At 39.1% G+C, this 60,948-nt stretch overlaps 2 protein-coding genes across 5 annotated transcripts; one reads left to right on the top strand and one right to left on the bottom strand.

Annotated features, from left to right (window-relative positions):
- The first annotated feature begins 400 nt into the window (after nt 1-400).
- CLDND1 (claudin domain containing 1) lies at nt 401-36,375 on the top strand. Of its 4 annotated transcripts, none has more exons than XM_089910432.1 (6): nt 505-522; nt 1,642-1,685; nt 1,911-2,220; nt 4,707-4,817; nt 6,238-6,375; nt 6,527-36,375. In XM_089910432.1, exons 1-6 carry the CDS (start codon nt 516-518, stop codon nt 6,745-6,747), a joined length of 831 nt encoding a protein of 276 aa, XP_089766558.1. In that variant the 5' UTR covers nt 505-515; the 3' UTR covers nt 6,748-36,375. The 4 variants fall into 4 exon arrangements, 3 of the variants coding, with proteins under 3 accessions (XP_089766559.1, XP_022439885.1, XP_089766558.1); XR_016392979.1 differs by lacking the exon at nt 505-522 and having other exon boundaries at nt 1,635-1,685; nt 6,527-30,508; nt 35,745-36,375; XM_089910433.1 differs by lacking the exon at nt 1,642-1,685 and having other exon boundaries at nt 401-522; nt 1,916-2,220.
- Nucleotides 36,144-40,209, bottom strand: LOC111175830 (olfactory receptor 5K1-like). Its single transcript, XM_089910434.1, is given in 2 exon segments — nt 36,144-37,830; nt 37,833-40,209. Coding segments are annotated over 2 exon segments (927 nt in total). The 5' UTR covers nt 38,602-40,209; the 3' UTR covers nt 36,144-37,672.
- Between the last annotated feature and the right edge of the window lie 20,739 nt (nt 40,210-60,948).

Genomic DNA, 60,948 nt, shown 5'->3' with positions numbered 1-60,948 from the left:
AAGACTATCTGCTGCAATGGGAGTGAGGTTGTGGGAGAGAAAAATCAATGGGTTAGTATTTTAAAAGTACAATCTCATTGTTGTTCATAAGCAGGGTGGTGGTAGGGATAGCACAGGAGTGGAAAAATCTGAGTCATATTCGTCACAATTAATGACTAGTAGTGACCGGAAATAGGTCGCCTTACTCGGCGGACCTCCGTCCCTTCCTTAGTAAAATACTAAGAATCCATCTGCTCAGACTTCCCTTTTGCGCACCTAGGGAGCGGAACTACATCTCCCACAATGTGCCGCGCGGCACCGAGCATGCCGTCCACCGCCTCTCGCAGCTTTTCCTCTGTCCCTCCTACAACTCCCACAAGCCCCCTCGGCGCCGGGGCCAGGCCGGGCTCGGGGAGGAGGCGGAGGCGCAGGAGTTATGGAGGGGGCGGGCTCTGCAGGGAAGTGCGTCAGAGAAGGCGCGGGGAGAGTAGGGTGCTGTGGTTTGAGCTTGAGGGTGAAGCTGGCGGAGCAGGAGGATGGGCGGTGAGTGAGCGGGCCCGACGTCGCCGGGCGGGGGTCGCGTAGCCGTTCGGTGTTTCCATCCGTTTGAAGAGGGGCCCCCTCCCCGGGCGCGGCCGGGGCTGTGCGGGTTCTGCGCGGGGGCCTGGGGCGGGGCTTTTCTCTTGGCCGAGTGGTCCGGGGAGGGGCCTGCTCGGGTACCTGAGGCCCCTGGCCGGGGACCGCGGAGGGCTGCCCCGCTGCAGCTCCGGCTGGTCTCGACCACCCCCGGCCCCAGGGTGCGCCCCGCGAGGTGACAGCGCCAGGCGTCCGGCCTGGGCGAAGCGCCGCTCCCGGTGCTCGGGACCTTTTAAGGTCATTTGAGAGCCACCGGGAGGAAAAAGGATTAAAAAGAATAAAAATACAAACCCAACTTCTGGAGTTATCGTTAATTATTGTAATTGCTCTGATCTCTCCTGAGTCACTTGCCATTTCCCAAACTCAGCAACCCCAGTTTGCGAGCCCGTTTTCGTGCTCCTTTTTAAGGTGTTTGGCGCGGTCATGGTATATACTTGCAGTATTTGACTAAGCTTGATCCGCCTTGAGTCATTTAACTGCGGCCATTTACTACTGCCAGTGAGCCCTGTCCACGCCTTGGGAGTGTTAATATTTGCCTAATCCAGAGTTTTCTTTCTGGCTGAGGAGGGATCATTTAGTTTGCAGATGAGGAGGTTCAGAAGTATAAAGAATGGGTAGAGTAGATAGGAGTGAAGACTTTGGCAGCGTAAAAGAGCCTGGCTTAGCTTTAATGGATTAGGGGCAGATTAGAATCTAGCATTATTATATGTTGTTATTCTCTTTGCTATGCCGTGCGCCTGGAACAACCTTTCTTTCTGGGTTAACAAACATTTTCACCTGTCTTTTAAATAGCTCCTTACTCGTAACCTTGTTTTAGAAGGTTTCCCTATGCAGAGGAAACTGGGAGGAGCCGATTTCCTCTGCTTCCTTTTCCTATGCCTTTTTCACACTCAGACCCAGAACACTTAATGCTCTGCAGTCTGTCATTAAAAATGTATGCAAGGTACATTGCTGACTCTGGGCATGTCTACTGTTTGTATCTGTAATGTGTATGTCCATTTCAGTGTTGTCTGTTTTAGTGTGCAGGTGATAGACTAGAGAACAAGACCTCTGTCTCCGTAGCATCCTGGGTATGTGAGCATTCAATAAGTACTTTTGTGATAATGAGTTTTGTTTTGAACTTAATTAAAAAATGCTTGCTTCCTTTTTTTTTTTAAATTCATTAATGATTATACATTACTTTAAAGAGCCTTGGGAGGGGGAATAGGGTAAAGGGTGATTTTGACATAATTCCTTTCAAAATCTGTGTTTGTCCTTGAAGTCTAACTTTTGTTCTTTCTTCAACTTTTAAACAGAGCAGTCTGAATGCCAGAATGGATAACCGTTTTGCTACAGCATTTGTAATTGCTTGTGTGCTTAGCCTCATTTCTACCATCTACATGGCGGCCTCAATTGGCACAGACTTCTGGTATGAGTATCGAAGTCCAGTTCAAGAAAATTCCAGCGATTTGAACAAAAGTATCTGGACTGACTTTGCTAGTGATGAGGCAGATGAAAAGACTTATAATGATGCACTTTTCCGATATAACGGCACAGTGGGATTGTGGAGACGGTGTATCACTATACCCCAAAACACATACTGGTATAGTCCACCAGAAAGGACAGGTATTTCTCTTATTTTAACTTTTGTCTCCTTTACCTACTCTATAATAGAGAAAGTGATGTGATGATGGCCCAGTTATGTATAAGCAGGTTTGTGGGTTCTTTCTCTCCCCAAAAAAAGAAATCTTATGTATTTCTTTTCTCCCCGTCACTTCCCTCCCCAGCTTCCATGAATTACCATCATACTCATTAATATTGGTTGGATGAGTAACTGTCCTTATCTTGGGAAAATCATTGTAAATCTTTGTACTTATTTACCCACTCATTAAAATATTTGTATTAAACTCACATGTCATGAGAAAATAATTGGAAAAGAACACTGGAAGATTTCAAATACTTAGTAACTGGTAAAAAGGACTAGTATCCAAAACGAAGTCAACACATATGAATTGATAGTCATTTTATATGTAGCTGTGTTTTAGTTGATATTATCATTTGCCCACTAAATCTTAGAGGGTATAATTCGACCAGTTCTGTGTTTAAGTCTGCATATTTGAGACTGTTTTACAACAATCTTGGTGGAGTTTTTAGGTTAAAAATATCCATTACAGAAGTAAAAAAAAAAAAAAAAATCTAAGAAACTGCCTCTCAGGTTTATTTTGTAAGCATTCTTAACATTTAAAATTTTTAATTTCCAGTTATTAAGATGGAAGCTTTAGAGTTCTTTGTAAGGAACAGCTTTATAAATTGTTTCTGTTTATGACTACTTCTGTTGGGCTCTTGGTGGGAAGCACTATATTCAAATCACAGCACAACGGGCTTGAGTTACCATACATCGGAAGGCTGATAGTTGTGATTTTGTATGGAAAAAAGAAAGTAGTTTGGAAAGAGGTGAAAGTTGGTTAAATTTTATTTTAAATGTTCAATTCTATTTATGAGAGCATAGGAGCACTTGATATTTGAATCTTAGCAATCGTTTATTATTCAGTCAACAAATATTTAGTGCGTTCTTTCATGTTCCAGGGCCTAGGATCTTAGAGTACATTAGGGGAAAAAACAAATAAAAATCCCTACTCCTGGGGAGCTAATATTCTTTTTTTAAAGCTCCAGTTAACACTATTGCTCTGCTGCTTTTTTAAAAAATTTTATTTATTAATTAATTAATTTATTTTTGGCTGTGTTGGGTCTTCGTTTCTGTGCGAGGGCTTTCTCTAGTTGCGGCGAGCGGGGGCCAGTCTTCATTGCAGTGCGCGGGCCTCTCACTGTCGCGGGCTCTCTTGTTGCGGAGCACAGGCTCCAGACGCGCAGGCTCAGTAGGTGTGGCTCACGGGCCCAGTTGCTCCGCGGCATGTGGGATCTTCCCAGACCAGGGCTCGAACCCGTGTCCCCTGAATTGGCAGGCAGATTCTCAACCACTGCGCTACCAGGGAAGCCCCCGAGGGGAGCTAACATTCTAATAAGCACTGACAGGCAATAAACAATAAGTATAATAGTATAAACAGGATAAGTAATAAGATAGTAGAAGATGACATGTGCTATGAAAAATACAGCACAATAAAGGGGGTTTGGAAATACATAGGGAAGGGGATGTTGGTGGGCATAAGTTATGCTATGGAATAGTAAAGGCAAGATACGCTGCAACAAGAAAATACCACTTGAGGAAAGACTTGATAAAGGTGAAGGAGTTGACCATATGGGTAGTTGTGGAGGCAGGGAGAATCATTTAGGTTGGAAGGAACAACTGCAAGGGCCCTGTGGTGGGAGCATGCTTGAAGTATTCCAGAACCAGCAAGGAATTCCCTGGGCTGGAAGGAGGGGGCTGGGGGAAGAGTTGGGTATGTGTCAGAGACACATCCTGGGAGAGGGAGTAGGGCAAATCACGCAGGATTCTCTAGGTGTGATGAGGGCTTTGGTTTTTACTCTGAGTGTGATGGAGCCACTGGGGAGCTTTGTGCAGAGGAAAGATAATCTGGTCACCTAGGAAGATGTGCTGAAAACAGACAGGTGGCTGGCCAAGACAGAAGCCAGGAGACTTAGGAGGCTATTGCACCAATTCAGGTGAGAGACGATTATGACTCAAGACCAGGATGGTAGTACTGAGCAGTGCCTGATTCTGGATATATTTTGAAGGTAGAGCCTCTGGGATTTCCTGATGGAATGCATATGGGCAAGAATGACTATAAAGTTTCTGGTCTGAGGAACAAGAAGAATGGAATTGTCATTACCTGAAATGGGGAACATGGCTGATGGAGTAGGTTTGGGGGAGAAGATCAAAGTTCCTTTGTCCACTGCTTCTTCCTAGTCTTCTTACTACCTATTCTAATTCATTTTACTGCTCCTCCCTGAACCCATGTCTTAAGCCTGCTGCTGAGAACCGTTGGTCCTTTGGGCATTGGTGAAGCCTGTGTGTCACTCAGGACCAAAGAGGTTGCTGTCTCCCCTGAGAACATTTTTCCATATCACTTTTTATTTCAGAGAATAATTACTAAAAGAGATTTCTGTTAAATGTTTAAAATTAAAACAAGCAATCATTGTTATTCTCGTTCCAGAGTCATTTGATACGGTCACAAAATGTATCAGTTTCACGCTAAATGAGCAGTTTGAGGAGAAATTTGTTGATCCTGGAAACCACAATAGTGGGATCGATCTGCTTCGGACCTGTGAGTAGTTTGAACGCAGCAAGACAAGTGGGAAAAAAAGAAAATAATTTTATTTCCCTTTTGTTGAACTCTTTTTGGAACAGGATGACATTGTACATTGTGTCAACTTGAAATAAGGTCTTCAACATTATCCCAACAAACTCTGTTCTGTTGATAACACATTTTAGAAGTTAGATACATACTTACCAAATCACAGCTATGAAGTTGAGCAGCTAATACATTGGGTGACAGAATCCAGACCATCCAAAAGATGTTATTAATGGGCCCATTTAAAGAGGAAGTTTAACAGGGATAAATAATACATTTTTATATTTAAGTTAAACACTTCATTTATCTGAGTTCAGATCGGGATATGTGAAAAAAGTTGACTGCAGGCTTTATATGAGTCAACAAGTATCAGGCCTGCTGAAGTATTGATCCAGTCTTAGGTGGTAGTAACCAAGGTGTAGATGTCAAAAACAAATGAAAGTAATTATTACGAGCATTCTATTCCTTGATGGTCAGGCGGCCTAGGAAATGCTGTCTTCATATTTGGACCTAGTTTCTAGGCTATATAGAGAGTTACTGGAGCTTGCCTGGAAGAATGACCACGTCATGAGAAGGAACATTGAATAAATGACAAGTATTCAATTTTGCATTGTAAATGCATAGGAAGAAGTTTATTACTAACAGAGTTTGAAGGGAAGTTAGAGAAAAGACGTTTATATAGTTCCAGAAAGTAAAACTAGCAGTAAAAGGTAAAGTTTGGTTTAGAGTTGATGTTACTACATTGATAATAATTAAAATAATTTGAAAATGTAATGGGATGCTTTGTAAAGTCATCAGCTTTTTTTCCCATGTTGTTGAGGGAATTTATGGTAATTAAAACTGCGATTTATTGAGTGCCTGGTATATACCAGATCCTCTGCTTTGTGCTTTATGTATATTTGTTTAACAGGTCTTTTATAATCTCTATTCATTTGCTTGTTATTCCTGTCTCAAGATCCTATGAGGACTTAAATTTGTTTGTATGTAGAACCAGAATGTTTTGCTTCAAATCTGGTTCTACCACTTATTGTGTTACCTTGTACAAGTTATTTATACCTCCTGTTTCAGTTTCCTCATTTATAAAATGGAGATTATAGTAATAGTACCTACTTCATAGAGATTTTGGGGGTTTAATACACAAAGCATGTATAGAACAGTGCCTGACACATAGGAAGCCCTCAGTAACAGTTAATTGTTAGTGTCCTTTTACTTTTATCAGGAGAAAGTTAGCATTGTTTTGAATAATGTGCTTTAGGAAAAAACCTCAATGTTAGCATGCTTCATTCTCACTTTTTGAGAAAAGTTCTAATTAGAATATGAAAGAAATTGCCATTGTGAGAAAACTGAAATCATGGTAACATTTCTTTTTTCTCTCTCTCTTTTTTAAAATCAGATCTTTGGCGTTGCCAGTTCCTTTTACCTTTTGTTAGTCTAGGTTTGATGTGCTTTGGGGCTTTGATTGGACTTTGTGCTTGTATCTGCCGAAGCTTGTACCCCACCATTGCCACAGGCATTCTCCATCTCCTTGCAGGTGGGTCTTGTCATCACACTTAGTTTTACCTACTTCTTGTCTCCTTAGGGATCCCATATTACTGCCCTGTTGTGTTGCCTGGAAAGCTCTTACCATGCTCTTATCTAGCTATGTTTTTTTGTTTTTGTTTTTTTCTAAATTTTCCTCCAAGGTCTGTGTACACTGGGCTCAGTGAGCTGTTACGTTGCTGGAATTGAACTACTCCACCAGAAACTAGAGCTGCCTGAGAATGTGTCTTGCGAATTTGGATGGTCCTTCTGCCTGGCTTGCGTCTCAGCTCCCTTACAGTTCATGGCTTCTGCTCTCTTCATCTGGGCCGCTCATACCAACCGGAAAGAGTACACCTTAATGAAGGCATATCGTGTGGCATGAGTGGGAAGCTGCCTGCTTTACAATTGCCATTTTTATGATTTTTTGATATTAATATTTTCCCTTATCTGCCCCCCAGTTGTTTTTAATTTAACTCTTTTTTAAATGGGTATACCATTTTATCCTGAAAATCCATTTTATTTATTCACACAGACAGTTGTTTCTTAATACCACTAAAATTTATATGGAACCTGAATGATTCCATCTTTCAGTCAAACTAATCTAGGTTCAGAGTCCAGACAAAAAAATTGGGTAAACTCTTGGCACAAATTTATGAAAGAAAATTGGTAGTAGGAGGTTGACCCAAAGCAAGTTCTGCTGAGGTCTGTTGGATAAAGTATCTGTTTAACTGGAAACTCTAGTTTGTTTGGGAAACAATCATTGTCAAAACTTACGTTCACTTTGCTGTTGTAGATAGCCAGTCAGCCAGGCTATTTTCAAGGACTTAGGCTATCTAAAATAAGGAAATTATCTAAGATCTTTTTCTCTAAATATTGGCATATAACTTCATCTGAGGTGAAATATCTTCAGTTGTTTATCTGTACTGTGTCTGTTTACAAGAAAGGAAGTGTTTACATGGAATTTTAACTTTGTAACTGCAAGAATTCCAGTTCAGCCAGAGAAGAGGATTAACCTTATTTTACTTTTTTAAAAAAACTCTACTTAATACGTCAATAGGATTTTTAGTATCGCCAGACCATTTTGGATTTTTGTTCCTTCCCTCACACACCAGACTTACTAAAAGAGTGCTTTTTTTAAACACTACGTTGGGGTCACAGAGTAAAATTCTCCAACTGCCATACGTTTATTTCAGCTAAGTACCATAAAGAAGGTTACACCATAATGACCCTCTGGAGCTAGGAAAACTACCACAAGATCTAAAGCTTTGGCTGGTCATTAACTTCCAACTATGGTCTTTATTTCTTGTGGTGAAATGATGTGCCTTTCCTTGCCTAATCCCTTCCTGGTGTGTATCAACATTATTTAATGTCTTCTAATTCAGTCATTTTTTTATAAATATGTCTATAAACATTGAACTTTAAAAAATCTTATTTATTTATTCCATTACTGTAGTACTTGACAGATTTAAAAAAAAATGTAACTTAGTAATAATTTCTTACAAAATCCTAGATCTGTCTTTTTTTAAAAAATAAAAAAATGAGAAGAGACTCAGAATTGTGTATAGTGTCTGAGTTGATTAAATCTCAGTACCTTAGGATAAAGAAGTACAGGATTCTGAATGAGGATTTTGTGATTTTCTGTGGGAAATGCATTGTTGCTCTATAGGCCTACTTTATGTCCAGTGTTTGGGTCTCTGTTTTATCATCCAGAAAATGTGGGAACCCCTTGCCCCCATTAGAAAATAAGAGACTATTTCTTATGCTTCAGCGTTTTAAAGCATGTTTTCAAAGTAGTTTTGTGATCATTGTGTATCATACTTAACATGGCTAGTTTTTCATAAAGTCATTTAATGGCTGTGGGTGTTTATGTTGTGTATTAATCAAGTGGGCTTCTGACTTACAACAAAGCCAGTATTACTCTGCAGCCGATTATTGCCTGTGAAATGGCTAGTTGCTCAGTTTTCTACCTCCTCCTAACTCTTGAAGTTTCATTGCCTTTCAGCACCTTTTGTGGAAGGTAGAAAAGCTAAGTGAACAAAACACAGCACACTTTGGGGAATGAGATTTTAAAATTATTGACCAACATGACATTTTTGGATTTGGAAGTTATTTATTTTATCCCTGCCTCTTATCACCCCAGAATTACATGTGACTTACTCTAACACCCGTGTTTAGTGTGCATTGAGGAAGCTTAGTCAGGATCTGACTTTTGAGCCTCACCAGTAGCACCCTTAAATATGGAAAGCTAGCACCATAAGCCCTGGTGCTGAGTATGTGTTGTTTAAGCACATTTCAGAGTAGCTGAGGTCATTCTCTCCTGCAAAGATTTTTTGGAATACAGAGGCTTGCATTGTTTCACTTGATGTGTAAATATTACGGTTTTTCATCTGTCTAATGATTCTAGTCAAGTAGAACCATATGAAATTACTGACATTTGACCATTTTTGATTAATACATAAAATCAGTGGCAAGGAAAGTGCTATTAATCTCTTTTCACGTAATCTTTGAAAGCAACCCCGAAGTGTAAAAAAATAATTTTCAGATTTTTCAGAATGTGAGTTTTATGGCAACTTAAGAAACATGTTTTAAGATCTTAATTTTTTGGTTCCTGATCTCATTTCATGATGTGAATAAATGTCTTCTATATCCTTTTTAGCAAAGACTCATTTTAGAAAATTTCTTAAGGATAGCCATAAACACAGTAAAAGTTAATACAATAAAAAAGGCAGAATTTATTTGTTCAATTAATATTGTGTGCCTGCTGTCTAGGTCATAATATACTAGGGTCTCGGGAATTTAATTGTAATGTGTTAAAAGTTTTACCTGGTCTAAGTATTGGGGTGTGTGTGTGTGTGTGTGTTGGGGGGGCGGAGGCAATGGATAGAGTTAAGTCACAGGTGAACTGATTGGTGACCCCAGTGAGAAGGAGTTGACCATACAACAAATCAATTTAGAGTTTGTTTTTCCATTCCAGAGACATCGCTAAATTGCAGACTAGCACTGTTAAAACTTATGTAATATATATCCAGTCATTTTCAATTATTGTAAAGCAGTGTGAGGGCATTTTACATTTAACCCTTATGTAAGCTTTCACCAGAAATGAAAACAACCTGTTGATTTAACCTGATTTTGCCAGTTGCAACACTTTGAAAAGTTTCCCAGCAGCTAAAGGAGCAGGTAATGTGTATAGTGTTGAAGATGCAAATTGTTACTTCACAAGCTCCACCCAGCTCTGTCCTGGCACAGATGGGTGAAGTCTCTTGTCCTCCTTTCAGCCCTCTTCTCTTAAGGGAGTAATGATTCAGACTTGAGAGAATAAAACAAGGAAACACATCTGTGTATAGGAATTCTTTTTCTTTTGCTCATCAGGTGTTCCAACACACTATTGTAATGAGATATATTTTTCCCTTGGATCAAATTATGATATATGCCAGTGTCCTGCAAATTCATTATGTGAAAAGAATAAATTAGAGTACTTATTTGCTCTCTAGAAGAAGAGATTTAAATCCTCTTCAGTGTTAAAATTTCTGTTAGCAAAATTAATACATTGACATACTAACACTTGCACACTTTCAGCAAACTTGTATAAAGCAAGATCCAATTTATATTACTTTTTACCTTTGTAGAGTTCTAAAAAGATGGAATAAGGGGAGAGAGAATTCTCTTTTGTCTTCACCTTTTAAAATATTTGAGTTATGGGGTCATGTGTCACCTTTCATCTTCAGACTGTCTCAGGATGTGAAATTTACCTCACGTCTCCTATAGCCTTCCAGCCCCTCCCAGTCTTCTAGCCTGTGTTCTTGTTTTTCTCTGCTCAGCTTGTATTGTCACTGGGGCGTACACAAGCAGCTCTGAGTCTCTTGTTTGCATAATCTCCCATGGCACCTTCCTTCACAGTCCTTAGTCTTATCTTCACAGCAGAACTATGCCATCCAGTTTTCCTATTCTGTCTCAGGGTACCAAAGAGGGCTGCTCAAAACTATTCAGCTGATTCTGTTTAAAAAATCGCTGTTTGACTTTAGTTGCTTGACAATTAACCCCCACTGCCTGTTGATTTATTACCCTGTAACACACATGTTTTTCAAATCGCTACAAATGTTAGTTGTTGGAAACCTATTCTTTTACTTCAACTTCCGCAGATGGGGTTTATGCCCTCTTTAAGGAGCACATATTGGAATGAACTCTTCCAGTTTCTCCAACACTTGTATGTTTCTCCCTACAAAAGAAGAAGAACGTATTAACTGATTGGAGAGATTGCTGGGAGCATGGCATCCACAAAAAGCAGCAAAGTGTATAGTGGTTCAGTATCCAGCTCAGGAGAGACAGCATACTAAATTTGTAATCCCAGGTCTGTTACTAAGCCTTTCCAAGTCCCACTTTTCCCATCTGTGAAATGCTATGGTTATCATACCTGCCTCACAGAGTTGTAATGAGGATATTGCTCAGCATAAAGTAGCCACTCAGAAGTGCTTGACTGGCTGCATTAAGAGTGGATGGGGTTACCCCTAGTGACCTGGCCACCCCGTGGGGTGGTTCTCAGTCTATGCTGCATATTGGAATTGCCTAGAGAACTTCAGAAAATACTTGTGCGCTAGAGATTCTGGTTCAGTCCGTCTGGGGTGTAGCTAGGTCACTGATATTTTTAAACCTTTCCAAGTGATTCCAGTGAGTAGCTATGTTTGAAAACTGTTTGAAAGCTACATTTAAAAGCAAGAAATAGTATTCTCTTTCTTCTTGGCAGATTGTTAGAAAGAGACAGTGGGCTCTGTAGAGTAAACAGACCTGGCATGCTGCCTGCCTTCTAGAAGCTATTTCTTTCCCGTGCTTTCAGGCACTCTCTTCTGCTGACATCTGGCTCTTTGAGATGGGCCCCAATCCATCACACCACTGCTAGCTGGAGCTGTACCAAGAGTCTACCTGCAGCCCAGGACACTCCAGTGGCTGGTCCTAAGGTTCAGATTTGGCCGGAGGTAATAGAAAGACTCGTTTGTTTTGGCTTCAATTCCAAATTACTTTCTTTAATTCAGTACTTTCAGGGACCCTGTAGTGGGGGGGGGGAGTGACTAGGCCTCCATAAAAAAGCTAAATACTGTGATCCTTGTCTGTTTACCAGTTCATTGCATTACTTCTCTTTTGATTAGAACCAGAAAGGACAGAGGTATGAGTAACTGACATTAACCTCTACACAAGCCAGAAATGCTTGAGAATGAACATATAAAATGAGGATGAACTAGTACTTGCCTTGATAGGTTGTTGTGAGGGTTAGATAAGGAGGTACATAGATCCTGAAACATCAGAGGTCAGTAAATACTAGGTATTGTTAGGAGACGAAGGCAGCACAGGGGGAGGAGGTCAGCCTTTGCCCGGCCTGTGTGGTCAGTCTGTGCAGGAGCTGCAGCTGCTGTGGCTTGTCCTGTGGCTGCACTCCAGCAGGGCTTAGCGCTGGGCTGGGGGCTACAGTATCAGGGAGAATCTAGTTTCCTGTTAATGTTCACTTCAAAACAGGTAGAGCTTCATCACAGACAGGCTCTTTAACCATTCTTGCATGTCAAAATGGAAGGATTTTTTAAAAGATTGTGTTGTTATCCTTTTTCCCAAACAGGTCTGCACCAGTGTGGGATTTTTTGGTCTTTCAATGATTTTGCTAAGCGTCGGTTGGTGAGTTAAGGTTAGCTGCATCAAAAATCTGTCTTTATCTTGTTTAAATTGGATCCAGGTCCACTGAGAGAACAAGAGGAACTTGGATTCCTGTGGCTTGTTCTCAGGCTCCTGAAATGAACTACTACCACATGCAATACAATTTGGTTTGGACGGTTCATTTTAAGTGCTGAGGGTGGCAGTGGATTTCAGGGACACACACCATAGGGCCAGACACTGAGCGTTATTCATGAACACTTATAATAAGTTGCAAAGTGGCACTTTTCTTGCCCTGCCTGGACTTAAAGGAGCATTCAAAGGTATGAAAGATAAGAAATTATCTAAAAAATATCTAGAAAGAATTCAAACACTCAGGGCTAAGACTTCTTCCAGGACTTGTTTAGGGACAGCAGCATCCACTTTTATTATCATAACTATCCAACCATCCCCCATGGCAGTGGTCCCTTTCTCTTCCCATTTGAAATAAAAAGATGACAGGAGGAAGGAAAGGGAGGAAAAGGCCTTGAGTCTGCGTGGAGGGTGCTGCGGCCCTTCTCTACCTCCACCAGAAAAGGTGGGTACGGATCCCACCCCCCAACTACTAGACAGCCTCCTAGGTGGACAAGCAGAGCTACTCTCTTGTTAACCCATGACTTTCACATCTAAATCACATGCTTCGAATTTAGACATTTGCGTATAACCCCAGCTCTTCTTTTACTGCGTCAGAACCTTTGGGAAAATTCTAACACTTCTGAGGTCTCAGTGGGATAATGAAGTCCACTTTTCATGTTTGTTGTGAGGCTTAAATAACATAATACATGTAAAGCACTCAGCGTGGTGTCCAGCGCATCTCAGTAAATGATAATCGTAATTGATCAGATGATTTCAGGTTCCCAGCCCTGCCTTCTCTCCTATGCTTTAGGTTTAAATTTCTAACTGCCTTCAAGGCAGCTCCATTTGATCTTTACATGGTACCTAAAATTTAATATGTCCAGATTTGAACTCATTTTTCTTTTTTTTTTTACATCTTTATTGGAGTATAATTGCTTTACAATGGTGTGTTAGTTTCTGCTTTACAACAAAGTGAATCATTTATACATATACATATGTTCCCATATCTCTTTCCTCTTGCGTCTCCCTCCCTCCCACCCTCCCTATCCCACCCCTCCAGGCGGTCACAAAGCACCGAACTGATCTCCCTGTGCTATGCGGCTGAACTCATTTTTCTTTTCATCGTTTCTCCAATTCCCATTTTCTTTGTTTTCCCTATCAGCTAGACCTTCAGTGGTGACATCATCTTTGATTCCTCCTGTTCCCTTGCCTTAACCAAGACTTTCTGATTCTATGTAATGCCTATCTCACTAAACCCCTGCTATCCTACCCTGGTTCAGGCTACTGGATGATGACAGTAGCATTGCTGCCAGCTCTCTCTCTAATCCATTTTACATATCCTGCTAGTCTGATTTGCAAAAGCATAGATCTGATCACATCAACCTTTTGCTAAAAAACATTCAATGACTCCTCATTGCTTATAAAGCAATGATTCTAGAAGCAATCTGGAATTGTCTAAATTTAGTCTCACATCCAAGATCTAGCATTAGCTAGTTCCATCTTTGAAATATTTCCTGTTCCCATTCTTTTACTTCAGTCAAACTCACTATTAATTGTACCCAGTTTGCACTTTCTTAGATCAATGCTTCTTGTTATATTGTTACTGGAATACTGTTCTCCACATACTCAAATCCTGTCCATATCACTTTGTTGAAATTATATCGTTTCAAAAATCATGACCATTTATTTACCAAATAGAATAAAGTTCACCTCAAATGTATTATTCTTTTGAATACTTATAGCACTCTGAGTAACGCACCCGCCCCCGTAGCTTTTGTCACTTTCTACCTTGTTTAACACTGATTACTATACATATTCTCTTCCCTACTAGATCTTACTGCCTATTTATTTAATCTTTGTATCTTGCAACATCTCCCACATAGCCTTGCAAAGACTAGTTTCTCAGGAAATCAGAGGGAAGTTTTTGAGTGAATAACCCTTGAAATTATTAGAAAGCCCTACTGTAAAGTGTATACATGAAATTAGATTATCTAGGAAAGAATTTGAACTGATAGACAAGAGCTTAAGTTTAATATTATGTTGCTACTTTGGAGGGAAAGCTCTGCAACAGTCTTTCAAGGTACCTTTGAGATTTATAGATACAACATTTTCCCCCCGAGCTAGCAGAGGAAGAGGGTTCATTTTTTTGTCAGTTGGGATGCCACGTGTACAATTTAACTCAATCACTTAGGCTTTTGTGATTTTTGCTCATTTCATATGAAGTGCTATACCAGAAAATGTAAGTTTTCTGTTGCCTTGGTTAGGATAACTCCTATTTATTTTTCTAGTCAAAGCTTAATATTTATTTCTTCAGCACAGTTTTTCCTGACCATCTGTCTTGAGTTAGCTCTCCCTCTTATGTGTCCACAGTGCTCTGAAGTTCTTGAATATGGGAAACAGTAAAGTCCAAGTTTGAAAGTGACTCTGTTTAAACTCCATGGATCCGTTCTTCCCGTACCTCAGTAAAATCTCGGGTAAGGGGGCTTCCCTGGTGGCGCAGTGGTTGAGAGTCCGCCTGCCGACGCAGGGGACACGGGTTCGTGCCCTGGTCCGGGAAGATCCCACATGCCGCGGAGCGGCTGGGTCCGTGAGCCATGGCCGCTGAGCCTGCGCGTCTGGAGCCTGTGCTCCGCAACGGGAGAGGCCACAACAGTGAGAGGCCTGCGTACCGGGGGAAAAAAAAAAAAAATCTCGGGTTGGCCTTGGGGTTGCTTAAGAAAGTAGTTCTTTCTGACAGCAACATGAAAGAGTTCAGTCCCGTCTGATAATCACATTCCAGGCCAGTTAGTGAAATATTAAAACTAAAACACCAAAGTTAAAACTCCATTCTGCCTTGGCTTAGTTTTGCCTCCGGCTGGGAGGTCTGAGACTTGAGCAGCTTCTCTCTGTCCTCAGTCACTTTTTCCTGAGACAGTGACTCCGCTATGGTCAAAACCTGGGAAGAGTAGATTAGGAACAAGTACGGTTTTGTGTGGCTGTACCAGTTGTCCTCTGACCTTGGGACTGCAGAGGCCCATGCATATTGCTGCTCTTTCTCTCCTAGGGGCCACTTCGGGGGAGTTTCTCAGAGACCCCCCCCCCCACCCTCTGCAGACTTTCAGACTGCAGTTCTTTTAGCATGAGAAGTCAATGTCTCTCCTTCAGCTGTCTGCTTACCCCTCCCCCCTCAGTGCCTGGGTTGCTGGCAGGCTGGCTCGTCTCCGTTGGGGTCCTAGTGCTCTCAGGTTGTTCAGGAGTTCTCATTTACTAGGATCTCAGGTCAGCTCCTTCTGGGGGGAGGACATCTAGTCCCCAGGAAACAAGAAGAGCTAATGAATAAATACTTGGATGGTGGGAATGCAGGTCTCCCCCAACTCAAACTGGGGTCTCGTTGCTTTGCTGCATCAGTCCCATCCAGCCAAGCCCTTACAGCTTTTAGCTTTTCAAGGGTGAGTCAGATATTCTTCCATAGGTTTCTCAAGCTCCAGTGGGCACGTGCCCAGCTCCCTGAGTAAAGCCCCTCTCAAGTGACTAAGCCCAGTGAGGGGGTGGCAAGCCCCTCCCACCACAATGGGTGGGACTAGGGGAAGCCCAGAGCCTTCAGCTTGTCTCTCCAGAGATGTCTGTCTTCTATTTCTCCAAACTCTCATGAATCCCCGAGGCTCTTATAAATCTTTGAGGTGAGTCATGAGCTACAAGTCACAAGATCTGTTTTTAGACCACCGCCTGCAAATCCTCACAGGGGTCCAACATCTCAATTTGGAACGTGGAGCTTCTGATAAAACTAAACTGAGGTAACAGTATACATTACATTTGAATCCTGTTAAACAGTATTAAATTTTAATAATTTTGTTTAACATCTTCCTTCCTTGGACAACCTAAAACCCATGAGAGCAGAAATCTTGTCAGACTTAACTCATAGAACCCAGTGCTTGGCACAGTGCCTAGAATATAATAAGATGCTCAATAAATACTTAGTGAATGATGCATGAACCAATAAATAAAATTCTTATCTTTCTTGAAAGATATGAACTAATCTTGTAAGTCTGGTGAGCCACAATACTCATTTTTCAGAGGTGAGTGCATAGAGGTACACATAATTATTAAATTTTGAGACTTGTGTTTCCTTTAATCAGTCCTCAAGTAAGAGTTATTTTCTTGGTGTGTATTTCCTCAGGAGGAGAGTAATAAATATTTCAAAAATTATTATTTCCCTCTAAGTAGAGGCTACATATTTAAATATGGTTAGTTAAGTAGAAGAAAAATTGAATGGGAGAAGGATTGTGAAGAATGAAGTTCTACTTAGTTTAATATTAGTCAATTATATTAGCCAATTCATGTTAATTATAGTTAATATTAGTCAATTTATATACTATAAATAGCCCGTACCATTTTCTTTCCTTTTTTAATGTCCTGCATTAGATAAATTTCAGAGGAGCAGGGATTGTGCCTGTGTAATTCTTTTTACTGTGTGTCGCCCTATATCATTTCCCACTCTAAGAGGAAGTAAACTCAGTACATACTTTCCTGATGATGACAGGAAGAGACGACACACTTTACAGGAGGGGATGAAGAGGAGAGAGTGGAGAGTGTAACGAAGGAGGACAGCCCTCAGGTTGCTGAGGAAACTCTGCCAAAGCTGTCATCTCTTTGGTGCTCATAGCTTGCCCCTGCAAGAATTCTTGTCATGATAAATTTCAGGCTTACGTTTTTCTTGTGACAATGTAAGACTAAGAGAGCATTCAGGTGATGCATTCTCTGGGGAGTCACACTCCTAGTTCAGCCAACATAGCACCGAGAAGATAACTTGTCTCATGGCCTTTCTCCCTGCCACATCTAGCTGTGATTCTTCCAGTGCAGCCTGGCTTCCTTAGGCTGCCCTGGCCTTCCAGGAACCACATTTAGGGCATCATCTTGCCTTCGGTGTGTGAGAGTAATGGCTTCCTAGAATTGTGCCTCATTCTTCTGGGCTGCTTCCTGCTGAATAGCTGGTAAAATAGCGATTGAATTGATTTATGCTACTGAGATAATGAGTCACACCTTCCAGGTAAGTTATTTCCATTTCAATACCTGGACTTTCAACACCATAATCCTAATTTTTTGCTTCTGTCCTTCTCCCTTTCTTCCTGCTTTTCTTTCTTAATATAATTTTTGAGCACCTCGCCTGCTGCCAGGCATTAGAGTAGGCCCTGGGGATGCAGACTGCACCCCTACTTTCATGGCAGTCATGTGGAACATAGGCTACCACTAAACTATGGAAGCATAATATATTTCATTTTTGAATCCATGAACAGTATCCCCAACCATTCAATCATGCTCTTACTTGCTCATTTGGCAGGAAAGATAAAATCTATTCACCATGTTTGTCTCAACAGTCTAATGGTGGAATATGTTGTTGCTATGGAGATGAAGAAATATTTTGACTAGGAGAATAGTTTAGAGCCCCTCAAATTACATTTCTTGGCCTACCCATAGAGCTAGTCTCTACATAGCTGTCTTCCAGGGATGAATAATCCAGTTTGCCCTGTCCTGTTGTCTCTAGCTGTGATAACCTCAAGCAACTCTTTTAGTCTATGTTCCACATTTATTGCAAATATGCTAAATGTATGTCCCCCACCCTCCACTTTGTAGATGACATACTAGGAAGCTTAAGTACCTGGGCTTAGATGCCCTAACCTGCCCATCAGAATGTCTCAGTGTGTTCCCTCTCATTTACCCTCTCTGGTTTTATGAAGAACTAGTTCCACACAAAGGCATATCTCTCCATGAAATCATGTTTTTTAAATTTCTCAGAAATTTTTTCTTTTAACAGAAAGTTTTGGATTTTTATTTCATTTTTAAAATTTCATATATATTCTTTTATCCTTATCTTCTAAAGGGAGTATCAAAGAAAATAGATCTGTAAGTAATATCAGGATGCAATGACTCATTTCTCCAAAACTAGCATACTAATTTGATAATACACTCTTTCCCACATTAGCATTTGGCTTTCCTTCCTGTATAAAAGGGAGTTTACTTTCCTGTTAACACATGAAACAGGACTAACTGTTTTTTTGTTTTTTCTGTTCCCTGGGATTGATATTGATTCACCAACAAAAACAAAACATAAAATTATAATAAAAAGAGATATCATTTAAGTAAAGTAGTAAGTTCATCTTTAATAAAAAGATAACATACACTTGCTTAAAATGAATTATATTGACTATTATTCCATCATATTTCTATCAAGTTCATACTTAAACTCCTGCCCAATAAAAATTTATTTTTAAAAAAGAAATTACAGCTCAACAGTTATCTACTGTATAAGATTTTCCTTTTAAAAACTGAATTAATGTATTTAGCTTATTTATTGTTGGTTATTTTGCTTTTTAAATAACCATTATATATATGACTATATATTAATTAACCAATGAATTAATAAATTACCCCTTCTGGGCCTTTTTGCTCATTTCTCTTCTATTTAACATTTTCACTATAAAAGGTGACCTGAAACAGTGAGAAATTGTTCAAATCAGTATATTTTATAGTTTATAATAGCAAGTTGGTAAATGTTCTTACTACAAGTATGGAAATAATGAAGTATAATGAGAGGCAGTATTTTGAAATGCAAGTTACACACTCAAATATTCGGAGAGGCCAGGCAGGTGGCATAAAAAGAACTAATAGTTGCCAGATATCCCAGTTTTTCAAGAGCAGCTGTAATTGGCTTTTATAAATTTTCTCCTGATTTTTGAATCTTGGAAATTAATGTTAAAAATACTGTGCTGTCCTGCACTGCCAACAGTTCTAAACTGCTCTGTGCAACCCTCTGGATGATCTTGTGACTTATGTGATAGTCGAGGATGTGGGTTTTGTAGTTGGCTTGGGGTTCAGAACACAAATACTACTGTGGGACCCCGAGCACATGACTCGGCCACACTGCACTTCATTTTCTTACCTGTCACATGGGGGTAATAACTGTATCTCTCTCATAGTATTTTGGCTTATTGGGAGCATGGGAGTTAGGGGACATCTGAGGCGCTCCAAATCTGAAAAGCTGAATTCTCTTGGAGTTCACTGCTTTGTTCTTTGTTTCACAACAGCCCTCTTAACATTTACCCAGGGGAAAACAAATTTTATGAAGAATAAGTGAGCTAAGCTGTCCTTAACATTCTCCCTTCAAACTCAGCCCTTGAGGTACCCTCAGCCCTACCTTACCATCTTCCTCAACTCTTGTAAATTGTCCTGGCCAACACAGTATATCTCAGTCCACAAGCTCTTCTTCTTCTTTTTTTTAAATAAATTTATTTATTTATTTTTGGCTGTGTTGGGTCTTCGTTGCTGTGCGCAGGCTTCCTCTAGTTGCGGTGAGCGGGGGCTACTCTTCGTTGCGGTGCACGGACTTTTCATTGTTGTGGCTTCTTGTGGAGCACAGGCTCTAGGCGTACAGCCTTCAGTAGTTGTGGCACGTGGGCTCAGTAGTTGTGGCTCGCGGGCTCTAGAGGACAGGCTCAGTAGTTGTGGTGCACAGGCTTAGTTGCTCGGCGGCATGTGGGATCTTCCCGGGCCAGGGCTCGAACCTGTGTCCCTTGCATTGGCAGGCGGCTTCTTAACCACTGCGCCACCAGGGAAGCCCCACAAGCTCTTCTTACAGTGTAGTGTTGACACTCTTCCCATCAACTGTTCTATGTTTCCTCTCCTTAAATGAGAGTAAAATGTAGTGACTGCCTACAGTAGCCATGCTGTAAGGAAACCCAGGTGTATTTGTTTCCTGGCACTGCCATAACAAAGTACCACAGAAAGGTACCTTAAAACAACAGAATTTTATCATCTAACAGATCTGGAGGCTGGAAGTTTGTAATCAAGGTGTTGGCAGGGCCACACTCCTGCCGGAATCATTCCTTGCCTCTTTCTGTCTCCTGGTGGTTTGCTAGCACTCCTTGACATTCCTGACTTAGGTGTATCACTCCAGTCCTCCATCTTCACAAGGCATTCTCCCTGTGTCTCTCTGCATTGTCTTCCCTCTGCATATCTGTCTCTGTGTCCCCTTTTTATAAAGGACACTAGTCATATTGGATTAGGGTCCATCCGAATGACCTCATTTTAACTTGATTACTTCTGTAAAGATCTTATTTCCCAAAATTCGACTTTTAGCACCAGATCACAAGGAGAGGCCACATGTTGGCTTAGGTCTCATCTGACAGCCAGTATCAATGGCCAGTCACACAAGCGAAGGAGCCTTTGAGACGACTCTGGTCCCAGCCACCATGTAACTGCAACAAGATGATAAATATTGAGCAAGAACTTGCCTAGGTGAGCACAGGCAACCCCCCAAACTATGATAGATGATAATATAGTGATTTTTTGTTGCCTTAAGTCATTGATTTTTGGGACCATGCAACAATAAATAACCGGAGCATAAGTCACGGTGAGATGGTAAAATTTTGTCCCCACAGGGGCCCAATATACCCCACGGTTACAAAGATCTTTTAGGACCTGTGGCTGCATCAGGCCAGCTCTGCTTCTTGTCTAGGCCTGCTCTGGCAATTTTCAAAGTCTTACCATTTTTAGATGCCTAAAGCCTCATTTTTCACCTTTGGCCAACAATTCTCTCATTCCTCGTAAGCAGCAATCAATATGCACCTTTCCTTTAGGTCCTTCCTTGGCATTTATGGTGTATAGTTGATTTCCAGTGCTGTGTTAATTTCTGCTGTACAGCAAAGTGATTCAGTTGTATGTATATACATTCTTTTTCATATTCTTTTCCATTATGGTTTATCAAAGGATATTGAATAAAGTTCCCCGTGCTATACAGTAGGACCTTGTTTTTTATCCATTCTATATATAATAGTTTGCATCTGCTGGTCCCAAACTCCCAATCCATCCTTCCCCAACACTCCTTCCCCCTTGGCAACCGTTAAGTCTGTTCTCTATGTCTGTGAGTCTGTTTCTGTTTTGTAGATAAGTTCTTTTGTGTCATATTTTAGATTCCACATGTAAGTGATAGAATATAGTATTTGTCTTTCTTTTTCTGGCTTACTTCACTTAGTTTGATAATCTCTAGTTCCATCCATGTTGCTGCAAATGGGACACAGAGACCGAAAACAGTTTGGAATTTCAAATGTTTGGAACTAACGTATCCTTCCTCAAAAATGCTAACTTAGTTTTCTACTATAAATGCTGGCAGTGGAAAGGAGCAAAAGTTCAAGCTTAACATAATGTTACCAATGTTTTAAAATTCATATTTTATTTTTATCAGAGTAATTTGCAGAATTTTGGAAGTCAGATAATTTTAAATGGCTTAAAATGAAAAATAGCATCTGTATCTTCACCCCAATTTCTGCCCTCTCCAACCCTCAACCATTTTCAACTCTCCTAATTTTTTTTCTGGATTCACTTTTATATTTCTAAGTGATGTGGTTATACTGCTATTTTATAGTTTCTTAGTTATAGATGTTTCTGTGGAGGAGTATATAGCTCTCTCACTATACAACAGCGCTCCTCAGAGAATACTCTTTCACTCCCCTTACCCTCTCAATAAAATTAAATCACCATTTTGGTTAAATCAGTAGTCATTATTTCTATTCATATGGATATGTATTTATTGCTCATAGTTATGCCATGTAATGTACTATGATATCACCTTTTTCTTATTCAAAAAATTTCCCCTTAGGTTAATGAGGCCTTTTTTTTCTACCATTTTGACACAAAATTGTTTGCCAGAAGTATAATCAACTAATTAATTAATTCTAACATTTTTATTAAATAAATTTCACATGTAACATCGTGTAAGTTTAAGATGTATAGTGTATTCAGTATATTTATATATTGTAATATAATTGCCATTGTTACAATATTTATCACATTACATAATTATACTACAATATTGTTGTGTATATTCATTATACTGTGCATTAGGGCTCTATATGCATTAGATCTCTATTTGTTACAAGTCTGTGGCCTTAAACACCATCACTGCCCCCCACTCCCACGCCAACCCCCTGGTAACCACCATCTTACTCTCTGTTTTTTACAAGATTGATTTTTTGGGGGGTTCCACATATAAGTGATAATATTTGTCTTTCTCTGTCTGACTTATCTCACTTAGCATAATGTACTCAAGGTCCATCCATATTGTTGCACATGGCAGGATATCTTCCTTTCTTATGACAATGGAATCCATTGTGTATATGTACCACATCTTTTTTTATCCATTCATCCGTTGATGGGTATTTGGGTTGTTTCCATATCTTGGCTATTGTGAATAAAACTGTAATAAACATTGCATTGCAGAGCAGGTATCTTATCAAAATCCTGTTTTCATTCCCTTTGGATATATATGCAGAAGTGGAATTGCTGGGTTGGTAAATCTACTTTTAATTTTTTGAGGAACTTCCATATTGTTTTCCACAGTGGTTGGACCAATTTACATTTCTATCAACAATGTAAAAGGGTTCCCTTTTCACTACATCCATTCCAGCACCTGTTGTCTCCTGTGTTCTTGATGACAGCCATTCCAACAGATGTGAGGCGATATCTTGCTGTGTTGTGTTTTTTTGTTTTGTTTTGTTTTGTTTTATTTATTTATTTATTTATTTTTTGCGGTACACGGGCTTCTCACTGTTGTGGCCTCTCCCGTTGCGGAGCACAGGCTCCAGATGCGCAGGCTCAGCGGCCATGGCTCACGGGCCCAGCCGCTTCGTGGCATGTGGAATCTTCCCGGACCGGGGCACAAACCCGTGTCCACTGCATCAGCAGGCGGACTCTCAACCACTGTGCCACCAGGGAAGCCCCTTGCTGTGGTTTTGATTTGCATTTCCCTGAATGATCAGTGATGTTGAGCATCTTTTTAAAACCTTCAGCACATAAAAGAGGCAATTAACAAGATGAAAAGACAACCTACAGAATGGGAAAACATTTTTGCAAACCATATATCCAGTAAGGGCTTAATGCCTAAAATATATAAAGAACTTGTAAAACTTAATAACAAAAAACAATCTGATTTAAAAATGGGCTGAAAAACTAAATAGGCATTTTTTTTTTTTCCAAAGAGTATATCAGAATGGCCAACAGAAACATTAAATATTTAAATCAAAACACTTCTCTGGAGCTCTCTCACTCTACTCCAGTTTTTAATCATTGTTTTCTTTTGTCTTAAGATTTCACTTCACAATTATCCTGGGAATTCGTCTTGTATTTATTAATACATAAATATTTTCCAAGAAGGAATTATTTCTATGATAATTTTTTTCATATTATTTGATAGGATAATGATAACTCTTATTATTTGAATGTTGGAGCTCCTGAATATAAACTGCTGGTCTTTTTTTCTTTAATTTTCAATCATTTTTTTCCACTTTCTAAAATATTAGGCCAGCTTTACCTTTAAACTCAATTGACTTTTAAAAATTTCTGCTATTGTAATTTTTATTTTACATATAATATATTTATAATATATAATATATTTATATATTATATATATAATATATATAATATATTTATAAATATATATAAAATATATTTATATTTTACTGAATGAATAAAAAAATAGAATTTCTGTTAAATAGCTTCTCTGCTTCTACTTTGGATGCCATATATTTTAAATTTGCCATGAATTATAATTTTATTGAAATTTTCTTTTCTTACCTGATTTGTTCCTTTCTTTAAAGTTTTTTTTTTTCTTTATTGGAGTATAATTGCCTTAAAATGGTGTGTTAGTTTCTGCTTTATAACAAAGTGAATCAGTTATACACATACATATGTTCCCATATCTCTTCCCTCTTGTGTTTCCCTCCCTCCCACCCTCCCCATCCAACCCCTCCAGGCGGTCACAAAGCATGGAGCTGATCTCCCTGTGTTATGCGGCTGCTCCCCACTAGCTATCTACCTTACGTTTGGTATTGTATATATGTCCATGCCTCTCTCTCGCTTTGTCACAGCTTAGCCTTCTCCTCCCCATATCCTCAAGTCCATTCTCTAGAAGGTCTGTGTCTTTATTCCTGTCTTACCCCTAGGTTCTTCATGACATTTTTTTTTCTTAAATTCCATATATATGTGTTAGCATACGGTATTTGTCTTTCTCTTTCTGACTTACTTCACTCTGTATGACAGACTCTAGGTCTATCCACCTCATTACAAATAGCTCAATTTCATTTCTTTTTATGGCAGAGTAATATTCCATTGTATATACGTGCCACATCTTCTTTATCCATTCATCCGATGATTGACACTTAGGTTGTGTTTCCATCTCTGGGCTATTGTAAATAGAGCTGCAATGAATATTTTGGTACATGATTCTTTTTGAATTATGGTTTTCTCAGGGTATATGCCCAGTAGTGGGATTGCTGGGTCATATGGTAATTCTATTTGTAGTTTTTTAAGGAACCTCCATACTGTTCTCCATAGTGGCTGTATCAATTTATATTCCCACCAACAGTGCAAGAGAGTTCCCTTTTCTCCACACCCTCTCCAGGATTTATTATTTCTAGATTTTTTGATGATGGCCATTCTGACTGGTGTGAGATGATATCTCATTGTAGTTTTGATTTGCATTTCTCTAATGATTAATGATGTTGAGCATTCTTTCATGTGTTTGTTGGCAGTCTGTATATCTTCTTTGGAGAAATGTCTATTTAGGTCCTCTGCCCATTTTTGGATTGGGTTGTTTGTTTTTTTGTTATTGAGCTGCATGAGCTGCTTATAAATTTTAGAGATGAATCCTTTGTCAGTTGCTTCATTTGAAAATATTTTCTCCCATTCTGAGGGTTGTCTTTTGGTCTGGTTTCCTTTGCTGTGCAAAAGCTTTGAAGTTTCATTAGGTCCCGTTTGTTTATTTTTGTTTTTATTTCCATTTCTCTAGGAGGTGGGTCAAAAAGGATCTTGCTGTGATTTATGTCATAGAGTGTTCTGCCTATGTTTTCCTCTAAGAGTTTGATAGTTTCTGGCCTTACATTTAGGTGTTTAATCCATTTTGAGCTTGTTTTTGTGTATGGTGTTAGGGAGTGATCTAATCTCATACTTTTACATGTACCTGTCCAGTTCTCCCAGCACCACTTATTGAAGAGGCTGTACTTTCTCCACTGTACATTCCTGCCTCCTTTATCAAAGATAAGGTGACCATATGTGCATGGGTTTATCTCTGGGCTTTCTCTCCTGTTCCATTGATCTATCTGTCTGTTTTTGTGCCAGTACCATACTGTCTTGATTACTGTAGCTTTGTAGTATAGTCTGAAGTCAGGGAGCCTGATTCCTCCAGCTCCGTATTTTGTTCTCAAGATTGCTTTGGCTATTCGGGGTCTTTTGTGTTTCCATACAAATTGTGAAATTTTTTGTTCTAGTTCTGTGAAAAATGTCAGTGGTAGTTTGATAGGGATTGCATTGAATCTGTAGATTGCTTTGGGTAGTATAGTCATTTTCACAATGTTGATTCTTCCAATCCAAGAACATGGTATATCTCTCCATCTATTTGTATCATCTTTAATTTCTTTCATCAGTGTCTTATAATTTTCTGCATACAGGTCTTTTGTGTCCTTAGGTAGGTTTATTCCTAGATATTTTATTCTTTTTGTTGCAGCGGTACATGGGAGTGTTTTTTGATTTCACTTTCAGATTTTTCATCATTCGTTTATAGGAATGCCAGAGATTTCTGTGCATTTCTTTTGTATCCTGCTACTTTACCAAATTTATTGATTAGCTCTAGTAGTTTTCTGGTAGCATCTTTAGGATTCTCTATGTATAGTATCATGTCATCTGCAAACAGTGACAGCTTTACTTCTTCTTTTCCAATTTGGATTCCTTTTATTTCCTTTTGTTCTCCGATTGCTGTGGCTAAAACTTCCAAAACTATGTTGAATAAGAGTGGTGAGGGTGAGCAACCTTGTCTTGTTCCTGATCTTAGTGGAAATGGTTTCAGTTTTTCACTATTGAGGATGATGTTGGCTGTGGGTTTGTCATATATGGCCTTTATTATGTTGAGGAAAGTTCCCTCTATGCCTACTTTCTGCAGGGTTTTTTATCATAAATGGGTGTTGAATTTTGTCAAAAGCTTTCTCTGAATCTATTGAGATGATCATATGGTTTTTCTCCTTCAATTTGTTAATATGGTGTATCACGTTGATTCATTTGCCCTTATTGAAGAATCCTTGCATTCCTGGAATAAACCCCACTTGATCATGGTGTATGATCCGTTTAATGTGCTGTTGGATTCTGTTTGCTAGTATTTTGTTGAGAATTTTTGCATCTATGTTCATCAGTGATATTGGCCTGTAGTTTTCTTTCTTTGTGACATCCTTGTCTGCTTTTGGTATCAGGGTGATGGTGGCCTCGTAGAATGAGATTGGGAGTGTTCCTCCCTCTGCTATATTTTGGAAGAGTTTCAGAAGGATAGGTGTTAGCCCTTCTCTAAATGTTTGATAGAATTTGCCTGTGAAGCCATCTGGTCCTGGGCTTTTGTTTGTTGGAAGATTTTTCATCACAGTTTCAATTTCAGTGCTTGTGATTGGTCTGTTCATATTTTCTGTTTCTTCCTGATTCAGTCTTGGCAGCTTGTGCATTTCTAAGAATTTGTCCATTTCTTCCAGGTTGTCCATTTTATTGGCATAGAGTTGCTTGTAGTAATCTCTCATGATCTTTTGTATTTCTGCAGTGTCAGTTGTTACTTCTCCTTTTTCATTTCTAATTCTATTGATTTGAGTCTTTTCCCTTTTTGTCTTGATGAGTCTGCCTAATGGTTTATCAATTTTGTTTATCTTCTCAAAGAACCAGCTTTTAGTTTTATTCATCTTTGCTATCGTTACCTTCATTTCTTTTTCATTCATTTCTGATCGGATTTTCATGATTTCTTTCCTTCTGCTAACTTTCGGGTTTTTTTGTTCTTCTTTCTCTAATTGCTTTAGGTGCAAGGTTAGGTTGTTTACTCAAGATGTTTCCTGTTTCTTAAGGTAGGATTGTGTTGCTATAAACTTCTCTCTTAGAACTGCTTTTGCTGCATCCCATAGATTTTTGGTTGTCGTGTCTCCATTGTCATTTGTTTCTAGGTATTTTTTTTATTTCCTCTTTGATTTCTTCAGTGATCACTTCATTATTAAGTAGTGTATTGTTTAGCCTCCATGTGTTTGTATTTTTTACAGATCTTTTCCTGTAATTGATATCTAGTCTCAAAGCGTTGTGGTTGGAAAATATACTTGATACAATTTCAATTTTCTTAAATTTACTAAGGCTTGATTTGTGACCCAAGATATGATCTATTCTGGAGAATGTTCCATGAGCACTTGAGAAAAATGTGTATTCTGTTGTTTTTGGATGGAATGTCCTATAAATATCAATTAAGTCCATCTTGTTTAATGTATCATTTAAAGCTTGTGTTTCCTTATTTATTTTCATTTTGGATGATCTGCCCATTGTTGAAAGTGGGGTGTTAAAGTCCCCTGCTATGAATGTGTTACTGTCAATTTCCCCTTTTATGGCTGTTAGTATTTGCCTTATGTATTGAGGTGCTCCTATGTTGGGTGCATAAATATTTACAATTGTTATGTCTTCTTCTTGGATCAATCCCTTGATCATTATGTAGTGTCCTTCTTTGTCTCTTCTAATAGTCTTTATTTTAAAGTCTATTTTGTCTGATATGAGAATTGCTACTCCAGCTTTCTTTTGGTTTCCATTTGCATGAAATATCTTTTTCCATCCCCTTACTTTCAGTCTGTATGTGTCTCTACGTCTGAAGTGGGTCTCTTGTAGACAGCAAATATATGCGTCTTGTTTTTGTATACATTCAGCCAATCTGTGTCTTTTGGTGGGAGCATTTAGTCCATTTACATTTAAGGTAATTATTGATTGTATGTTCCTATTCCCATTTTCTTAATAGTTTTGGGTTCGTTATTGTAGGTCTTTTCCTTCTCTTGTGTTTCTTGCCTAGAGAAATTCCTTTAGCAGTTGTTGTAAAGCTGGCTTGGTGGTGCTGAACTCTCTCAGCTTTTGCTTGTCTGTAAAGGTTTTAATTTCTCCATCAAATCTGAATGAGATCCTTGCTGGGTAGAGTAATCTTGGGTGCAGGTTTTTCTCCTTCATCACTTTAAATATGTCCTGCCAGTCCCTTCTGGCTTGTAGGGTTTCTGCTGAAAGATCTGCTGTTAACCTTATGGGGATTCCCTTGTGTGTTATTTGTTGTTTTTCCCTTGCTGCTTTTAATATGTTTTCTTTGTATTTAATTTTTGACAGTTTGATTAAAATGTGTCTTGGCGTATTTCTCCTTGGATTTTTCCTGTATGGGACTCTCTGTGCTTCCTGGACTTGATTAACTATTTCCTTTCCCATATTAGGGAAGTTTTCAACTATAATCTCTTCAAATATTTTCTCAGTCCCTTTCTTTTTCTCTTCTTCTTCTGGAACCTTATAGTTCGAATGTTGGTGCATTTAATGTTGTCCCAGAGGACTCTGAGACTGTCCTCAGTTCTTTTCATTCTTTTTTCTTTATTCTGCTCTGCAGTAGTTATTTCCACTATTTTATCTTCCAGGTCACTTATGTGTTCTTCTGCCTCAGTTATTCTGCTATTGATCCCTTCTAGAGTATTTTTAATTTCATTTATTGTGTTGTTCATCGTTGCTTGTTTCCTCTTTAGTTCTTTTACGTCCTTGTTAAATGTTTCTTGCATTTTGTCTATTCTATTTCCAAGATTTTGTATCATCTTTAGTATCATTATTCTGAATTCTTTTTCAGGTAGACTGCCTATTTCCTCTTCAGTTGTTAGGTCTGGTGGGCTTTTATCTTGCTCCTTCATCTGCTGTGTGCTTTTCTGTCTTCTCATTTTGCTTATCTTACTGTGTTTGGGGTCTCCTTTTTGCCGGCTGCAGGTTTGTAGTTCCTGTTGTTTCTGGTGTCTGTTCCCAGTGGCTAAGGCTGGTTCAGTGGGTTGTGTAGGCTTCCTGGTAGAGGGGACTAGTGCCTGTGTTCTGGTGGATGAGGCTGGATCTTGTCTTTCTGGTGGGCAGGTCCACGTCTGGTGGTGTGTTTTGGGGTGTCTGTGGACTTATTATGATTTTAGGCAGCCTCTCTGCTAATGGGTGGGGTTGTGTTCCTGCCTTGCTAGTTGTTTGGTATAGGATATCCAGTACTGTAGCTTGCTGGTCGTTGAGTGAAGTTGGGTGCTGGTGTTGAGGTGGAGATCTCTGGGAGATTTTCGCCATTTGCTATTATGTGGAGCTGGGAGGTCTCTTGTGGACCAGTGTCCTGAAGTTGGCTCTCCCACCTCAGAGGCACAGCACTGACTCCTGGCTGCAGCACCAAGAGCCTTTCATCCACACGGCTCAGAATAAAAGGGAAAAAATGTAGAAAGAAAGAATTAGTAGAAGTAGAGAGAGAGAAAGAAAGAAAGAAAGAAGGGAGGGAGGGAGGAAGGAAGAAAGGAAGGAGGGAAGGAAAAAAGAAAGAAGATAAAGTAAAATAAAAGTAAGATAAAATATAATAAAGTTATTAAAATAAAAAAATAATTATTAAGAGAAAAAAAAATGGATGGATAGAACCCTAGGACAAATGGTGTAAGCAAAGCTATACAGACAAAATCTCACACAGAAGCATACACATATACACTCACAAAAAGAGGAAAAGGGGAAAAAAATCATAAATCTTGCTTTCAAAGTCCGTCTCCTTAATTTGGGATGATTCGTTGTCTATTCATGTATTCCAGAGATGCAGGGTACATCAAGTTGATTGTGGAACTTTAATCCGCTGCTTCTAGGGCTGCTGGGAGAGATTTCCCTTTCTCTTCTTTGTTCTCACAGCTCCCAGGGTCTCAGCTTTCGATTTGGCCCCGCCTCTGCATGTCGGTCGCTGGAGGGCGTCTGTTCTTTGCTCAGACAGGACGGGGTTAAAGGAGTCGCTGATTTGGCGGCTCTGGCTCACTCAGGCCGGCGGGAGGGAGGGGCACGGCGTGTGGGGCGTGTCTGCGGCGGCAGAGGCCGGCGTGGCGTTGCACCGACCTGAGGCGTGCTGTGCGTTCTCCCGGGGGAGTTGTCCCTGGATCCCGGGACCCTGGCAGTTGCGGGCTGCACAGGCTCCCCGGAAGGGGGGTGTGGATAGTGACCTGTGCTCGCACACAGGCTTCTTGGTGGCGGCAGCAGCAGCCTTAGCATCTCATGCCCGTCTCTGGGGTCCGCGCTTTTAGCCGCGGCTCGCGCCCGTCTCTGGAGCTCCTTTAAGCAGCGCTCTTAATCCCCTCTCCTCACGCACCAGGAAACAAAGAGGGAAGAAAAAGTCTCTTGCCTCTTCGTCAGGTCCAGACTTTTCTCCGGACTCCCTCCCGGCTAGCTGTGGCGCACTAACCCGCTGCAGGCTGTGTTCACGCTGCCAACCCCAGTCCTCTCCTGGCGCTCCGACAGAAGCCTGAGCCTCAACTCCCAGCCCCGCCCGCCCCGGCGAGTGAGCAGTCAAGCCTCTCGGCCTGGTGAGTGCTGGTCGGCCCTGATCCTTTCTGCGGGAATCTCTCCGCTTTGCCCTCCGCATCCCTGTTGCTGTGCTCTCCTGCGCGGCTCCGAAGCTTTCCCCCTCCGCCCGCGAAGGTGCTTCTGGTGTGTGGAAACCTTTTCTCCTTCACAGCTCCCTCCCACTGGTGCAGGTCCCGTCCCTATTCTTTTGTCTCTGTTTATTCTTTTTTCTTTTGCCCTACCCAGGTACGTGGGGAGTTTCTTGCCTTTTGGGAGGACTGAGGTCTTCTGCCAGCGTTCAGTAGGTGTTCTGTAGGAGTTGTTCCACGTGTCGATGTATTTCTGGTGTATCTGTGGGGAGGAAGGTGATCTCTGCGTCTTACTCTTCCGCCATCTTCCCGGAAGCCTCTGTTTTATTTTTTCCTATGCTTATTTTCTCTTGAGAACTCTGAACTCTTTTAGCTCTAGGGTATTTGTGGAGTCGGCACATGCTATCAGGGGTCTGTATTATATTGGGTCTCTCCCCCTGACAAATCCTTTAAAACTCTTTCTTCCACAAGAGTTATCCCCCAGGGCACTCTCTAATAAACATCCAGCACAGAAAACTCCATTGAACAGACTATTTCTCTGGAAATCTAACCTGTGACAATTAGTTTTGAGAGAGATAATTTTGGCATAAGAGGGAGAATATATATTTTTCATTCCTGGTCTGGCCCCTGTGGTGAATTTGGGCCCCTCTAAAGAAAAGTGTCAGAGGCAGAAATTAAAGTTTGCATGAAGTACCTGCTGAGATACTGGGCAAAGACTGAGGGCCATTCTGATTATGGGATGACTCACAGATATTTTAATGAGATTCTGGGTATAAGAAAAGATGCTTTATGGTCATGCTACTATTGGAATTATTTGTGAATATATATTGGAATGAACCATGACATTGTCAATATTCTATCAATTTTTGTCCTACAAAAACATTTCACAAGGGTTAACCTGAAATAGCTTTGCTTCTTGAGAACAAATTCTATCCTTTCAAGTCAATATTAGGTCATATTTAATTTTTATTTCCACCTAGGATCTACCTTAGGGCTTCACATATTATAAACCTCAAAAATAGGTTGGCCAAATGCAAGGACAACTTTTGGAAAAAATTAAAATGAAAGAAAAAGCCTTCTGATTTTGTCCAGAGACAAACAGGAAACAGGGAAACAGATAGAAAAACAAGCAAGAGACTGTTTTTTACAGTCAGTTTTAGGTGAAAATTGGAATTGTCATGTATTTGTTATTTTACAGAGAAGATGAGAAGAGGCCACATGGGAGAATTTATACCATAAAATAATCTGAACTTTTTCAGCTCAGCATCATAATGAGTATAGATGGCAAAAGAGCAGCAGAAACCAGAAATCAGATGAAGACTTTGGAGGGATAAAATGAGACTGGTCTTTGCTAGTAACTGGTAAACCACAGAGCACTTGGTTAGGCAGAGCTGAGATAAGAAGATTGCTGTGTGAGCTACAGACTGTGTGTTTGATTTTTGCTTATGTTTAATAGACATTTTTTATGAGAACAGCTTTAGGTTCACAGCAAAATCGAGCAGAAAGTACAGAGATTTTCTATATACCCCTTGTTCCCACACATGCATAGTCTTCTCCATTATCAACATCCCCACCAGAGTGGTACATTTATTACACTGGTTGACACATCATTATCACCCAAAGTCTATAGTTTACATTAGAGTTCACTCTTGGTGTTGTACATTCTACGGCTTTGGATACCTTGATAGTGACAAGTATCCACCATTATAGTATCATACAGAATATTTTTACTGTCCTAATAATCCTCTATGTTCCTGCTATTCATCCATCTTTTCCCCCAACCCCTGACAATCACTGATCTTTTTACTATCTCCATAGTTTTATGCCTTTTCCAGAATGCTATACATTTAGAATCACACAGTATATAGCTTTTTCAGATTGGCTTCCTTCACTTAATAAAATGCATGAAAGTTTCCTCCACGTCTTTTCATGGCTTTGATAGCTCATTTCTGACTAATATTTCATTGTCTAGACATACAACAATTTATCCATGCACCTACTGAAGGGTAACTTGGTTGCTTCCAAGTTATGGCAATTATGAATAAAGCTGCTATAAACATACACAGGTTTTTGTGTGGACATAAGTTTTCAACTCCTTTGGGTAAATACCAAGGAGTGAGATTGCTGGATGATATAAGAATATGTTTAGTTTTGTAAGAAACTCCCTAACTGTCTTCCAAAGTGGCTGTACAATTTTGCATTTCTACCGGGAATGAATGAGAATTCCTGTTGCACCACATCTTTGCCAGCATTTGGTGGTGTCATTATTCCAGATTTTGGCCATTCTACTAGGTGTGTAATGGTGTCTCATTGTTTTAATTTGCATTTTGCTGATGGCTATGAGCACCTTTTTAAATCTGGTTGTTTGTTTTCTTATTGTTGAGTTTTCAGAGTTCTTTCTATATTTTGGATAACAGCCCTTTATCAGATGTGTCTTACACAAATATTTTCTCCTGATTTGTGGCTTGTCTTTTCATTCTCTTGGCAGTGTCTTTTGCAAGCAGAAAATTTTAATTTTATTGAAGTCCAGCTTATCAATTCTTTCTTTTATGTATCATGGCTTTGGTCTTGTATCTTAAAACTCATTGTCAATCCCAAAGTCATCTAGATTTTCTCCTGGTATCTTCTAGGAATTTTATAATACTGCATTTTTCCTTTACGTCTGCAATACATTTTTTAAAATTAATTTTTATTGGAGTATAGTTGCTTTACAATGTTGTGTTAGTTTCTATTGTACAGCAAAATGAATCAGCCACACATATACATTTATCCCCTCCTTTTGGACTTCCTTCCCACTCAGGTCACCATAGTGCATTAAGTAGAGCTCCCTGTGCTATACAGTATGTTCTCATTGGTTATCTATTTTATACATAGTATCAATAGTGTATATGTGTCAATCCCAATCTCTCAATTCCTCCCACCCCCCTTCCCCCTTGGTGTCCATACATTTGTTCTCTATGTCTGTGTCTCTCTTTCTGCTTTTCAAAAGGGATCATCTATACCATTTTTCTAGAGTCCAGATATATGCGTTAATATACGATTTTTTTTTCTCTTTCTGACTTACTTCACTCTGTATCACCAAAAAATCTACAAACAATGCTGGAGAGGGTATGAAGAAAAGGGAACCCTCATGTACTGTTGGTGGTAGTGTAAATTGATAGAGCCACTATGGAAAACAGTATGGAGTTTCCTTAAAAAACTAAAAAAAGAACTACCATCTGACCCAGCAATCCCACTACTGGGCATATACCCAGAGAAAACCATAATTCAAAAAGACACATGCACCCCAATGTTCATAGCAGCACTATTTACAATAGTTAGGACATGGAAGCAACCTAAATGTCCATCAACAGAGGAAAGGATAAAGAAGATGTGGTACATATATACAATGGAATATTACTCATCTCTAAAAGGGGACGAAATTGGGTCATTTGTAGAGATGTAGATGGACCTAGAGACTGTCATATGATACATTTTGAGTTAATTTTTGTGAAGGGTGTAAGGTATGTTAGACTTTTTTGTTCATTTGTTTTGTTTTGCATGTTCAGTTGTTCTAGCAGCATTTGTTGAAATGACAGTCTTGGCTCCATTGCATTGTTTTTGCTCCATTGTCAAAGATCTTATGATCATGTTTATGTGGGTCTATTTCTGGTCTCTCTCTTCTATCCATTGATCTATTTGTCTATTCTTATGCCAATACCATACTGTCTTGATTACTGTAGCTTTATAGTAAGTCTTGAAGTTAGGTGGTGTCAGTTCTCCAACTTTGTTCTCCTTAAATATTGTGTAGACTATTCTGGGTCTTTTGCCTCTTTATAGAAACTTGAGAATCAGTTTGTCAATAGCCACAAAATAACTTGCCTGGATTTTGATTGGGATTGCATTGAATCTGTAGATCAATTTGGGGCACCTTTACAATATTGAACCTTTGTACCCATGAACATGGAATATCTCTCCATTGATTTTAGTCTCTTTTGATTTATCAAAGTTTGATAGTTTTCCTCATATAGATCTTATACATATTTTTAAAATATTTATACCTAAGTATTTCATTTTTATGGGTGCTAATGTAAATGGTACTGTGTTTTTAATTTCAAATTCCACTTGTTCATTTCTGTTATATAGAAAAGCAATACCTTAAAATATACTTTTGTGTAACCTTTGTACTAACCTTGTATCCTGCAACTTGGCTATAATTGCTTATTAGTTCCAAGAGTTTTTTGTTGATTCTTTCAGATTTTCTACATAGCCAGTCATGTCATCTGTGAACAAAGACAGTTTTATTTCTTTCTTCTCAACAAGTATCCCTTTTATTTCCTTTTCCTGTTTCATTGCATTAGCTAGCACTTCCAGCACAATGTTGAAAAGCTGTGGTGCTTTTGCTTGCTTTGTTTCTGATCTTAGTGGGAAAGCTTCAAGTTTCTCACCATTAAGTTTGATGTTAACTCTAGGTTTTATGTAGGTATTATTTGTCCAGTTGAGGAAGTTTTTCCCCATTTCTAGCTTACTGAGAGTTTCTATCATGAGTGAATGTTGAATTTTGTTGGATGTTGAATTTTGTCACATGCTCTTTATGTATCTATTAAGGTGATCATGTAATTTTTCTTCTTTAGCCAGTTGATGTAAAATATTACATTAATTCTTTTTTGAATATTGAGCCAGCCTTGCATACCTGCGATAAATTCCACTTGGTCATGGTGCATAGGCTTTTTATACATTGTTAGATTCACTTTGCTAATTTGAGAATTTTTGCATCTGTGTTTATGAGAGATATTTGTCTGTAGTTTTCTTGTATTGTCTTTGTCTGGTTTGGTTTTAGAGTAATGCTGGCTTTATAGAATGAGTTAGAAAGTATTCCCTTTGCCTCTATCTTCAGAAAAAAATTGTAGGGAATTGGTATAATTTCTTCCTTAAATGTTTTGTAGAATTTATCAGTTGAACTTATCTGGGCCTGGTACTTTTTGTTTTGGAAGGTTATTAATCATTGATTCAATTTCTTTAATAGGTATAAGCTTTTTAGATTGTGTATTTTTTTTTGTATGAGTTTTGGCAGATTGTGTTTTTCAAGGAATTGGTCCATTTCATCCAGATTCTCAAATTTATGGGCATAGAGTTGTTCATAATATTCCCTTATTATCCTTTTTTTTTTTTTTTTTTTTTGCGGTAGGCGGGCCTCTCACTGCTGTGGCCTCTCCCATCGTGGAGCACAGGCTCCGGATGCGCAGGCTCAGCGGCCATGGCTCACGGGCCCAGCCGCTCCGCGGCTTGTGGGATCTTCCCGGACCGGGGCACGAACCCGTGTCCCCTGCATCGGCAGGCGGCCTCTCAACCACTGCACCACCAGGGAAGCCCCCTTATTATCCTTTTAATGTCCAAAATATGTTTGATTTTTAAGAGTTTGTATAGTTAACCACTAAGTATTTCCTTAAGAAATATTTTAAAACATATTGTCTGTGTCATTATAGAGTCATAAAGAAAATTGTTACATATATTTTTTAAAATTTCTTTAATTTTTAAAAATTTTATTTTATATTGGAGTATAGTTGATTATGCTATATTTTTAAAAAAATTATCTTTAAAATTCAGTTTTCTGAAGTTTTGAAAATTGTTTATCCATTAACTATAAGATCCGTGGAATATTAGTAAATTTTTGCTGAAACAAGTACAGTGTAAATATTTGTAGCAAAATGTAACCTTTTCTACTTGTGACTTGTGAGCTATACAAGATGGAACTAAGTTATGACTGTATCTATTAAGTATTTATACATGAAATATTTTGAATAAATATAGTCACTATACTATGTTATATTGTATATTTATGTTGTTTTGTTTAACAGCATATTTCCTCTCCTACTTCATATATCCAGTTTTGATGCTACAGACATCTTAATAAACATTTTTTCAAGTAATGAATGAACCCGATCCCATTAACAAGTTTACCTTCTTTGAAAAAAATGGGAAAATCATATCTTTATTTAGTCAAAAATTTATTTTAGTAAAAAATTAATGAAAACTTCAAATTAATAGAAATAATTTATGATACCAATTTTAAATTTCTGAAAGACATACAAGACTCGGGCATGTCCAAGGTTACCATGAAACTATTAGTTTCAAGTTTATACCCTCAAACATCTCTCCAATTCTCCCATCCCCCTGCCCCTAGTAACCACGATTTTACCCTATTTTTATGAGTTTGGCTTTTTTATTTTTTTTGTGGTATGTGGGCCTCTCACTGTTGTGGCCTCTCCCGTTGCGGAGCACAGGCTCCGGACACGCAGGCTCAGCAGCCATGGCTCATGGGCCCAGCCGCTCCGCGGCTTGTGGGATCTTCCCGGACCGGGGCACGAACTTGTGTCCTCTGCATCGGCAGGAGGCCTCTCAACCACTGCGCCACCAGGGAAGCCCGACATTCCATCTTTAATTATGCAACTCCATAGGAAATTCAACTTGGAAATATAATATTCACTTTTATTTCACACCTTTGTTTCCTAACTGCCTCTATTCTAACTACAATGTCCTTCAAAATGCTATTAAAAGTAATTCCTCAAAATTCACTTGCCTCAACTTTGTCACTCATGGTTGTAAGTGATTTCATTGGTTGAAGGTTCATATACCCTTAAACCCTTTTAGCATAACTGGAGTGCTCATGCTCCAAACTATTAATGTGGGCTGGCTATTAATGCTTAATCGGATTTTCCTTTATACTTGAAATTGCTAATTTTGTTGGTTTTCTTCCTTTTCTTTTCCTCAGTCTGACAATTTAAAAACTTTTTTCAGTTTTATTGAGATATAATTGTTTTTCTTTTGGGTGCTGATATCCCCCGATGCTGACACAATCCATGACCTTGGCAGCATACTGTGTTTTTCTTGAATTATTTCAAAATTTGGTTTTGATTTTTGTTAATTTGAATTAAGATTTAGTATAATTTTCTCCTTCTTGTATATTTTCTCCCTTATATACTGCTACTTAAATTGAATGCATTATGATATGTTTTAATATTTTACATACAATTTGTGCATTTTCTCTGTGTAATTTCACTTGGAAGTTTTTTTTTCTGCATTTAAATCATTAAGGTACAGTAGACCCCATTTGTTTCAAATTTTTTTCTTCAGAATTTTCCTCAAAACAGTTATTACTTCCTTATTTCTTAGGCTACAAATAAAAGGGTTTAGTAAAGGAACTACTTCTGTAAACACAATAGCAGCTGGTATATCTTTATCCCATTCTTCAAGCAAATTTGGTCTAATGTACGTGAAAAAAGAGATCCATAAAATAATGAAACTGACAAAAAGTGGGATGCACAGCTAGAAAAGGCTTTGACCCTTCCCTCTTTGGATTTCATTTTGAAAATAGTAAAGAGAATGTAGAGATAAGATATTAAGACACTACCTATTGTGAAGACTTGAATTGAGCCTGAAAAGATAAACAGTACCAGTTCATTGACATAAGGGTCAACACAGGAGAGCCTATATAAAGGAAGAATATCACAATAAAAGTGTTTGATGTGATTTGATCCACAGAAAACTAACCTAAATAGAAGCCCTATATGAATCATAGAATGCAGGTTTCCAGCTATGTAGGCCCCTGTGGTCATCTGAATGCAGAGTTCCTTTGACATCCTGGTATGGCACTGCAGAGGGCTGCATATGGCCATATAGTGATCATAGGCCATTACCACCAGAAGAAAGCAGTCTGCAGTTTCAACAGTGCAAAGATAATAAAATTGTGCCATGCATTCATAGAGGGAAACCGTTCTGTTTTCAGAAAAGAAGTTCCTTAACATCTTAGGAGTAATGGCACAGGCACAGCAAGAATCCACGAGAGCGGGGTTGCCCAGAAAGATGTACACTGGTGTGAAAAGATGATGCTTTTTTGAAATCAGTATCACCAGGCCAAGATTCCCCACCATGGTGATCAGATACATGGCAAAGAACACCACAAACAGAAGGGTCTTCAGCTCTGGGTAGTCTGTAAATCCTGTGAGGATAAACTCATGTTTTACAGTATGATTTTCTTTAGCCATTCCTGACTCTGCTGTTGAGAAAAAATTGTGGAGAAATGAGATACTAATTTATAATATGCCCAATTCAACTCTTGAGCTCTTTCTGGCCCAGAAGGACAAGGAACATCTTCCATAATGCCTTCACAAGTCACGTGGATTTTGGTGTATGCCCATTTCTCTGGACGTATCAATCTCCAGGAGCTCTTAACTTTTAAGCTAGTTATTTAACATTTTCCCAGCATATTTTCAAGAGAAAACATCAGATTAGATGCACAAAGATGGCTTTTTAGGTCTTGAGAGGAATATTCAGTGCAAAAAACTTCTCTATATGGATTAGCTAAAGCTGATTCATAATTTAGGTGTCAGCAGTTGGTATCAATGTTCCCAAACAATTTCAGTGACAGTATCTGTACAGATTAACAGTGTTGTTTCAAAGACTATTTTTGTACACCCATGTTCATAGAAACATTATTCAGGATAGTCATAGGTAGAAACAACCCAACTCTCCACTGCTGGATGAATGAATGAACAAAATGTGGTATAGACAAAAAGTGGAATATTATTCAGCCTTAGAAAGGAATGACATTCTGACACATGTTAAAACATGGATGAAATTTGATGACTTTACGCTAAGTGAAATAAGCTAGGCATAAAAGGACAAATATTGTGTGATTCCACTTACACGAATTAAAGGTTGTCTGGCGAGGGAAGGAATGGGGAATATTGTTTAATGGGTACAGAGTTTCAGTTTGGGAAGATGAAAAATTTCTGTAGTTGGGTGGTGATGATAGTTGCACAACAATATAAACTCAACGCCACTGAACTGTAAATACTTAAATATAGTTAAAATGATAAATTTTATGTTATATATTTTTTCTACTATAAAACATTTTAAAAAACTATTTTCATGGTCTTTATGGTATTTATGATGTCATTTAGGCACACAATATAAAATTGCTCCTGTGTGCATGTGCATATTAAAATCTAAAGAAATTTAAATGCTATCAAAAGAAATTGAAGCATCCTTAAGGGTTAAAAATTGATAAATTCAGGGCTTCCCTGGTGGCGCAGTGGTTGAGAGTCTGCCTGCATTTTGGAGAGATTTATTTCCTTTGGCTTCCTGCAACTGTTTACTAACTTTTAAACTCAGACTATTTGTGACTGATACATTTAGAAACAATAATAGAAATGAACATTTGAAAGCTATATAATTTGAATTATTATTTTTTCATTAAATGCCTTACTCTTGATAACCTGAAGTCTAAAAAAAATGAACATTTTAAATCTAGGTAATTTGAATAAGTTTTTTCATTAAATGCCTTACACTTGCCAACTTGAAGTCACATAACATAGTTTTCCTTCATTTTCCCTAGTTGATGATAATTAATCAGACAGAAATAAGTTTTACATTGATATTTTATTGCTCTAAAAATCAAAAGATAAACTAAAAAGCTCCTTAAAATTACATCAGGGGTTTAAAAGAATGGTTTAAAAATACATTCCTTCCTCATATAATTTATTTAATACATAGGGAATGTCTGACACAAAAATTTTAAACAACATTTCATTGTAGAGGCTGTTAAGCTGTAAGTTATATGGCAAACCACATTTTTAAAAGAAGTTCACAAAACTTTGATAAGGTTTTCTGTAATTACTATAAACGTATGCTTTTACTTATGTATTTTTTGGTAAATTTAGGCTTCTCTTAAATTCAGAAGTGATGCAAATAAATGATAGTCATTTGTCCAGTTCTTACACAAATGGACCTTAGGGTAGAGGAAAGACTTTAAGGAACTTAAAAAATTTAAAAATAAGAATTGCAAGGCAAAAACCTTAAAGAACTTAAATAAATGTTTCTGGAGGTTAATATTTCTACCAAAAATTTTTTAAAATTCTTTCCCACCTGGATTTCTCCAATAAGAGTTTAATAAAGGCTAGATGGTTGCCTGATGATGGTTATTAAAGTAGATCCAGAAATAAAACTCTATCGTCTTGATTGTTTAGGAGAATATTTCTACCAACAAGTCAATGATAATATTTATATCATTGCTAGAGAATGGTTCAAATATTTTCAATAATTCTAAAGGGATTTAATTGGCATTGACATCAGAGTATTTCCTGAGAGACCTAATCTCCTAAACATTACAAATCTACTAAGTTGGAATAATTAAATGTATCATTTGAAACCTAAAGAGTAAGGCAAATGCCTATTTCTAAGCCAATTTTAAGGGACATGTTTTGATTTTAATTTATATAAGTTTATACTACTTATCTTTATTACCACTCTGAATATAAAATTCTAGGTGGGAAAAAAAATTCCCACTGGATTGGTCAGCAAAAGCCTCATAGAGGAAGTGGGAACTGAACTAGGACTTACTGACTCAGAGGAGAGGTTGTGTGAGCAGAGGTCTTAAAGTAGCACCTTTCTCACCTCTTTTTAAAGTCAATATATAATTTCTAGAATATTCCTTTGAAGTTACATTCATAATATCTTTAATCTTATACCTTAGTTACTAGAAGTAACCTTTACATTTTTTAATAATAATAATTTAAAAAATAACCATTAAAATTTCCTTGAAAATCCAGAAGCACCTTCTGGAGATATTTCTTTCCTCAAAATATTCCCTTATTAGGACTTTCTCATCATTTATAGTGCAATGAATCCCTATTGCCCATCAATCACTAGTCACAATTTGTTTGGTTAATTACATATCTTGATTTTCCTAATCTACATCATTTGAATTCACTTTATCTTCTTGTACTTTGCACTACCCTTTACCATCCCTAAGCGAAGCCTGTCTCTTCATGGCTTTCTGAATAAGTCACTGTCATTCTTCATGTGGTGCATTTTACCTTATCTATCTTATCTTCACCATTTTCCTCCATCTATCCAAATCCTACCCCTTCCTTAATGGTCAATCCAAGGTCTACCCCGGACAAGCTCATCTGTCTTCTTCCCTCCTCCCAGGCTCTTATTACCCATGTAACACCTTCTCAAGTCTCAATATTTGCCTTGTGTGGTCCTCTGGCATTTATGGGTGTAAGTCTTATTCCCCCAGTTTGATTACAACCTCACTTATATCAGGATTATGCATATTTCTGAGATGTACCCTGAAGATACACCAAAAAACAAAGCAGAAATAAATCCCTTCCCTCAGAATTCAATTCTAGAGCAATATGATTATTTCAGGTGAGTGCTACATTACTATGACGATGCAGGACCAAGTCTGTGCTGAAGTACACTGTAGGGAAACTTTCTCCTATAATGAGAGTTTGTTAAGATTTCCTGGGACGAGGCTCTACCAAAGGAAATGTGGAAGAATGGTGAACGTTGCTTCTAGTTCACCTCCTACCCGTGAAACAATGTGAGCTCAGCCAAATATTCATGGAGTCAGTGAAAAGGATCATGTAGCTCATTTCTTGTTATTTTAATTTTCTTACAAATATATAACAATTTTTAGGCTTACTTAAACATTTCGAAAAGTCCTTATGTTCAGTACCACAAAACAGCTGTCGTTTCTTGCATCATTTCTTTGTACATTCATGCGATAAATACTTTATAGTGCCTACTGTTGTCAGAGGAGTCAGCCAGAGGACGTGACCACTGGTTGACCTGAAACCTGGACCTGGACAGTTGGGTAATTGCCCCCTCCCCGTCCTTAGAATGTACTTCTTGCCCACTGTTCCCACTGTGGAAGCTGTTCCAAGGATGCAGCCTTGAGAGAGCAAGGTGCTGTTGAGACCATCCAGATGGTATATGTGACTGAAAACATTTAAGGCCTCTACATAAACTTTTAAGATTCTGGCAGATGGGTGTGGAGATCTACTTGTCTTGCAACCAACTCCCAAGACAAACCTGATATATAAGTTCTCTTGCTTATTAAAACTCCCACCTACTAATCTAGAGTTGTTTGCCTCTTTCTTTGGTCTCTCCTTGCCCTCTGTGTATAGGGGCCAGTTTGCAAACCAACAACTCCGTATCATCACAGTTATAGATTCTGTTCTCATGGAGCTTACATTCTAATAGAGGAGACTGGGGAAGAAAACATAAATAAATACACAAATAAGAAAAATAGCAAAAAGTAGTAAGTGCTGTGCTGTGGGTAAAATGGAGTGGTGTGATAAAGAATAACTGGGAGTCACTTTAGATCAGATGATTGGAAAAGGTCTATAGGAAAGGTGAACAGTCAAGCTGAGACATGAGTAGCAGGAAACCAGCTGTGGCAGTTTAGGGATGAGCATGTTAGGTACAGAGGCTATAGTGAAAATTCCTTAAGGCAGCTATACGTTTTGCATGTTTGAGGAACCCATAAAAGGCAGAGGAAAGTGGATGATGATGGGATTGAAGAGTTGATCTTGCCGAGTTTGTAATGCAGAGTATGGAGTTTGTGTTTTATTTTCAGCTCAATGAGAATGCTTGGGAAGGTGTATTGATTTCCTATTGTTGCTCTAACAAATTGCCACAATCTCAGTAGCTTGAAACAACACATATTTTTATTCTTTCACAATTCTGGAGGTTAGAAATCAGAAATGATTCTCACTGGGCTAAAATTAAGGTGTCGACATCCTTCCTGGAAGCTGTAGGGGAGAATCCGTTTCCTTGCGTTTTTCAGCTTCTAGGGTCTGTCTGCATTCCTTCGCTCATGGCTCCCTTCCATCTTCAAAGCCTGAAAGGGCCGGTTTAATCTTTCTCACATTGTACTACTCTGATTCTGACTCCTCTGCTTCTGTTCCCACCATTTAAAAAATTACACTGGGCCCACCTGGATGATCCAGGAGTATGTAATTCACCCTTGTCGTGTAACATAACATACTTACAATTTCTGATTACTGTAGGTGGACAACTTTGGGGGGACCATCATTATGCCTACCAAACCAGAGTTTTTTAAAGCAGAGAAATGGCATTACCGTATTCACATGTTTTCAGAAAATGGATCATTACGGGTAAGGATGAAAGTGGGGAGACCAGCTAAAAGGACACTGTAGTAGTTCAGAATTAGGCCGATAGCAGCGGACATGGAGAAATGTAGATGGATTTGGGTTATGTTTGGGAGGATGAGTCAGCAGGATTTGCTAATGATTTCTGTTTGAGAGGGGGGTAAAAAGAGCAAGTGGGGAAAATGCCTGGATTTTTTGCCTTGAGCATCTGAGGAGAACATAGTAGCATTTATTGAGTTGAAGGAGACTTCAGGAGAAATATTCTAGGGGGGATAATGGAGCTAGACATATGAGTTTTATTTTATCCATGTTATGTTTGAAATGCTTATCAGTTATCTGAGTGGAGATGTCAAACAGGTAATCAAATATAAAAGACAAGGCTGGAGATTAGGAGTCATCAGCGTATACATTTAAAGCCTTGGTACTGAGTGAGATCATTTAGGGAGAGTGGGAAGACAGAATAGAGAAGGGTGACTGAGAGAGAGCCCTCCGGTACTCTCTGGTTTAGATTAGACCAGATTATCTACCATACAAAATGCCTGGTGGGTATAGAATTCAGTGGTGTAGGAATTACAGGAGGTATCCTAAAAAAGATGAGGTCAGAATGCCAAATCAAGGAGCTTGAATTCTATTTAGTAGGACCTGAATAAATTTGTCAAGGGACTGACTCTATCAAATCTGAGTTTCAGAAAAACAATTCTGTGTGTGACTCATTGCTTTATTCTCTATGCTATATTTTGCATGTTGACATGGGATAAATGATAAATTAATAAACAAGTGTTTGGGTGCCCCTCATGTATCATGTTAAGATTAAAGCTGTGGAATAAAGGTGACTTTAAGATTGTTATTAAAAAACCCTAAGACAACAAAAAGGACCCCAAATTTAATGATGAATTTTGGTTTGCTCTTCTGATAAGGTCTGACCCCTTGTTCAAGAGTTGACAGTGTGGGAATTCCCTGGTGGTCCAGTGGTTAAGACTCGGTGCTTTCGCTACTGAGGACCCGGGTTCAGTCCCTGGTTGGGGAACAGGATCCGTGTGGCGAAGCTAAAAAGAAAAAAAAAAAGAGCTGCCAGTGCTTATTACAATGCCAAGCACAATGCTAATAAGCAACAGTAATTCAAATCTGTGTAAGTCTCAATCACTGTTTACGGTAACTTCTCAATGCACTAGGGAGGCAGTCATGTAAACAAATAATTAGAATGCAAGGTGAGAGAATCTATAGTATAATCATACGTTTGGAACTATGGGAGAAGAGATGAGAATGACTTAATTTGTCTGGGGGTGTTAAAAATGCTTTCTGGAACAAAACTGTCTTTTTCATAAAAAAATAACATTCTAGTTTGGCAGTAGAGCAAATCTCCATGTGGGAGGGGCAAAACACATCCTTGAAACCTTTTCCCAGATTCTCATATTCCCCCCTGGGGAAGTAGTCACCACTACTGCCAAAACCATGGCATTGGCTGCCAAAAAGGCATTGCTCTCCCAATCACTCTGGCCCAAGTGATTTCCTGTAGCAAAGAGAAGATTAAGAGGGATCATTCGTACATGCCCTGACTAGACTTAGAGATAACCACCGGAAACAAAATGTAGTAATATGCAACTAGAGGAGTAGTACTCAAACCTTTCTCTCCACTGAGAAAGCAAGTTGGCAAATGGTGTTGACTGTGTGATACATTCCTGTGGGCTTTGTCAGGTAACGAATAATTGCTCATTGGCTAGCTATGATACCCCTGCATTTCTCCCATTCAAGGTAGTATATTATAATGTAAAGGAATGAGGAAGGTATTACTGAGATAATATGGAATCCATCCTAGTTAATGTGTATATATATATATATATAAAATCATATTAAACTATGGTAGTTTATTATTAGAAATGGATTGTGATGCATCTCATAACTGATTGTGACACATCAAGGCGTTGAAATCATCTGAATGCTGCTGATCTTGATAATCTGGTTTATATAAGTGGGTCAGTCATCCTGTCCTTAGGGTTCCCTATAGCAAGGCCTCCTTACCTATCCCTAAGTCTATCTCTGACAGGCAGATTTTGTGTTTTCCCAGTTGCCTGGAAATTTAGGCATGGCTAAACCCCACTAGATCTATCGCTAAGAATGTGAGAGACAGGAGCGCTCCTTCTCTTATTTTGTCTGAGGACTTAGTTCTTCCCCTTGAGATTGACATTAGGAATGCCCAACCCTTAAGGGAAGCTTCCAACCTTAACCACAAGAATAGAGCCACATCTTTAACAGAGAAATCATATTAAAATATCCTATGATTAGGCTCACTATCTCTATAAGAAATACACATACAAACACACAACAGAAACAGTTGGGGGTATTTTATTATGGATTACTCAGGAGAGGACATTTGACCCTGGCCTTGAAAGATATGTAGACATTTTCTCAGCAGAGAAGGTTGGAAAGGGAATGCTAAGTTAAGTATCGGAAGCATGAAAGCTCATGAAGTGTTGGAGGAATGGAAAGCAGTCCCCAGACTGGCTGGAGTGTAGGGTGTATTAGCGAACTTCATTCTCATAATTATGTTATAGGTGGATTACTCAGTGCTTGATCTGGTTTTGACATCTTCTGCCTGAAATACATATTGAATGACTCAGCTATTCATAATCAAGTAATTACTCAGGAGAAGTTCTAAAGTCATTTAGTATATACCAGACAGCATTTCTGAATTTGTTCTTATAGTCAGAAGACTTCCTAAGACAAATGTAGAAATTAAGAGAAAGTGGTATACAGAGCTGTACTCAATGGAATAATCCATAACTGGAGACATGGAACTTGCTTTCTTATTCTTTCCCCCTCCCTCCCTCCCTCGTTCCCTCCCCTATCTTCCTTCCTTTCTTCTTTCATATATACCTACAACTGTTTTTTATCATTTTATTCACATATATTGTGTGTCTACTCTATGTCAGCCACAATACTCAGCACTAAGGTTAAGCGATAAACGAAAGCAGATGTGGTGTCTGCCTCCCCTCACCTTATAGAATTGGGAAGAAGAGACGAGAGACAGACATTAACCAAATAATCACCCAGATGAATTGAAAATTACAACTTTGCTATTATGAAGGCAAGGTTATTGGAGATATAAGACTTACGATAGAGAGGTTTATCTTAGTCTGAAAACGCAAATAATGTAGTAGTTAACCCTGTGGGTTTTGAAAACAGGACCTAATTTTGAATCTTGGCTATGCCACTTTATAGCTGATAGTGGGAAAATTACTTAACCTCTCTGTGCGTCAAGTTCCTCATTAGAATATGGATATTATAATAGATTATACTCTGAAAATTGAGACTAAAAGGTAGTTTAGAAGACTTAGTGAATTATGTGTAAAACACCAGAAGAGAGCCTAGGTTATAGTAAGTGTTCAATAAATACTAAATGCTATCACTACCACCACCACCACTGTCATTATCACTTGAGGTAGGGAGGAGGTGACAGAAAGATTTCCTAAAGAAGTGATGACTGAACTGAAATTTGGTAAACAGAATTTTCAGGGAAAGGTGGATGGGTGAGTTGTGAGGTTAACATGTACAAAGGCCCTATTTCTGGAGGATACATGACAATTTCAAGGCACCGAAACAAAATCAGTGAGGCAGAGAGAGTTAGGGGGAAAATGGTCTAAGGGAGGGTGGAGAGGTGGGCAGGGTATAGATAATATGGGGGTATTGTAAACAATATTAAGAATTTGGGTCTTTATTCTAACAGCAATAAGAATCCATGGGAATTTCTTATAAAGAAGGTTGACATGATCAGATTTAGATTTTATAACTTAATTCTGGATGAAGCATGAAAAATAGATTGGAAGCTGGCAAAACTGGATATGGACAAACTATTGAAACTGGCCAGGAAAAAGATTATGGTAGCATGGATCAGGTGGTGGTGATGAGTGGAATGGAGAACTTAGAGAATTCTTTAGATTGTAGAGTGAGCAGGATTTAGTGATAGATTGAATGTAGGGTTTAAAGACAAAGGATCTAAAATTCTGGCTAATGCAACAGCATGATGATGACCCACTGAGAGAGGTAACCCTGGAAGAGGATCAGGTTTGGGGAAAGAGGAGAGCAGGAGATAAGTTTGATTTCACATTTACTTAGTAAGAGGTGCCTTTGAGACTTCTAGAAAAAGGTGTTTAATTGGCAATTGAGGGCTTCCCTGGTGGCGCAGTGGTTGAGAGTCCGCCTGCCGATGCAGGGGACACGGGTTCGTGCCCCGGTCCGGGAAGATCCCACATGCCGCAGAGCGGCTGGGCCCGTGAGCCATGGCCGCTGAGCCTGCGCGTCCGGAGCCTGTGCTCCGCAACGGGAGAGGCCACAACAGTGAGAGGCCTGCGTACCGCCAAAAAAAAAAAAACCCTCTAACTGGAGACTCAGGTACCCTTAAGGTTTTGGATCAAGGATTTGCTGTCTTAGCAGAGTATTATAAACCATTCAGAAACAAAACAAAACAAACAAAAAACCCCCCAAACCCAAAAACTCCCTGGTGTACTATGAAACATGCTAGAGGAAGTGCTCCTGCCTTTGGGACATTAAGTGACCAAAACCAGAATTGCCTTCATGAGCTGGAATTTGTCACACTAACAAGTATAAGGTTGAGCAGAACCAGGAGCAATTCATTAGAAGCTGAAGGTGGCAAATTCAAGGATCTGGGCTAAGCAGGGCAGAGAATACCATAAGCCTCACCAGCAGGTGACCCAGACCTTGTCATCTACCACCATTGCACTGACATCTTTCCCTCAGCTCACACATCTGGCCTCAGAAAGCCAAGTAGGTTCTTGGATGGTCATCTTGGTGTGTTGATGTCATAATGTACAGCTGTTGAACTATAGCTCCACACAAGGTGACCGTGAAAGGCATCACTAAGGGGAAATTCTCCCTTATAGCAGTGGAATGATCATCTATTTCCATTGTATAGAAATAGAAGTGGTCCAAGCTAAGAATATATAGACTCAGGGTAGAGGTGTAAAGTTTGGATATTGGTCAGTGTCCTGTGGGGGGAAACATGAGAAGGTCAAGGACCAGGAAATCTGAGGAAGAGGCATATGAATGGATTTACTAGAGCGGATACAGTGTTTGGTGATCCTCATATTCCATATAAATGTCCACCAGAGAGCATCTACCATGGAAGAGCTGTTAAGCAGCCAAATAGACAGAATTAGCCAGTTGAGGTCATCCTGCTTTGTTCATCTGCCATGCCAGTGCTGGCACAATGGGCACATGAAAAAAGTGCTGTATTGGCTGGGATGGAGGAATGCATATGCATAGGCTCCAACATTTCCATGCTGATCTAGGTAATGTTGCTTCCAAATGCCTAACTTACCAGAAACCATCGTGGCCCCCAATATAGCAACATCCCTCAAGAAGATCAGCCAGCCGCTGGTGTCAGGTTTGCTGCTATGAACCTCTTATACTCTGAAAGTGGCAGAAATGCATCTTGACTAATATCAGCATAATTCAGGTATGAGTTACCTTTGCTATCTGCAAGACCTCAGGTAGCACCAGTATCTGAGGCTGATAGAGTGGTGTATAACATGGCATTGGGCCAGAAATCCACTTTTCAGTAAAAGAAGTGTCATATTGGGCAGTGACTGGTCCACTGGTTCTCTCCCATTTCACATCAATGGGAAACTACTAGCTTAATAAACAGATGAAACGGCCTGTTGAAAGTATAATTGAGGTGTCAGTACTATGACCTCCAGAGTGTACCTTCCACCAGAAATCAGTGACCATTATATGGGGCTGTGTCTTCAGTGGGTTCAATACCTGAATCCGGGACTTCCCTAAGTGACCCACTTGGGGAATCTGTACTCTATGTCCCCACATATCTGCACTCTATGGGTTTAGAAGTCCCGTTTCTCAGAGGGGAAATGCTCTTACCAGGGAATGCAGCAAGAATTCTATTATACATAAAGCCTCAGCAGCTACCCAGTCACTTTGGATTCCTTGTCCAAGAGACCACCAGGAAAGAAAAGGAGTCCATGAGAATTGAAGGGGGTAGTTGACCCTGTTTTCAGGAAGAGACAGGGTTGCTATTATGCAATGGAAGCAGGAAAAATTCTGTTTGGCATTCAGGTGATCCATAGGTATCGGCTGGTACTCCCTTGCTCAAGTTTGATAGTAAATAGACAAATGCAGCAATGAGGACTGAAAAGGGCATGGTGATGTAAGGCTCACATTCCCCAGGGATATGACTTCTGGATTATCCTCCCGTATTATCACCTAGAGCAGCAGAGGTATGAGGCAAATGTGAAGGGAACCAAGAGGAGGAAGACGGATATTAGTGTGGCTTTGAGACTAGCTGTAGCCGTTGGAACTGCAGGTGTCCCATTAACCTTCATTTTTTAAGATTCTCCAGGAAAATAGAAAAATCCAAATTCTGGCGGGGCTTTCCCCAGAACTTTATAAAAATAAGTAGTTCTGAGCAGTATAAGAGGTAGCCAGTAACGGATCTACTGTTCACAGCCCAGATCCCACCTATTTCCCTAGCAGTAAGAGTGCTAGTAGCTGACAGCTCTCGACTAAGTCCCTCTCTAGGAAATATCCTTATCTGAAGATAAGTGTCTTATGAAGGTCATATTACTGCCTTGGGGTCAGCCTGTATCCAATGACTATTCTTGTATAAATTCCAGGCCCCCCGACTTAGGGCTTGGGAACTTTGAAGAGACATCACAAACCCCACTTCCCCACAGGATTGGCTAAGGTCTTTGTTTTGTAACTACATTCAAATTATCTTTCTGTCTGATCTTACTTCCTTCATTCAGTTAATAAGCACTGTGCCTGAGGGCATTCCCCAACAGACTTCTTTCATGCACATCTCCATCTCAGAGTCTGTTTCTTTACCTTTAAATAAGCATTTGAAGATAATGGAAAAACACCTTTTATCAAAAATTCCAAAGCCAAATTAGAGATGGAGAAAACAAAATACATAAGATGAAAAGCGACTAAATGTGGAAATGATTTGGAGAAAATTACATAATCATTTTGGAAATTAAGATTAAATTACAAGATCCTCAAAGGTAAGAGATACTATTATCTTTAAAAGGGTAATTGAAGACAGGAAAGGAAATGATTAAGAGAATGAATGTGAAAAAGAATCAGAGGATGATGGTATGGAAAATAAGCAAGGGTTATACACAAACAAAACTGGAATCCTTGAAAAAGAAAAAAAAATAATGGAACAGAAATAGTATTTAAAATAATTCAAGAAAAATCCATGTAGAAAGACAGCCTCACTTACAAAGAAAGGGAATCATATAGGCATCTCAACAGCACGTATTAACAGTGGATCGATCTCTTCTGAGTTGGCGATGGGATTATACGAGAGGAGCTTCAAGATGGCGGAAGAGTAAGACGCGGAGATCACCTTCCTCCCCACAGATACACCAGAAATACATCGACACGTGGAACAACTCCTACAGAACACCTACTGAACGCTGGCAGAAGACCTCAGACCTCCCAAAAGGCAAGAAACTCCCCACGTACCTGGGTAGGGCAAAAGAAAAAACCGAGACAAAGAATAGGGACGGGACCTGCACCAGAGGGAGGGAGCTGTGAAGGAGGAACGGTTTCCACATACTAGCAGCCCCTTCGCGGGCGGAGACTGCGGGTGGCGGAGGGAGCCACGGAGAGCGCAGCCACAGGGGTGCGGAGGGCAAAGCGGAGATATTCCCGCACAGAGGATCGGGGCCGAGCGGCACTCACCAGCCCGAGAGGCTTGTCTGCTCACCCGCCCGGGGCGGGTGGGGGCTGGGAGCTGAGGCTTGGGCTTCAGAGGTCGGATTGCAGGAAGAGGACTGGGGTTGGCGGTGTGAACACAGCCTGAAGGGGTTAGTGCGCCACAGGTAGCCGGGAGGGAGTCTGGGAAAAGGTCTGGAGCTGCCGAAGAGACAAGAGACTTTTTCTTGCCTCTTTGTTTCTTGGTGCACGAGGAGAGGGGATTAAGAGCTCCACTTAAAGGAGCTCCAGAAACGGGCATGAGCCGCGGCTATCAGCGCGGACCCCAGAGACAGGCATGGGACTCTAAGGCTGCTGCTGCAGTCACCAAGAAGCCTGTGTGCGAGCACAGGTCACTATCCACACACCCCTTCCGGGGAGCCTGTGCAGCCCACCACTGCCAGGGTCCTGGGATCCAGGGACAACTTCCCCGAGAGAACGCACGGCGCGCCTCAGGCTGGTGCAATGTCACGCCGGCCTCTGCCGCCGCAGGCTCGCCGTACATCCATACCCCTCTCTCCCCCTGGCCTGAGTGAGCCAGAGCCCCCGAATCAGCTGCTCCTGTAACCCCGTCGTGTCTGAGCGAAGAGCAGTCGCCCTCAGGCGACCTACACGCAGAGGCGGGTCCAAATCCAAAGGTGAACCCCGGGAGCTGTGCGAACAAACAAGAGAAAGGAAAATCTCTCCCAGCAGACTCAGGAGCAGCGGACTAAGTCTCCACAATCAACTTGATGTACCCCGCATCTGTGGAATACATGAATAGACAACAAATCATCCCAAATTGAGGAGGTGGACTTTGGGAGCAATGATATATATATATGTTTTCCCTTTTTCTCTTTTTGTGAGTGTGTATGTGTATGCTTCTTGTGTGATTTTGTCTGTATAACTTTGCTTTTACCATTTGTCCTAGGGTTCTGTGTGTCCTTTGTTTTTTTTATTACTTAAAAAAATTTTTTTTCTTAATTTTTTTTTTTAAATCTAACATTCCTTTTCTTTTTTTTTTGGATGACCACAACAAAAGCAACAATGGTTGCAATTACCAAACACGAAAAAAAACTCATACTATTTCATAATATTGACATTCAGTCCAGTAATCCTCCACTGTAACAGCTCCTTTACTTTGCAGTGAAAATTGATTTGTATATTTTTTGCCTTTGAGTCCTTGTGGTTTTTTTTTTATTCAAACTGAAAGCCACAAAAATTATAGTCATCCTCATCAGTTCACTCACTCCCATGTAATTAATTTTTTTCATCTTGATCTTTTGTTAGCACTTTTATGAATTCATCAGTTTTCCATTAGAGTTCTGAAAATGCTTATTCGTTCAGTTCAGCAGCATAGTCAGTTACCAGAAACCTGTACTTGTCAGAGAGTTTTCCATGAATTTCTTGAAGATGAAACCCATTTATAGGAACATTTTTGCAAAAGCATCAAAGTACACCCAGAACTGTCTGTACATAACAAAAGACTTTAAAATGACCACAGTTAAAGATTTGATGAAAGTTTATAATAATGCAGTTGACAAGGAAATTTAGTTATTTCTGAGATATACATTTTAAAGTAATAACTAGAATTATGACTTATAACATTATACCAGAACATAAGATTTTTAGAAATTTCATGTAATGTCTGAAATATTTATATTAACATATTTCCATTCAAATAACCCAAAGAAAGTTTAGTATTAGTTGTGTTTCTTTTGTTTGTTAGTTTTTTTATACTGCAGGTTCTTATTAGTCATCAATTTTATACACATCAGTGTATACATGTCAATCCCAATCGCCCAATCCAGCATATAATAACTTTATTTTACTTTATTTTATCTTCTCTTCTTCATTCTTTCTTTTTATTCTCCCTTTTATTCTGAGCCGAGTGGAGGACAGGCTCTTGGTGCTCCAGCCAGGTGTCAGGGCTGTGCCACTGAGGTGGGAGAGCCAAGTTCAGGACACTGGTCCACACGAGACCTCCCAGCTCCATGTAATATCAAACGGCGAAAATATCCCAGAGATCTCCATCTCAATGCCAAGACCCAGCTCCACTCAACGACCAGCAAGCTACAGTGCAGGACATGCTATGCCAAACAACTGCCAAGACAGGAGCACAATCCCATCCATTAGCACAGAGGCTGCCTAAAATCATAATAAGGCCACAGACACCCACAAACACACCACGAGGCGTGGACCTGCCCACCAGAAAGACAAGATCCAGACTCATCCACCAGAACACAGGCACTAGTCCCCTCCACCAGGAAGCCTACACAACCCACTGAACCAACTTTAGCCACTGGGGACAGACACCAAAAACAACGGAAACTACGAACCTGCAGCCTGCGAAAAGTAGACCCCAAACACAGTAAGTTAAGCAAAATGAGAAGACAGAGAAACACACAGCAGATGAAGGAGAAGGTAAAAACCCAACAGTCCTAACAAATGAAGAGGAAATAGGCAGTCTACCTGAAAAAGAATTCAGAATAATGATAGAAAAGATGATCCAAAATCTTGGAAATAGAATGAAGAAAATACAAGAAACGTATCATACAAGAACTAAAGAGCAAACAAACAGAGATGGACAACACAATAAATGAAATGAAAAATTCCCTAGAAGGGATCAATAGCAGAATAACTGAGGCAGAAGAACGGGTAAGTGACCTGGAAGATAAAATAGTGGAAATAACTACTGCACAGCAGAATAAAGAATGAAAAGAATTGAAGACAGTCTCAGAGACCCCTGGGACAACATTAAATGTACCAACGTTTGAATTATAGGGGTTCCAGAAGAAGAAGAGAAAAAGAAAGGGACTGAAAAAACATTTGAAGAGATTATAGTTGAAAACTTCCCTAATATGGGAAAGGAAAAAGTTAATCAAGTCCAGGAAATGCAGAGAGTCCCATACAGGATAAATCCAAGGAGAAACATGCCAAGACACATATTAATCAAACTATCAAAAATTAAATTCAAAGAACAAATATTAAAAGCAGCAAGGGAGAAACAACAAGTAACACATAAGGGAATCCCCATAAGGTTAACAGCTGATCTTTCAGCAGAAACTCTGCAAGCTAGAAGGGAGTGGCAGGACATATTTAAAGTGATGAAAGAGAAAATCCTACAACCAAGATTACTCTATCCAGCCAGGATCTCATTCAGATTTGACAGAGAAATTAAAAGCTTTACAGACAAGCAAAAGCTAAGAGAATTCAGCACCACCAAACCAGCTTTACAACAAATGCTAAAGGAGCTTCTCTAGGCAGGAAACACAAGAGAAGGAAAAGACCTACAATAATAAACCCAAAACAATTAAGAAAATGGGAATAAGAACATACATATCGATAATTACCTTAAATGTAAATGGTTTAAATGCTCCAACCAAAAGACATAGACTGGCTGAATGGATACAAAAACAAGACCCGTACATATGCTATCTACAAGACACCCACTTCAGACCTAGGGACACATACAGACTGAAAGTGAGTGGATGGAAAAAGATATTCCATGCAAACGGAAATCAAAAGAAAGCTGGAGTAGCAATTCTCATATCAGACAACAGAGACTTTAAAACAAAGACTATTACAAGAGACAAAGAACACTATATAATGATCAAGGGATCAATCCAAGAAGAAGATATAACAATAGTAAATATTTATGCACCCAAAATAGGAGCACACCAATCCATAGGCAAATACAACCATAAAAGGGGAAATCAACAGTAACACAGTCATAGTAGGGGACTTTAACGCTCCACTTTCACCAACGGACATTTCATCCAAAATGAAAATAAATAAGGAAACACAAGCTTTAAATGATACATTAAACAAGATGGACTTAATTGATATTTAGAGGACATTCCATCCAAAAACAACAGAATACACTTTCTTCTCAAGTGCTCATGGAACATGCTCCAGGATAGATCATATCTTGGGTCACAAATCAAGCCTTGGTAAATTTAAGAAAATTGAAATTGTATCAAGTATCTTTTCTGACCACAACGCTATGAGACTAGATATCAATTACAGGAAAATATATGTAAGAAATACAAACACATGGGGGCTAAACAACACACTACTTAATGACCAAGAGATCACTGAAGAAATCAAAGAGGAAATCAAAAAATACCTAGAAACAAATGACAATGAAAACACAATGACTGAAAAACTATGGGATGCAGCAAAAGCAGTTCTAAGAGGGAAGTTTATAGCTATACAAGCCTAACTTAAGAAACAAGAAACATCTCAAATAAACAACCTAACCTTGCCCCTCAAGCAATTAGAGAAAGAAGAACAAAAAAACCCCAAAGCTAGCAGAAGGAAAGAAATCATAAAAATCAGATCAGAAAAAAATGAAAAAGAAATGAAGGAAACGATAGCAAAGATCAATAAAACTAAAAGCTGGTTCTTTGAGAAGATAAACAAAATAGATAAACCACTAGCCAGACTCATCAAGAAAAAAAGGGAGAAGACTCAAATCAATAGAATTAGAAATGAAAAAGGAGAAGTAACAACTGACACTGCAGAAATACAAAAAATCATGAGAGATTACTACAAGCAACTCTATGCCAATAAAAGGGACAATCTGGAAGAAATGGACACATTCTTAGAAATGCACAAGCTGCCAAGACTGAATCAGGAAGAAATAGAAAATATGAACAGACCAATCACAAGCACTGAAAATGTGATTAAAAATCTTCCAACAAACAAAAGCCCAGGACCAGATGGCTTCACAGGTGAATTCTATCAAACGTTTAGAGAAGAGCTAACACCTATCCTTCTCAAACTCTTCCAAAATATAGCAGAGGGAGGAACACTCCCAAACTCATTCTATGAGGCCACCATCACCCTGATACCAAAAGCAGACAAGGATGCCACAAAGAAAGAAAACTACAGGCCAATATCACTGATGAACATAGATGCAAAAATCCTCAACAAAATACTAGCAAACAGAATCCAACAGCACATTAAAAGGATCATACACCATGATGAAGTGGGGTTTATTCCAGGAATGCAAGGATTCTTCAATATACGCAAATCAATCAACGTGATACACCATATTAACAAATTGAAGGAGAAAAACCATATGATGATCTCAATAGATGCAGAGAAAGCTTTCGACAAAATTCAACACCCATTTATGATAAAAACCCTGCAGAAAGTAGGCATAGAGGGAACTTTCCTCAACATAATAAGGGCCATATATGACAAGCCCACAGCCAACATCATCCTCAATGGTGAAAAACTGAAAGCATTTCCACTAAGATCAGGAACAAGACAAGGTTGCCCACTCTCACCACTCTTATTCAACATAGTTTTGGAATTTTTAGCCGCAGCAATCAGAGAAGAAAAGGAAATAAAAGGAATCCAAATCAGAAAAGAAGAAGTAAAACTGTCACTGTTTGCAGATGACATGATACTATACATAGAGAATCCTAAAGATGCTACCAGAAAACTACTAGAGCTAATCAATGAATTTGGTAAAGTAGCAGGATACAAAATTTATGCACAGAAATCTCTGGCATTCGTATATACTAATGATGAAAAATCTGAAAGTGAAATCAAGAAAACACTCCCATTTACCATTGCAACAAAAAGAATAAAATATCTAGGAATAAACCTACCTAAGGAGACGAAAGACCTGTATGCAGAAAATTGTAAGACACTGATGAAAGAAATTAAAGATGATACAAATAGATGGAGAGATATACCATGTTCTTGGATGGGAAGAATCAACATTGTGAAAATGACTCTACTACCCAAAGCAATCTACAGATTCAATGCAATCCCTATCAAACTACCACTGGCATTTTTCACAGAACTAGAACAAAAAATTTCGCAATTTGTATGGAAACACAAAAGACCCCGAATAGCCAAAGCAATCTTGAGAACGAAAAAAGGAACTGGAGGAATCAGGCTCCCTGCCTTCAGACTATACTACAAAGCTACAGTAATCAAGACAGTATGGTACTGGCACAAAAACAGAAATATAGATCAATGGAACAGGAGAGAAAGCCCAGAGATAAACCCACGCACATATGGACACCTTATCTTTGATAAAGGTGGCAGGAATGTACAGTGGAGAAAGGACAGCCTCTTCAATAAATGGTGCTGGGAAAACTGGACAGGTACATGTAAAAGTATGAGATTAGATCACTCCCTAACACCATACACAAAAATAAGCTCAAAATGGATTAAAGACCTAAATGTAAGGCCAGAAACTATCAAACTCTTAGAGGAAAACATAGGCAGAACACTCTATGACAGAAATCACAGCAAGATCCTTTCTGACCCACCTCCTAGAGTAATGGAAATAAAAACAAAACTAAACAAATGGGACCTAATGAAACTTCAAAGCTTTTGCACAGCAAAGGAAACCATAATCAAGACCAAAAGACAACCCTCAGAATGGGAGAAAATATTTGCTATTTAAGCAACTGACAAAGGATTAATCTCCAAAATTTACAAGCAGCTCATGCAGCTCAATAACAAAAAAACAACCCAATCCAAAACTGGGCAGAAGACCTAAATAGACATTTCTCCAAAGAAGATATACAGAATGCCAACAAACACATGAAAGAATGCTCAACATCATCAATCATTAGAGAAATGCAAATCAAAACTACAATGAGATATCATCTCACACCAGTCAGAATGGCCATCATCAAAAAATCTAGAAACAATAAATGCTGGAGAGGGTGTGGAGAAAAGGGAACACTCTTGCACTGCTGGTGGGAATGTGAATTGGTTCAGCCACTATGGAGAACAGTATGGAGGTTCCTTAAAAAACTAAAAATAGAACTAGCATATGACCCAGCAATCCCACTACTGGGCATATACCCTGAGAAAACCAAAATTCAAACAGAGTCATGTACCAAAATGTTCATTGCAGCTCTATTTACGATAGCCCGGAGATGGAAACAACCTAAGCGCCCATCATCGGATGAATGGATAAAGAAGATGTGGCACATATATACAATGGAATATTACTCAGCCTTAAAAAGAAATGAAATTGAGCTATTTGTAATGAGATGGATAGACCTAGAGTCTGTCATACAGAGTGAAGTAAGTCAGAAAGAAAAAGACAAATACCGTATGCTAACACATATATATGGAATTTAAGGGAAAAAAATGTCATGAAGAGCCTAGGGGTAAGACAGGAATAAAGACGCAGACTTATTGGAGAACGGACTTGAGGATATGGGGAGGGGGAAGGGTGAGCTTTGACAGGGCGCGAGAGAGTCATGGACATATACACACTAACAAACGTAGTAAGGTAGATAGCTAGGGGGAAGCAGCCGCAAGGCACAGGGATATTAGCTCGGTGCTTTGTGACAGCCTGGAGGGGTGGGATAGGGAGAGTGGGAGGGAGGGAGACGCAAGAGGGAAGACATATGGGAACATATGTATATGTATAACTGATTCACTTTGTTATAAAGCAGAAACTAACACACCATTGTAAAGCAATTATACCCCAATAAAGATGTTTAAAAAAAAATAATGTTACAAAATGTTCTTTTAAAAAGTTGAATATCATGACTCTGCGAAAGAAATACACTTTGTAGGATGTAAAAACAAAACAAACAAACAAAAAAAACCTAAGGTGACACCTAAAGCAATTAGAGAAAGAAGAACAAAAAACCCTGAAAGTTAGCAGAAGGAAAGAAATCATAAAGATCAGATCAGAAATAAATGAAGAAGAAATGAAGGAAATGAGAGCAAAGATCAATAAAACTAGAAGGTGGTTCTTTGAGAAGATAAACAAAATTGATATACCATTAGCCAGACTCATCAAGAAAAGAAGGGAGAAGACTCAAATCAATAGAATTAGAAATGAAAAAGGAGAAGTAACAACTGACACTGCCGGAATACAAAAGATCATGAGAGATTACTAAAAGTAACCTATATGCCAATAAAAAGGACAACCTGGAAGAAATGGACACATTCTTAGAAATGCACAAGCTGCCAAGACTGAATCAGGAAGAAATAGAAAATATGAACAGACCAATCACAAGCACTGAAATTGAAACTGTGATGAAAAATCTTCCGACAAACAAAAGCCCAGGACCAGATGGCTTCACAGGCGAATTCTATCAAACATTTAGAGAAGAGCTAACACCTATCCTTCTCAAACTCTTCCAAACTATAACAGAGGGAGGAACATTCCCACACTCATTCTACAAGGCCACCATCACTCTGATACCAAAACCAGACAAGGATGTCACAAAGAAAGAAAACTACAGGCCAATATCACTGATGAACATAGATGCAAAAATCCTCAACAAAATACTAGCAAACAGCATCCAACAGCACATTAAAATGATCATACTTTATGAGCAAGTGGGGTTTATCCCAGGAATGCAAGGATTCTTCAATATACACAAATCAATCAATGTGATACACCATATTAACAAATTGAAGGAGAAAAACCATATGATTATCTCAATGCATGCAGAGAAATCTTTCAACAAAATTCAACACCCATTTATGATAAAAACCTTCCAGAAAGTAGGCATAGAGGGAACTTTCCTCAACATAATAAAGGCCATATATGACAAACCCACAGCCAACATCATCCTCAATGGTGAAAAACTGAAACCATCTCCACTAAGATCAGTAACAATACAGGATGTCCACTCTCACCATTATTATTTAACATAGTTTTGGAAGTCCTAGCCACAGCAATCAGAGAAGAAAAAGTAATAAAAGGAATACAAATTGGAAAAGAAGAAGTAAAACTGTCACTGTTTGCAGATGACATGATAGTATACATAGAGAATCCTAAAGATGCCACCAGAAAACTACTAGAGCTAATCAATGAATTTGGTAAAGTAGCTGGATATAAAATTAATGCACAGAAATCTCTGGCATTCCTATACACTAATGATGAAAAATCTGAAAGTGAAATTAAGAAAACACTCCCGTTTACCATTGCAACAAAAAGAATAAAAGATCTAGGAATGAACCTACCTAAGGAAACAAAAGACCTGTATGCAGAAAATTATAAGACACTGATGAAAGAAATTAAAGATGATACAAATAGATGGAGAGATATACCATGTTCTTGGATTGGAAGAATCAACATTGTGAAAATGACTCTACTACCCAAAGCAACCTGCAAATTCAATGCAATCCCTATCAAACTACCACTGGCATGTTTTGCAGAACTAGAACAAAGAATTTCACAATTTGTGTGGAAACACAAAAGACCCCGAATTGCCAAAGCAATCTTGAGAAAGAAAACCCGAGCTGCATGAATCAGGCTCCCTGACTTCAGACTATACTACAAAGCTACAGTAATCAAGACAGTATGGTACTGCCACAGAAACAGAAATATAGATCAATGGAACAGGATAGAAAGCCCAGAGATAAACCCACACACATATGGTCATCTTATGTTTTATAAAGGAGGCAAGAATATACATTGGAGAAAAGACAGCCTCTTCAATAAGTGGTGCCTGGAAAACTGGACAGCTACATGTAAAAGAATGAAATTAGAACACAGTCCCTAACACCATACACAGAAATAAACTCAAAATGGATTAAAGATCTAAACGTAAGGCCAGACACCATCAAACTCTTAGAGGAAAACATAGGCAGAACCCTCTATGACATAAATCACAGCAAGATCCTTTTTGACCCACCTTCTAGTGAAATGTAAATAAAAACAAAAATAAATGGGACCTAATGAAACTGAAAAGCTTTTGCACAGCAAAGGAAACC

This window comes from Delphinapterus leucas, chromosome 4, assembly GCF_059928025.1.
Source record: "Delphinapterus leucas isolate spDelLeu-1000000601 "Yukka" chromosome 4, BTC_Dleu_Yukka2, whole genome shotgun sequence".
Lineage (NCBI taxonomy): Eukaryota > Metazoa > Chordata > Mammalia > Artiodactyla > Monodontidae > Delphinapterus > Delphinapterus leucas.
The sequence above is the reverse complement of the archived record's forward strand: the minus strand, read 5'-3'. Positions and strand labels throughout refer to the sequence as shown.

Coding starts and splice junctions, on each gene's coding strand:
- CLDND1 (XM_089910433.1), top strand. CDS start 416: ATGGAGGGGGCGGGCTCTGCAGGGAAGTGCGTCAGAGAAGGCGCGGGG. Junction 523..1,915: donor GCGGAGCAGGAGGATGGGCG/GTGAGTGAGCGG, acceptor TAAACAGAGCAG/TCTGAATGCCAGAATGGATA. Junction 2,221..4,706: donor TAGTCCACCAGAAAGGACAG/GTATTTCTCTTA, acceptor TTCTCGTTCCAG/AGTCATTTGATACGGTCACA.